General features: G+C 46.4%; 6 protein-coding genes and 1 pseudogene across 6 annotated transcripts; 2 read left to right on the forward strand and 5 right to left on the reverse strand.

The window, feature by feature from the left end:
- Positions 1–1334: 1334 nt before the first annotated feature.
- Positions 1335–2249, reverse strand: LOC137146164 (olfactory receptor 11G2-like). Its single transcript, XM_067537318.1, has one exon. The coding sequence runs from the start codon at positions 2247–2249 to the stop codon at positions 1335–1337; it is 915 nt and encodes a 304-aa protein (XP_067393419.1).
- A 5479-nt stretch (positions 2250–7728) lies between these two features.
- Positions 7729–9294, reverse strand: LOC137146157 (olfactory receptor 4D1-like). Its single transcript, XM_067537311.1, has 2 exons — positions 8969–9294; positions 7729–8341 (listed from the first exon to the last, which is right to left on the reverse strand). The coding sequence occupies exons 1-2, from the start codon at positions 9292–9294 to the stop codon at positions 7729–7731; spliced, it is 939 nt and encodes a 312-aa protein (XP_067393412.1).
- A 23222-nt stretch (positions 9295–32516) lies between these two features.
- On the forward strand, positions 32517–33458 carry LOC137146166 (olfactory receptor 5J3-like). The gene has a single exon (XM_067537319.1). The coding sequence runs from the start codon at positions 32517–32519 to the stop codon at positions 33456–33458; it is 942 nt and encodes a 313-aa protein (XP_067393420.1).
- Positions 33459–42471: 9013 nt separating this feature from the next.
- Positions 42472–43398, forward strand: LOC137146163 (olfactory receptor 10AG1-like). The gene has a single exon (XM_067537317.1). It carries the CDS (start codon positions 42472–42474, stop codon positions 43396–43398), a length of 927 nt encoding a protein of 308 aa, XP_067393418.1.
- An 8433-nt stretch (positions 43399–51831) lies between these two features.
- On the reverse strand, positions 51832–52836 carry LOC137146158 (olfactory receptor 6B1-like). The gene has a single exon (XM_067537313.1). The coding sequence runs from the start codon at positions 52834–52836 to the stop codon at positions 51832–51834; it is 1005 nt and encodes a 334-aa protein (XP_067393414.1).
- An 8169-nt stretch (positions 52837–61005) lies between these two features.
- Positions 61006–64439, reverse strand: LOC137146159 (olfactory receptor 2G3-like). The gene is made up of 2 exons (XM_067537314.1): positions 64413–64439; positions 61006–61980 (listed from the first exon to the last, which is right to left on the reverse strand). The coding sequence occupies exons 1-2, from the start codon at positions 64437–64439 to the stop codon at positions 61006–61008; spliced, it is 1002 nt and encodes a 333-aa protein (XP_067393415.1).
- Positions 64440–69971: 5532 nt separating this feature from the next.
- The window catches only part of LOC137146160 (olfactory receptor 8S1-like), a 941-nt pseudogene continuing 281 nt past the window's right edge, over positions 69972–70631 (reverse strand).

Consider the following 70631-nt stretch of genomic DNA (forward strand, 5'->3'; position numbering starts at 1 on the left):
GAAACTATTCCAGTGTGCATCAGATAATTAAAGAGTCCTTTGGCCAAAGAGAAACAGTCAATGAAAATGATTTCCCATGCACTGCTACACACTGGAGACCAATTGGCTAGGCAGCAGTTCTGCAGAAAAGGACCTGGGGGTGACAGCGGACAAGAAGCTGGATATGAGTCAGCAGTGTGCCCTTGTTGCCAAGAAGGCTAACGGCATATTGGGCGGCATTCATAGGAGCATTGCCAGCAGATGGAGGGAAGTGATTATTCCCCTCCATTCAGCATTGGTGACGTCACATCTGGTATGTTGTGTCCAGTTTTGGGCCCCTCACTGCAGAAAGGACGTGGACAAATTGGAGAGAGTCCAGTGGAGGTCAATGAAAATGATTAAGGGGCTGGAGCACTTGACTTCTGAGGAGAGGCTGAGGGAACTGGTCTTACTTAGGGTATGTCTATACTGATAGCAAAAGAATCCCTTCCTGACCCCTGCAGGAGACCATCTGAAACCCTGTAGCATGAGCTTCTAGGAACATCAGACATGAACCAGAAGGGACCCCCAGGGCTGCCAACCCAGGCCCCCCGCCTCATCAAAAGCAACCCCATCGTACAATTGCACTCACATATTTGTCTAGTTGTCCTTTAAAGCTAATTAAATTATTTCCCCCACAATTCCTATTGGGCAGCTCTTCCAGATCCTCTCATCTCTGATGGGAAGAGACCTTCTTCTCATTTCTGTCCCTGGCTATGGGAGAGGAGTGAGGGTCTAGAGGGTTAGATCGGGGTGGGGAAGAGGCTAGGACTCCTGGGTTCTATCCCTGGCCATGTGAGGGGAGTGTGTTATCTCGGACATCCAAATATAATGTTGCCATGATTTTGGTCCCAGCTGCACGGGTGTCCATCTCTGGAAATCAGCGGGGCTGCTCTGGACTGACAGCAGAGAAAAGGAAAGCAGAACTTCGCTCTCTGTATCTAAAAGGTGAGAACACATTTATCCAAGCGGCCGTCTTGAAATACCGTGGCATGAAAAGGGCAGGGAGGTGAGCCATCCTCCCCGCATGCGTGCTCGGTTTGCTGTCGGACCCTCTGCAGGCACGCACTGAGCAGGGCTCTTTTCCTGCCATATTCACCCCCATACCTCCCCCCTACCCCCAACCCACTGTCTGTGTTCTGGCTGTATCGTCAAACAGGCACTTTCTGTGCTATAAGTAGCCCCTAAAGGTCATGCAAAAGGCTGTGTGTGTTCCGCCTTCAGGATTGGAGCCTGCATCCCCTGGCGGAGAAAGTCCCTGTTCCCCACCCCGCTGACCGGCCAGTCCCTGCAGACTGGGACCAGACCACGATCCCCTACCGCCCCCCCAGCAGGGTCCTCCTCAGAGCCTCCTTCATCTCCTTGTTTCGCAGGCTGTAGATCAGCGGGTTGAGAAAGGGGGTCCCCACCATGTAGAAGAGAGTCACCACCTTCCCGCTGGTTACTGAGGCGCCCAGGAGAGAGCCGTAAAAAAGACCCACAATGGCCAGGTGCGAGGTGCAGGTGGAGAAGGCCTTGTGCCGCCCGGCCCCTGCAGGGAGCCTCAGCACCGCCCTGATAACTAGCCCATAGGAGGTCAGGATGAAGAGGAAGGTGGTGAAGAGGAGGAGGTAGCTCATGGTGGAGGAGGTCTGTCTGGTGCAGGGAGCTGGGGTGCAGGAGGCGGCCAGCAACGGGTCTGGGTCGCAGACAAAATAATCCAGGGTGTTAGGGCCACAGAAGGAGAGCTGGGAGATGAGGGCGACGGGCCCTATGAACCAGAGGAAGCCGGCGAGCCAGCAGGAGGCCACCAGCACCCAGGAGCTGTGCGGGGACATGAGGACGGGGTAGCGCAGGGGGTGGCAGATGGCCAGGTACCTGTCCAAGGCCATGGCTGCCAGGAGGAAGCACTCGGTGGCCCCCATGGAAAAGAAGATGTAGAACTGCACGAAGCAGGCATGGAAGGAGATGGGGACGCCGGGGTTCATGAGGTCGAAGAGCATCCTTGGCACGGTGGTCGTGACGTAGCCAACTTCCAGCCAGGCGAAGTTGCCCAGAAGGATGTACATGGGCAGGCGCTGGAGGCGGGAGTCCCGCAGCATGGCCCACACAGTGCTCAGGTTGCCGGCCAGCGTCCCGGCGTAGATGAAGGAGAGGAGGGCGCAGGCGAGATCCCGGCCCAGCCGGCTCAGGGAGGGGAAACCCAGCAGGATGAACTTGGTCACTGAGCTGGTGCCGTTGGCTGGATTCATTGGGGGTTGGGGGGGCCTGCAGATGAAAGGAAGCAATCAACAGGACGCCAAGGCTCTGCCCAGAGCTCTGGGAGGGGAGCAGGGTCTAGTGGTTACAGGAGTCACAGCCAGTCTCTTATACACATCACATCCCAAACTCCTCCCCAGCCACCTGTCCCACCACCCAATGTCCCATCTCCAGGCATTGCCTGGGGCTTCAGAGGAACAAGATTTAATCCCCGCCCCCCAAAAAATAAAAAACAACCCAAGCACTCGCCAAATACATGGGGCAGCGGGGTGGAAATCCCTTCCTGTCCCCTGCCGATGTCCAGCTGAACCCTGAAGCATGAGCGTTGAGAATGTGGGAGAATCACTGGAAATGAGCCCCAGGGCTGCTAAGTTTTGCCCCCATCCTCCCAAGCAAACCCGTCCGACAATCACACTCAGACAGTTGTCCAGCCCGCCCTGCAAATGAACAAAATCGTTGCCCCCTCACCCACAACTCTGACGGGGAGGCTGCTACAGAACGTCCCCCCTCAGCTGGTTAGAAACCCCCTGCTAATTTCCAGCAATCCTGTCTGCATGGCCAGGTGGGCGGCTGGGGCAAGGAGGGGCGGGCGACCGAACCGTGAAGCAGCCAGGGAAGGAATCTAAGCAAGAAAGAAGCTGTCTGGGAAAACCCACCTGGCTGTGAGATCTCAGCCTCTTCTCTCCGCCTCTGTTAGGAAGGCGAGAGGGGGCTGATATCTGCTCTCTGCGCTGCTGGGTCCCTGAGACACGGTCTCTGGGGCGTGTAGGAGCAGCTGGATCTGGATTTGATGCCTGAATAACATGTGGGCACCCAGGGGAGTGCCAGGGAGAGCCCCCATCTTCCCAGCCACCCCACCCAAACACCCCACACAGATTTCCCCCATCTTCACACACAGCCCCCCCCCCCCCACAAAACACACACAGTCCTCCCCACCACACACATCTCCCAAGGAGAACCAGGCATGGGGGTGAGGGGCCTGGCTTTGGGGTGGGGGGGCTGTACAGAGTGGGGCTCAGGATGAGGAGACCCCTCCCAAGTCCATCCAGGGTCCCAGCAGCAAACTCCTCTCAGCTCTGTAATTGGGTCTGCCAGTGTCCCCAAATCATCAATACCCAGAGTGAGAAATGTTCAGACATCAAAACAAGCTAATTCCCCAGGGGATTTGCAGTCTAGTCTCCATGGTTAAGTAAATGGCTCTAACTCCCATGAAAGATACGGGAGGGAAAAACAACAGCTTTCGTTACTGCCAAGAGTTGACACAGCCCAGGCAGGGGGAGTGAGGTCTAGTGGTCAGAGGGCTGGCCTGGGAGCCAGGACTCCTGGGTTCTTTTTCCAGCTCTCAGAGGGCAGTGGGGTCCCCAGAACGGACCGGCAGCTCATCGTGTCTCAACGTCTGTATATCTGAGGCCACTGCCTAGCAACTGAAATTAGACCAAGATCTTACAAACCCCAGTTAGCTAAAACTGTTCTGTGCTGCAGGTGGAGAATAGCAGGGACTGCTGTGCACCAGTCCCTACAGCTCCCACGATTTCAAGGAAATGATTAAAGAAGATACAGCCAGCTAATCATGGCAACTGACCCCCACCTACGGACTGCAGAGGAAGGCTGAACAATCCCAAGGTCACTGCCAGTCTGAGCTGGGGGAAAGTTAGACCCGGAGCATGTGAGCAAGACGCAGCCAGCCGAGCACCTGAGTGTTTGACTTGGTGCCACCTCCGAGCCCTGGCCCACCCCACCCACTGTCCTATCTCCAGCCGGGGCCGTCCCAGTGCTTCAGACCAAGACGACAACAACACAAACAACCCCCCTCTCCCCAAAACCAGAATGTTGTTGCGGGGGGAGGTGACTCCCTTCCTCACCTTTGCCGGTGACTAGCTGAAACCCTGAAGTTTTTCGGAGCGTCAGACATAAACCACAAGGGCTCTGCAGGTTTAGAACAAGCGAGGGGCTCAGACTCCTGGGTTCTATCCCTGGCTGGGGGAAGGGCGTGTGGTCCGTAACACAGGACTATGTTGCCACGAATTTGGTCCCAATTGCACAGGTGTCAGTCTCTTGACACCACCAGGCTTGCTCCTGACGGACAGCAGAGAAAAGGAGAGCGGAGCTTTGCTGTCTGGACCCACGTGTGAGAACACATTGACCCAGGGAACAATCTTGAAATGTGGCTGCTCAAAAAGGACAGAGATGCCAGTCAGCCTCCTCGCCCGCACTCTCAGTTTGCTCTGCTACCCTCTGTGCAAAAACACACACTCTGCCTCCAGCAAGGCACCTTTCTGGAAAGTGCTGTACCTAGTGTTCTTTGCACTGTGTGTGTAATGCCAGCTCAGGTTTTCCCAGTTACTGTGAACTTACAGGCAGGCTCACCGCCTGACTCCTGCTAATTTTGCTTTCCTACAGCAGGCCTTGACCATTACTACCTCCTAGGCCTCATGTCTCAGGCTCTCACTTGCTACTCCACCTAGGTAACCCATTCCAGTGCTTCACCACCCTCCTAGGCAAAACGTTTTTCCTAATATCCAGGTAGACCTCCTTCACTGCAACTTTAGACCACAGCTCCTTCTTCTGCCATCTGTTACCACTGAGAACAGCCTAGCTCCATCCTCTCTGGAAGACCCCTTCACGTAGTTGAAATCCCCCCTCATCCTCCTCTTCTGCAGACTAAACTAGTCTAGTTCCCTCAGCCTCTCCTCATAAGTCGTGTGCTCCAACCCCCTAAACATTTTCATTGCCCTCCGGTGAACTATCTCCAATTTGTCCACGTCCTTCCTGTAGTGGGGGACCCAAAGCTGGACACACTGCTCCAGATGTGGCCTCACCACTGAAGATACGAAAGACTTATAGAATCATAGAAGATGAGGGTTGGAAGGGACCTCAGGAGGTATCTAGTCCAACCTCCTGATCAAAGCAGGACTAACCTCAGCTATATCATCCCAGCCAGGACTTTGTCAAGCAGGGCCTTAAAAATCTCTAAGGATGGAGATTACACCACCTCCTTAGGTAACCCATTTCAGTGCTTCACCACCCTCCTAGTGAAAACATTTTTCCTAGTATCCAAACTAGACCTCCCGCCCTGCAACTTGAGACCATTGCTCCTTGTTCTGTCACCTACCACCACCAAGAACAGCCTAGCTCCATCCTCCCTGGAAGCCCCTTTCAGGTAGTTGAGGCTATCAAATCCCCCCACTCTTCTCTCCTGCAGACTAACGGGATGGGCATTGGGATATGAGATCTTCCCCCACCTGGGGTTGTTGGCTCCAGTCCTGCTGGGGGAACACACACAGCATATTGCATGGCCTATCAGGGTCACCTGCTGTATAAAAAATGGCTCTTTGATGAGACAACCAAGGTGATGATAGAACCAGGTCAAGCCCTGCTGTAAAAAAGCAAAGTTAGCAGAAGTCAGGCGGTGAGCCTGCCTGCAAGTTCACAGTAACTGGGAAAACCTGAGCTGGCATTACACACACAGTGCGAAGAACCACTAGGAACATCACGTTCCAGAAAGGTCCCAGAACATCCCAATACCCCAAAGATAACGAGGGCTCACTGACCCCTCAGAGTGACAATATGATGGATAGAGATGTTTTGGCCGAACCATCTGGTACAAGATAAAAGGTGTCATTTTACTACTTCAGAGACCGGCAACTACACATGTCAGATGGACGATACACAACGTGTTTGCATTAGTGTATGAAAGGGGGGTCTCAAAGGGAGTGTCTTTGTCTGGCTGAGTGAGGAACAGAAAGTCCCGCCGTTTACTGAGCCAGCACCATTGTCAGAGTCATACATGTATTAAGTGTCCTTGTAGCATAGATAATAAGCTTTTTACCGTGCTCTTTTGACAATAAACCTGGCCCAGTGCCTTCGTTGCTGAAAGGGATCTGTGGACTTATTAGATAATCCAATTGTGGTGTGATGGGCTGGTTTTGTGTGCAGAGCGGGGACAGCATAAACACTGGGAGAGCACACACACAGCCAACATCTGACAACACGAGAGATGTGGTGGAATCTCCATCCTTACAGGTTTTAAAGGCCCAGCCTGAGAAAGCCCTGGCTGGGATGATTTAATTGCAGGCGGTCCTGCTTTGAGCAGGGGATTGGACTAGATGATCTCCTGAGATCCCTTCTAACCCTAATAGTCTATGATTCTGATTCTATGATCCCCTGAAGGGCCTGTCCCTGCAGTTGCAGACCGGGGCCAGAGCAGAACCCCCTATAGCCCCCCCAATAGTGTCCTCCTCAGACCCTCCTTCATCTCCTTGTTTCATAAACTGTAGATTAGTGGGTTGAGCAGTGGTGTCCGCACCGCATAGAAGAGACTCACCATCTTCCCGCTGCTCCCTGGTATTGTCAAGAACTTGGGTTCATTTCCCTTATGCTCAAGGGACTTCTTCTGTGACTTTGGGCAAGTCAATTAATCTCTTTCTTCCTCAGTTCCCCTTCTGCAGAAGAGGGATAATGGCACTTTCCTATCACACACGGGTGTTCTGAGGACTAAGGGTTGTGAGGCACTCAGATACTCTGTTATGGATACCTTATAAGTATCTAAAATGGAAAGACTGAAAATCGTGGCCAACAGTTCTATCTCATGGAGACGGTTATCTGGTTCTTTCATGTCATTCTTCTCCTGAAAAGTAAAGTAAATATCATTTGAGATTTTTTGAAATACATTTTTATTTCAGGAATAGACAATTAAAGACAACGTTAGTTGAACCTATAAATATATAAATATAAATGGATCTATCTATTAAAATAAACAAACAATCCAACCCCCCTAATTCTCGGTAAAAGTAAAACTGAATTTTATTAAAACATATTGCTGACTTGTCCTATGGGAAATACAAATAAGCCGTATATTTGTATAAGACAGAAAAGGAGAAGCCATAAAATATTAGAATATCCAATTAATTTAGAGGAACATTCTATAATAAAATCTTCATTCCAGTTAAGAATTATTTATGTTACATAATTTTTTTCAACATTTTTCAATATTTTTCTCCTTAGAAGAAGATTATGATTTTCGTGATTTTTTCTCCAGGGTTTGAAATCATTCATAGGAAATTTTTTTACCAGAAATTCTCAAGGTCATGTCCTCATCTGATGTAAAATATTTACAGAACACACTGAATAGCTTCAACTGGGAATCTCAGCCATTGACTCCAATGGAGCTGTGCAGGTTTACAGATGGGGATTTGGTTTACTGGCTGCAATGCAACAACTGTACATTGATTTACACCGGCTAGGAATATGATCCATCTAGTCTAATGGAGCTAATGGATTTACAGCAGCCGGCTGCACAGACTTCAAAGGGGATTTTGGCCCTTGGTCTGTAACTTATTTACGGATGCAATGTTTCATGAGTGTGCAGGATGTGACCTCTTTCGATGGAATACACAGTTCACGTGGCATATGCATCCCCTCTCTGATAAGTTGAGGTCTGGTTTCTTATAGAAATGATCTCTCAAAAATAAATTATGCCTTTAGTTTCCTCCCTGAGAACAGGATTCTGCTCACCAGTCTCTTGATGGCCTTTTTCATCTCAGCGTTTCTCAGCATGTAGATCATTGAGTTCAGCATGGGGGTGATTACTCTGTAAATGACGGATACCACCTTGTCCAGGGCAAATTTCTTGAAGGACTGAGCGTAGATGAAGATGGTGGGTATGAATATTAAACACACTACGGTGATCTGGGTTCCACAGGTGGACAGAGCCTTGTGCTTCCCGTCCGTGACGTGGGTCCTGATCTTGACTAAGATGATAGTGTAAGAGATCATCAGAATGATGAATACGACTACGAGGAGCACTCCGCCATTGAAGACCATCTGCAGCTTGACCACATGGGTGTCGGTGCAGGCCAGTTTGATGATCTGTGGGACATCACAGTAGAAATTGTCCAGTATGTTCGGCCCACAGTACGGTAACTGGAGGATCAGTCCAATCTGAACAGCAGAGTGAGCCAATCCACCCAGCCATGACAGTGCCACTATCCCCACGCACACACCCTGGTTCATGATAATCAAATATCTCAGTGGTTTATGGATGGCCACGTACTGATCAACCGCCATCCCCACAAGGAAAAATACCATCGCGCCCCGATGCAGTGAAAAGAGAGCATCTGGAGGATGCACTGTTTGAATGAGATGGCTTTGCGTTGGGAGAGGATTAATAATTAATTATTACTATTTATTATTTATTTAATTTAATTAATGCAGTACTGGATGGAGAAGAGTTCATCTAGAACCAGCAAATTGACTGAGCTGGGTTTCATGTACTGGGAAAGAGCTGTCACATACAATAAACCCACCACAATGAGGTGGGAGCTGCAGGTGGAGAAGGCTTTATGTCTTCTCTCTGTGAAGTGTATCCGCAGGATGGTGCAGATGACGTAAATATAGGAGACCAGGGTGAGGAGGAAGCAGCTGAAACCAAATATCACAGCAGAAGAAAAAAGAACTATTTTATTGGTGAAGCTCCCAGTACAAGACAGCTGTAATAAATGAGGCAGCTCACAGCTGAAATGCCTGATTTCACTGGGTCCACAGAAGTGCACCTTTAACACAGGAATAGTGTTTAACAGTGAATACAAAAGCCCCATTGTCCAGGAACCACGCACCAACTGGCTGCTCACTCATTTGTTCATGGTCCCCGCATAATGCAATGGGTGATGTATGGCAGCGTAGCGGTCATAGGCCATCCCTGAGAGTATGAACTTCAGTACCAGATGACAGGAAGATGAAGAACATCTGGGCAATGCAACCATTGACAGAAATGGTTTTGTGCTTTGCTAGGAAATTCACCAACATCTTAGGGACAATGGCTGAGGAATAAATGATATCAACGAAGGACAAATGAGACAGGAAGAAGTACATTGGGGTGTGGAGGTGAGGCTCTTCCCTTATCACCAGCATGATCTTTGTGTTTCCCACCAGCGTGATCAGGTAAATAACTAAAAACACCAGGAAGAGGAAAATTTGGAGTTGTGGGTCATTTGAAAGTCCCACAAGAATGAACTCATTCACATTGGTTTGGTTTTCCATTCACATTTACTGACCTGTAAGAAGAAAAAAAGAAATTAAATTAACCAGCATAATAACAGGTTATGGAAATTCCATGTGATAGATAGATAGATAGATAGATAGATAGATAGATTCTAAATTGGATAAAAATAAAGTGGGTCCTATTCCATGTGGATTTACACAAGTATTTTTTTTAATTACACCGGAATCAACACCTTGTCATATTAGTTCTCAAACATTCCTCATCTTGAGAGTCATAAAAAAGAGATCTGCTTTTGGAAACCTCCTGTACAACCTTTTCTTCTAAACCAGATCCCATATTATTTATCCCATGCACTGTGTTGTGGTACAGGTGGAAAAATATTAAAGTATTAAGAAGCTAAATTGAAAATAACCTTCCAATCAGTGCTGTGTTTGGTCAGATAACTTTGTCAACGTGGCATCTTGAATATCTGTATCTATTGTCTGTCAGGGATTGGTAAATAAATAGGTCTCATTAACTCCTGTGTTACCCTAGATTTACCCCAGCATGACTAGAATGACTTGAGTGGAATTATCCCAGCAGAAAAGTGGAGTGGGCAGTGGTGAATTGATCCCCATATGTGCAAGTCAAAGATGTTTTTCATTAGCCCTGGACATTAAACAGGGCATAATGTTATAGGCCACGATTTGTAAAGTGGGTGGTGATTTTGATTTTCTTAATTTTTGGATGGTTGATTTGAGAAACCATAAAGGGGCTTGATTTTCAGGAATTACTAAGCACCCGAGTTTAAAAACCACACATTATTAAGGTGTCTAAATCCTGAGGCAGCTAAAACCTTCCCCATCAGCAATACAGGTTCATCAGGTGTAATTCTGCCAGCTATTTGACCCCATTTTTTACACACATTCTGCCCTCAATCAAATCTGTGTAACCTCATTGACTTCTAAAATCAACCTCAGTGCAAACTAGTAGACATTTTGGTCAATGACACCCAACAGGGGGATGAATCTATCTCGAACTCCCTTAGCGTCACTGTCTCTCAATCTTGTTTTGGGTCTGTCACCTCAGCAGAGGCTGAGGAGAGGGACGAAAATGTGAGCTGAAGGAAGGGAGTAGTTGAGTGGTAAGTGCCATTGTCATATAAACAAATGGCAGAGTACAACAGGACTTCACAGCCCATTTCATTGAACTGGATCTCCATGGACAGACCCTGGCACCCATGTGGAGTCCCAGTGAAGTAAATGGGGCTCTTCACCAGCACGGGAGTCCATTTGGACAGATCCGATTGTGGCACTGGGGTCAAAATCCTCAGTTCTGAGACCAGTTATGAATGCCTGTCAAAGCTGTCATTCTCTTTAAATGATTGATTATGTAATCCTCAGCACACCCACGGTACTATCAAAAGCAACCATGCATTTTTCGTATTACAGCCATTGGCTTCCCTTCTGTTCCCGACTGAGAATACCATTCCTCATCACGTTCTGATTTGGACTGTAAACCCTTCAGGACAGGGCCTGTACCTTTTGAATACTCTCTAAAGCCATACTGAAGATACTGCACAAATATCAGTCATTTCTTATAAATGATTAACTAATACTTTTAAACTTGGGGCATCTCAGTAATTGGTTTGATGCTCAGAGATGCAAAGCACCTACACATCCCAATGGGTATCAATGAGACCTCAAAGTGCACAACATCTCTGATAAGCAGACAGCTTATCTGGTGTGACAGTGTGTTGCTTTCATGCAAAAAATTATTTCCATTCAAAATTTTCCATTTTTTCAGTGAAAATCCCACCCTCCAAAAAATGAACCAAAAAATCTCTTTCAAAAGCCCCAAAGATTGTTTTTATTCTTTTTTTTTTTTTCAAATACAGAAAAAAACATCAAAAGGATTCAAAAATATAAAATGGCTCAGTTTTTGGTAGAAACATGAAGTTTTCAGTTTTCCAAAACCAAGCATTTTTCAATGTCTGGATTTGGCTTTCAGCCAAAAACTAATAATAATGAAAAATTAAAAGACACAAACAAAAACGGAAAATAAAACAACCAATCAAATCCTCAACAGATTTTTTTAAAAACAAAATGTCTCTGGTAAAACAACTGGAAATTTTTAACCAGATGTGACTTTTATTACTAATGTTGGCCCACTACAAAAAGGATGTGGACAATTGAAGAGAATCCAGCAGAGGGCAACAAAAATGATCAGGGGGCTGGAGCACAAGACTTATGAAGAGAAGCTGATGGAACTAGGCTTGTTTAGTCTGCAGAAGAGAAGAGTGAGGGGGGATTTGATAGCAGCCTTTAACTACCTGAAAGGGGGTTCCAGGGAGGATGGAGCTAGGCTGTTCTCAGTGGTGGCAGATGACAGAACAAGGAGCAACGGTCTCAAGTTGCAGTGGGGGAGGTCTAGGTTGGACATTAGGAAAAGGTTTTTCCCTAGGAGGGTGGTGAAGCACTGGAATGGGTTACCTAGGGAGGTGGTGGAATCCATCTTTAGAGGTTTTTAAGCCGTGGCTTGACAAAGCCCTGGCTGGGATGATTTAGTTGGGGTTGGTCCTGCTTTGAGCAGGGGGTTGGACTAGGTGACCTCCTCTTGTCCCTTCCAACCCTCATCTTCTATGATTCTGTGATTGGGAGGCATCAGAGCTCTGTGGGTGACAGCCCAGACATGAAGCATCAGGGGACCGCATGTCAGCACTGTTGATTAGTACATAGTGTCTGGCATCTATGCGCATCATATGTATTTTCTGCACCATATATCTCTTAGTATGCATTAAGCACAAATATTACAGCAGTTATAGAGCCTAAATTGGCCTATGATTTTGATATAACCCTGCCCACTTATGCTAAGTATCCCATAACCTCTTGCATTCACTGAAGTATGTTTTGGCTTGAGCAATTAGGGAATTTGTCAAGATCAGAGAGAGGAGTGCTTCATGAAAGTGGCGGATAGGGAGTCACTCTCACAGGCCTTGCCTGAAATGTCCCAAAAGAAGATGACAGGACATTTGATGGTTCTAGGCCTAATACAAACTTAGGAGGTGCCCTCATGCCCTTTGAACCTGAAACACATGTTTGAACAGAGAGAGGGGTTACACTGTGGTACCAGAAGAACAAGGTATAAAATGGATTGGTGACATGTCGGTTCAGATGACAGACACAGCACCTTGTACCTGCAGACAGGCTGGGTATAAATGAACAAAGATGGCTTTAGGGTATAACTTGGACAGCACAGCTTCTGTGGGAAGGTGAAAGTAACAGAGCGCTGCAACGAGATGGATTCCCAGAGACTGGTATCGTGTTGAACCTTTCTCCTGCACTATGTTATTGTTGATGTGCAGCGATCAACCCGACTTGTTGCTTAGTTGCTCTCTTCATTCTATTTCATGCCGAACCAAAGAGTGGTCAAGCCATTGACCACACAGTTTGTGAGCAGGCCCTGGCAGAGATGGAGGGAGTGGACAGGACAGCAGGTGTCTGCGGGTCGGGATTGAAGCGCAGCGGCAGAGCTGTGTGTGTTCTGAGTGTTAGCCCAGACAGGGGATAGAAGCTGGGGTTACAAGCCAGGATGAATGGTGTTGACAGAGCTTTAGGGGGCATGGAGGAGCCCAGGACTGGGATAGCAGGAGGCTGCGGGTTGGCAGAGCTGTGGGGCGGGCTGTGACAGCCAGGGCACTATAGAGTCAGGACTGAGGTGCACCTGTGTGTGCGTGTGAGCCCAGACATTAATAGCATTCGGTGGAGATGGGCTGTGGGTTAGGGCTGAGGGCAGAGCTGGGGATCGCTGGCGGGACAGCAAAGCCTGTCACAATCCACGTGCATTGGCTGATCTGTCACTGAGGCCTAGAATCCTGGAATTGCCTTTCACTCGCTGTGCCTGGGCCGTGCTGCCTTGGCCAACCGAGTGGGAACCTCTGGTTTGTTCACATGTCAGTTTCATGGCATTCCCTCCTCCCCTTGCATTCTCTTACTTGGGGGGGCTGGCACAACTGGCCTGACCTCTTTCCTTTTACACATCAGGGGCTGCTTGACATAGAAACAAACTCTCCCTTTCCTTTGTCTAACTTTAATCCATGCCTCTGACTCTTTTCTAATCAGCCCCGATGGGACTCCCGCTGAGACCTGCATTTCTCGAGAACGTTTCCATTCTAATGGCCCGCCGTGGGACCCATTAAAATGATGAGTAACTTTGTTTCTGCTACTGACCTTTAGTTCCTTGAGAGGTTTGACAAATCCAGGTTGCAGCTGAGCGTAACATTTCTCAGAGTGCAGATTAAGGCACATGAAGTTATAACAACCTGTGTATCCTTCTGTAAATCTCTACAGAGTCAAGGGTGCGTCTTGGCTAATTGGAGAAATTACTTTTTAGTAGATACGTTGCTAACGGGGATTGTTTTAATGAGCACATAATGAAACAAGGATTTTTTATGTAAGGATTATTTTCATCCTAAACAAGATAAAATGAAATTAACACGTTTCAAATTAAATTGATCAGGGTTCCTTCATGTTACTGATCTGTGATCAGACCTATAGAAACAACTGTATACTTAAAGTCAAGCATCTCACGCACTATGGACAGACTTCACTGCCACTTCTTTGATCAGCCCCCAGGGACTAAGATACTTCCATCCTCTTCTCAGCTCCAATTCCCACCTGCTTTGACTGTGAAATTAGCTGCAAATGGAGTGAGAAGGAATATATGTCAGTTACCTAAAAGCATGATCTATTTTAAATGAAATATAATCTCTATAAGACTGTGAAATGTGAGCAGCCCCTGCCTACGTATGAACATAAGAACGGCCATACTGGGTCAGACCAACGGCCCATCCAGCCCAGTATCCTGTCTTCCTACAGTGGCAGGTGTCAGATGGACCAGAGGGAATGAACAGAACAGAGCAGTTATTGAGTAATCCATCCCCTGTTGTTGAGTCAAAGCTTCTGGCAGTCAGAGACTTAGGGACACCCAGAGCATGGGGTTGCATCCCTGATCATCTTAGTGAATAGCCATTGATAGCCCTGTCCTCCATGAACATATCTAATTATTTTTTGAAACCAGTTATACTTTTGGCCTTCATGACGTCCCCTGACAACGCATTCTGCAGGTCGGCTGTGCATTGTGTGAAGCAACACCTCCTTTTGTTCATTTTAAACCTGCTGCCTATCCATTGGATTGGGCAACCCCTGGTTCTCGTGTTATGTGGTGGGGGAAATGATACTTCCTGATTCACTTTCTCCTCACCATTCATGATTTTATAGTCCTGTATTATATCCCCCCGTAGTTGTCTCTTTTCCAAGCTGAAAAGTCCCAGTCTTTTCACTCTCTCCTCATATGGAAGTTGTTCTATACCTCTAATCATTTTTGTTCTCCTTCTTTTCCTTTTCCTTTTCCAATTCCAATGTATCTTTTTTGGAATGGGGAGACCAAAACTGCATGCAGTATTCAAGGTGTGGGCGTACTATGGATTTACATAGTGGTATTGTAATATTTACTTATTATCAGTCCCTTTCCTAATGGTTGTGTTAGCTTTTTTTACTGCTGTTGCACATTCAGGGGATGTTTTCAGAGAACTATCCATGATGACCCCAAGATCTTTTTCTTGAATAGTACACGGCATTTTAGACCCCACCATTTTGCATGTACAGTTGGGATGATGTTTTCCAATGTGCGTTAATTTACATTTATCAGTACTGAATTTTATCTACCGTTTTGTTACCAAGTCACCCAGTTTTGTGAGATCCCTTTGTAACACTTTGCCATCAGCTTTGTATTTAATTATCTTCAGTAGTTTTGTAGCATCTGCAAACTTTGCCAGCTGACTGTTTACTGCTTTTACCAGATCATTTAGGAATATGTTGAACAGCACTGAACCAAGGACCTTGCTATTTACCTCCCTCCATTGTGAAAACTGACCATTTATTCCTACCCTTAGTTTCCTGTCTTTTAACCAGTTTCTGATCCTTGAGACAATCTTCCCTCTTATCCCATGACTCCCTGTAAAGGACCCCTGTTGGGGGCAGGGCCGGTGGCCCTTCCTCACCATCAATCTCTAAGGGATGCCACACCTCCCAGCCTCTGTGCTCTGTGGGGAGTCCTAATAAAGAGGGGACAGTCTCTGGCCCTTAGTAGGGCAAGCCCCAGTTCCAGGCCCCAGCCCTTAGGCGGGGCGAGCCAAGCAAACGGGGAAGTAGTCTCTGGCCCTTAGTAGGATGAGCACACAGTTCAAGGCCTCGACCCTTAGGCAGGATGGGCCAGCAATGGGAACAGTCTCTACCCCCCAGCGGGGCAAGGAAATAGTCCAAGGCCCAGCCCTGAGACAGGGCAGGCCGGCAGCAGGGAAAACAGTCTCTAGCCCCCTGAGGACTGAGCAAGCAGTTTCAAAGCTTTGGCCCTTAGGCAGGGTGGGGCAGACAGCGGGGAACAGGTTCTGGCCCTTAGCAGGCGATCACCCCTAGGTTGGGGTGGAAGAGGGCTCTGGCAATGACAGGGGTGTCCCATCACTGGGTCAGTGGGGCTATAACTGAAACGCGCTGACTCAGTGCGAGCGTAAGCTCAGCCGGACTGTAGGTAAGCAGGGGAATGGTCCTGCTATTGTGGGGAACTTTCCTTGCTTATACACTGCCCCGGTAGAGTTGGCCAGCAAAAGGATCTGAGTCCCTGCTTCCACCACCTTTACCCAGAGGGCTGCCTGACCTTGAGGGCTCCCCTCCCACACCCCTGTGTTTTGGGGTCCCTGTAACCCTGACAAGGCTGGGCCCAGGATTTCTGGGGCTCAACCCCCAATCTTGCCGTGGTCCTTTAGGGCAGGGGCTAGGATGTCCCCACTCCAGGGTGCTAACTCTGCACTGGGCACTGCCCTGACTCACTGATCATTGCACACAGTGCAAAGCAACACAATGTGTTACACAAACAGCAATCAAACATCAAATAAAAATAAGGAAAGAGGAGAAAGATTAAAGGAAAACACCCAGCACTGCCCCCTGGCCCTGGGCACCACAAACAGTGTTTCTGGGGTGTCAGGAAGGTTCACAGTCTGAGTCACACGTCACAAGCCCACTGTGCAGACCCTGGCTACGCTGCAGGGATGCGGAGAGTCAGACACTCGCTCTGACAATTGACACACACTCCCAGAGTCCCCCTGGTTCTCCCCAGCTGCTCACCGCACCTGGCTCTGGACGGCTCCAGCCTCAGCTCCTGTTCGCTCTGCTCAGTGCAGCTGTGCTCGGCTGGGCTCTCTGGGATGCCCCTTTGGTTCTGCTGCTGTGGGTCAGCTCGGCTCCATTCAGCTTTCTGTGCTCCTCTTCCAGCCTTCCAGCTGCTGGCTGCTTTGTCCTTAGCTCCGGTCAGCTCTGCCCAGGCATGCCCCAGCAGGCAGCTCCAGCTCACACGGAGGGCTGGGCTCCCCCCACCCTCCTGGCTCCCTCATTGGCCTGCCCGCCCTGTCAACCAGGCTGACCTGAGTTGACCTCTCCCCACTGGCCCTGGGGGCTGTGTCCGTTCCAGGGTCCTGTTTCCTCCAGAGATGACCAACTAAAAAGACCCACTAAGTTTCAGTAAGGGGCTAATAGACCCTTTACATTTAGTCCACTGCTCCTGGGCTACCTCCTCAGGGCACTCTGCCCAGGGGAAGTTCCAGAAGCCCTCGACCTCGTCACTCAACGGCAGGTCCGGGAGCTGTTCGGAGTCGTCTGCGGAGGGCAGCTCCTCTAGGTCACAGGGCCCTGGGATCTCCTCTGGCTTGCAGGGGTTTGGCAGCTCGGGTAGGCCTCCAGGTCTCAAGGCCCCGGGGTCTCTTTCAGCTCGCTGGGCTCAGGTAGCTCCTCCACATCCTCAGGGCCCCAGGCAGTGAGCAGCTCCAGCAGCCTCTCCTCCAGGTAACGGTTGGGCGCAGACACAGGCGAGATGTCCTTCTCCCTCGGCCACTGGGTCCTGACTGAACGGGCAGGCCTGCCTTTTATACTCCTAGCCCCGCCTGCCTGCTTCCGGTCAGGTGGTGGTGTACTCCCGGGCTCCGCCCCCCAGAGGAGGTTCGGCTCTCCCTTGCCATTAATCTCCAAGGGAGGCCACACCTTCTGGCTACACTCCCTAATTTGCTCAAAAGTTTTTGCTGAGGGACCTCAAAGGCTTTCTGAAAACCCAAGTACACTCTATCCTCTGGATTATCCTTCTCCACATGCTTGTTGGTCCCTCAAAGAATTCTAATAGATTGGTGAGGTATGATTTCCCTTTACAAAATCCATGTTGACTCTTCCCCCAACAAATCGTGTTCATCAATGTGTCTGATAATTCTGTTCTTTACTATCGTTTCAACAATTTGCCTTGTACTAAAGTTAGGCTTATTTGCTTGTAATTGCTGGGATCACCTCTGGAGCCATTTTTTAAAAATTGGTGTCATTAATTATCCCCCACTGAAGCAAAGTATTATGTAGCTCAAAAGCTTCTCTTTTACACCCACAGTTCGTCCAATACAATATATTACCCCACCCTTCTTCTTTTTCTAATATCCTGGAACCAATATGGCTACAACGACACTGCAAACCTGCCCGGCCTGGGTAGAGGCAGATGTGCCCTTTTCACTCCATTTATTGAAGTTCACTTTCCACAGAGATGGGCCTATTAGCGATAGATGGATAGATAAATAGGATAGATAGATCAGGTTGATGTAAGAATTAAACAAGTGGGCAAAAGATGATTAGACAGATGAATATGACTGGATGACAAGGCAGATTGACAGAAGTGTAGACGTTTGCAGTGTTGTTGCAGCCATGTTGATCCCAGCATATTAGAGAGAAGATGGGTTAGGTGATATATTTTATTAGACCATTTATTAGACATTATTATGTTGGTGAAAGAGTCAAGCTTTTGCACTTGTACAAAGCATTTCTTCAGCTCTGGGAAAGTAACTCAGTGTCACTGCTAGATACAAAGTGTGAACAGATTGTTTAGCATAAGTACTTAATACATGGTCCCTTGAAATATGGTGAGTTTCCCAGACCTGAAGAAGAGCTCTACGTAAGTGCAAAAGCTTGTGTCTCTCACCAACATATGTTGGTCCCATGAAAAATATTACCTCACCCACCTTGTCTCTCTAGAAGTGTGGATGGGCAGTCAGACAGAAGGATAGATAATTGGGTGGACAAGAAGCAGCAGGAGGAAAAATGGACAGGCACCTTGCTGGACAGATAGAGAGCAAGATGGACAACTAGGTGGATTGGCAGATGATTCTCCAGACAAATAACTAGGTGGACAGTTAGATGGACAGATAGATAATAAGAGAGACCAGAGGGGATACACACACATGCACCCATACACCTCACACACATGCATCCATCAGGCAGCGGTTTCAAATATATTCACTTTCCCACTCCCACTCTCTGCTGCCCCAGTGCCCATTATACAGTATAGCCACCCTGTAGCAGGCTGGGTGGACAGGTCCTCTGTTTTCCTCCACAGGGTTCACTCCCCCTGGTCCCCAAGGAATCACTACGCCTTCTTTGGTTGCAATCATCCATGCTCCTTTATTTACAGTGAAGACAACACAGTCCTACTTTCTGCCCAGACACTCTAGGAGCTCGGAGGCTGAGGGTTCTGCTTCCATCCTGGCCCGCCAACAGCCTGTCTTGCAGACTTCCCCTGCCCCGGTTGGCCATGCCCCTTTTGGCCTCTGGCACTGGCCTATTTATCTCCCTAAGCCAGGTCACCATCTGTTCCCTTTTCCCTCGTTAGGCCAGGGTTCTGACTCAGCCTAATGAAGGCCGCAGCTATTACCTGCTCTGCCGGAGCCCCTTAGGTCATGGCCAACAGAGGCAGGTGAGGAATTTACCGTTCTCTGCTCTGTTACACACCCCTTCCCTGCCCCAACCCTCTGCTGTGTCCTAGGGATAATGATATCGTATAGTAGCACCATGTGCATCCCTCAGCCTCTGCTTCTGTGTAGTCCCTAGTACATGAACCTAGGATTTTTCATGGTTTCGCACCTTGTGTTGTCATTTCTATTTGTGGGAAATGAGTTCAGAATGGTTGAGCAACTCTCTCAGATGTCTATTTCCTACTCATGCTAGTTATGGCTTCAGACAGCCACTCTACATTCACTTTTCATGATGTAAAACCCAGGAGATGTTAAAAGTTAAAAGCGGTGATGACACTGCATTAAAATTGTTGCAGTGGGGGGAGAACAAAATGTTTGAGGTCATTTTAGTTGACATATATGTTGTGTGATCCAAAAAGCAGTTTGCTGTATCACTAAAGAGTGTCTGGTTCAGATCCCCATCCGATGTAAATCAGGTTAGCTCCATTGGTATCAATGGGGAAGATTTTGAGTTGGTGTAAATGTGCGTAGCTCTGTTCGAATCAGTGGAGAGTGATCCTCAAATGATGTAAATAGGCAGCTCAGATGATGTATTGGTTGGTCACAGGATGATTATGAGCCACCAATGTGATGTGGCCGTGAGAAAAGCTAATGCGGTCCTTGGATGCATCAGACGAGGTATTTCCAGTAGAGATAGGGAGGTGTTAGTACCACTATACAGGACGCTGGTGAGACCTCATCTGGAATACTGTGTGCAGTTCTGGTCCCTCAGGTTTAAGAAAGATGAATTCAAACTGGAAGAGGTGCAGAGAAGGGTTACTAGGATGATCCGTAGAATGGAAAACCTGCCTTATGAGAGGAGACTCAAAGAGCTTGGCTTCTTTAGCCTAACCAAAAGAAGGCTGAGGGCAGACATGATTGCTCTCTATTAATACATCAGAGGGATAAATAGCAGGGAGGGAGAGGAATTATTTAAGTTCAGCGCCAATGTGGACACAAGAACTAATGGATATAAACTGGGCATCGGGAAGTTTAGACTTGAAATTAGACGAATGTTTCTAACCATGAGAGGAGTGAAGTTCTGGAACAGCCTTCCACAGGGGAGCAGTGGGGGCAAAAAACCTAGCTGGCTTCAAAACTGAGCTTGATAAATTTATGGAGGGGATGGTATGATGGGACAGCCTACTTTGGCAATTGACTGATCTTTGACTACTGGTGGTAGATATGTGAATGGTCTGTGATGGGATGTTAAATACGGTTGGTTCTGAGATATTACAGAGAATTCTTTCCCGGATGTCTGGCTGGTGAGTCTTGTCCACATGCTCAGGGTTTAATTGATCACCATATTTGGGGTCAGGAAGGAATTTTCTCCCAGAGCAGATTGCCAAAGGCTCTGGGGTTTTCTCCCCTTCCTCTGTAGCATCGGGCACAGCTCACTTGCTGGTGGATTCTCTGTTCCTTAAAGTCTTTAAACCGTGATTTGAGGACTTCAATAACTCCGTCATAGGCCAGGGGTCTATTACAGGAGTGGCTGGGTGAAGTTTTGTGGCCTGCGTTGTGCAGGAGCTCAGACTAGATTATCATATTGGGACCTTCTGACCTTAGCGTCTATGAGTCTATGAAGTCAGTGGAGCTATGGGACCTTTCGACAGCCGAGAGTCTGGATGTAACCATCCAAAGGAGTGGTTCTTCCATTGTTAGACTGGTGGTTCCCCATCGTCTTTATTCTGGGGTAACTTTGTAAGGGAATGAGCAACAGCATCTCATGAATCAGTTTTGCCTCCCAACACTCCAGTGTCCCTGCAGGCCAATCTGTGAGTCACTAACCTAGCAGACTATAAAAACACATCTAATTATGTACTGAGGTTGGACCTCATGCAGCAAGGGCTCAGATCCTCGGCTGGTGTCAATTAATGTCCTTCTCTTGATCCATGCCAACTGGGGATCTAGCCAGGCCATTTAAATATCCAGGCAAGGCACAAGCCAGTAAAGCACTGCTGGTTTAGTTAGGCTGGCCCTGTGTGACTGCCCCACATTCAGACTGATTTATTCATAGTGCAGTAAGAAGCTGTCAAGACAACACTGCTGGGCAAATACTCAGTAAGGGGCTGACACTAGACTAAACTCAAAAGCTAAAGGACTTTTACGTTTCCATTCTTCTTCGTGACTTTCTTATTACAAAATCACCAACTAGAGGCCACAGTGTGCCAAGCACTCTACAGCCAGCTCTTCTCCTGATGGGTTTGTTTCGGCCAGAGGGAACAAGATGCCCAGTGTCATGGGAGACCTGGCACACATGGCACAAGTTTCAGATGTCAAAGGGCTGTAAGACGGTTCAGGGCCAATGTGCTGCCATTTCATAAGATCATAGAAGATGAGGGTTGGACGGTACCCTCAGGAGATCAGCTAGTCCAACCCCATGCTCAAAGCTGGACCAACCCCAACTAAATCATCCTAACCAGGGCTTTGTCAAGCCAGGCCTTAAAAACTTCTGAGGATGGAGATTCCATCACTGCCCTAGATAACCCATTCCAGGGCTTCACCACCCTCCTAGTGAAAGAGTTTTTCCAATATCCAACCTAAACCTCCCCCACTGCAACTTGAGACCATTGCTCCTTGTTCTGTCATCTGCCACCTCCGAAAACAGCCTAGCTCCATCCTTCCTGGAACTTCCCTTCAGGTAGTTAAAGGCTGCTATCAAATCCCCCCTCACTCTTCTCTTCTGCAGACTAAACAAGCCCATTTCCCTCAGCCTCGCCTCATAAATCAGGTTATTAAAGTACAATTTACAGATCCCTCATTGCTCATTGTACAGCAGGGGGGTCACCTAGCCTCCTGCACAACAAGAGCAAGAGCCTTGTGTCTGGCAAGTGTAAATGGGAGTGGTTCCCCCTGGGCTTTTTCTGTGGGTCCTGGAGCCCAGGAGGGGGCCGCCCCTAACTCCCAGGCTGGGATGGCCACATGGCCGGAGTGAGAATGCTGTTAGCCCTGCCCTGGAGGACAGAGAGGGACGTCTAAGTTAAATCTGTGGTTTCAAATTCAACGTTCCCTTTTCATGTTTTTTTAACAAATACTATTTTTATTTTACATTTTTAATTATTTTCATTTATATTTTAGAATCATGGAATCATAGAATCATAGAATATTAGAGTTGGAAGGGACCTCAGAAGGTCATCTAGTCTGACCCCCTGTTCAAAGCAGGACTAACCTCAGCTATATCATCCCAACCAGGGCTTTGTCAAGCCTCAGCTTAAAAACCTCTAAAGATGGAGATTCCACCACCTCTCTAGGTAACCCATTCCAGTGCTTCACCACTCTCCTAGTGAAAAACTTTTTCCTAATGTCCAACCTAGACCTCTGCCCTGCAACTTGAGACCGTTGCTCCTTCTTCTGTCATCTGCCACCACCGAGAATAGCCTAGCCCCATCCTCCCTGGAACCCCCTTTCAGGTAGTTAAAGGCTGCTATCAAATCCCCCCTCATTCTTCTCTTTTGCAGACTAAACAAGCCCAGTTCCCTTAGCCTCTCCTCATAAGTCCTGTGCTCCAGCCCCCTAATCATTTTGGTTGCCCTCCACTGCACTCTCTCCAACTTGTCCACATCCTTTATGTAGTGGGGGGCCCAAAACTGGACACAATATTCTAAATGCGGCCTCACCAATGCCGAATAGAGGGGAATAATCACTTCCCGCGTCCTGCTGGCAATGCCCCTCCTAATGCAGCCCGATATGCTATTAGCCTTCTTCACAACCAGGGCACACTGCTGACTCATATCCAGCTTTTTATCCACTGTTACCCCCAGGTCCTTTTCTGCAGAGCTGCTGCCCAGCTCATCAGTCCCCAGTCTATAGCTGTGCATGGGATTCTTCCTTCCTAAGTGGAGGACTCTGCACTTTTCTTTGTTGAACCTCATTAGATTTCTTTTGGCCCAATCCTCCAGTTTGTTTAGGTCCTTCTGTATCCTATCCCTACCTTCCAGGGTATCTACCACTCCCCCCAGCTTAGTGTCATCCGCAAACTTGCTGAGTGTACAATCTACCCCTTCCTCCAGATCATTAATGAAGATGTTGAACAAAACCGGCCCCAGAACCGACCCCTGGGGAACTCCGCTTGTGACCGGTTGCCAGCTAGACATGGAGCCATTGATCACTACTCGTTGAGCCCTATGCTGTAGCCAGTTCTCTATCCATTTTATAGTCCATTCATCCAACCCATACTTCTTTAACTTGCTGATAAGAATACTGTGAGAGACAGTATCAAAAGCTTTGCTAAAGTCAAGGTATATCACATCCACCACCTTGCCCACATCCACAGAGCCAGTCACCTCATCATAGAAAGCAATCAGGTTGGTCAGGCATGACTTTCCCTTGGTGAATCCATGTTGACTGTTCCTGATCACCTTCCTCTCTTCCAAGTGCCTTAAAATGGATTCCTTAAGGACATGCTCCATGATTTTTCCAGGGATTGAAGTGAGGCTGACCGGTCTGTAGTTCCCTGTATCCTCTTTCCTCCCTTTTTTGAAGATGGGCACTATATTTGCTTTTTTCCAGTCCTCAGGGACCTCCCCTGTTGCCACGAGCTTTCAAAGATAATAGCCAATGGCTCTGAAATCACCCCAGCCAACTCCCTCAGCACCCTTGGGTGCATTGCATCCGGCCCCATGGACTTGTGTATGTCTAATCCTTCTAAATAGTCTTGAACCCGTTCCTTCAGCACTGCGGGATGTTCGCCTCCTTCCCATTCTGTGCCACCCAGTACAGTAGGCTGGGAGCTGATCTTGTCTGTGAAGACAGAGGCAAAAAAGGCATTGAGTACCTCAGCTTTCTCCACATCCTCGGTCACTAGGTCGCCTCCCTCATTCTCTAAGGGGCCCACACTTTCCCTAATCTTCCTCTTGTTGGTAACATGCCTATAGAAACCCTTCTTGTTCCCCTTCATGTCCCTTGCTAGCTGCAACTCCATTTGCGCTTTGGGCTTCCTGATTTCATTCCTGCACGTTCGAGCAGTGTTTTTATAATCCTCCCTAGTCATCTGACCAAGCTTCCACTTCTTGTAAGCGTCTTTTTTGTGTTTAAGTTCACCAAGGACATCTTTGTTAAGCCAAGCTGGACACCTACCATATTTGCTATTCTTTCTGCACATCGGGATGGTTTGCTCCTGCGCCCTCAATAAGGTCTCTTTAAAATACAGCCAGCTCTCTTGGGTTCCTTTCCCCCTCCTATTAGCCTCCCAGGGAATCCTGCCCATCAGTTCCCTGAGGGAGTCAAAGTCCGCTTTTCTGAAGTCCATGGTCCGTATCCTGCTGTTCTCCTTTCTTCCTTTTGTCAGGATCCTGAACTCGACCATCTCATGGTCACTGCTGCCTAGGTTGCCACCCACTTCTACTTCCCCTACCAAATCTTCCCTGTTTGTGAGCAGCAGGTCAAGAGAAGCACGGCCCCTAGTTGGCTGCTCCAGCACTTGCACCAGGAAATTGTCAGCGACACTCTCCAAAAACTTCCTGGATTTTTTGTGCTCTGCTGTATTGCTCTTCCAGCAGATGTCAGGGTGATTGAAGTCCCCCATGAGAATCAGGTCCTGTGAACTGGAAACTTTCCCTAGTTGAGTAAAGAAAGCCTCATCTACCTCATCCTCCTGGTCTGGTGGTCTGTAACAGACACCCACCACAATATCACCCTTATTGTTCTTGCTTCTAAGCTTAATCCAGAGACACTCAACTGACTTATCTCCAGTTTCATACTGGAGCTCAGAGCAGTCATAGTACTCTCCTACATACAGTGCAACTCCTCCACCCTTCCGCCCCTGCCTGTCCTTCCTGAACAGTTTATACCCATCCATAACAGTGCTCCAGTCGTGTGAGTTATTCCACCAAGTCTCAGTTATTCCAATCATGTCGTAGTTTCTTGACTGTGCCAGGACTTCCAGTTCCTCCTGCTTGTTTCCCAGGCTTCTTGCATTTGTGTACAGGCACTTGAGATAAGTAGCCGATTGGCCTACTTTCACAGTATGAATAGGGAGGCCTCCCCTGGTGCACCCTCCTCCTTCTGCTTCCTTGTGGTGTCCCTCTTCCCCACTTACCTTCGGGCTTAGGTCCCCGTCCCCCGTCGAACCTAGTTTAAAGCCCTCCTCACTCCTTAACTATTTCTATTTTACTTTCTCTTTTATTTTCTACTGTTTTATATCATTTCCCTTTTAGTTTCCCTTATATTATTTTTATAGCATTTAAACCTTATTTTATTTTTATTATTATTAAATTTTTAACGTGTTTTTTTTTAATTTATTTTATAATTTCAATTTATTTTCAAAATGAAATTTCCCTAAAATTGACATGATACTGTGGATGCAATTTGCTGTTGGAAAAATGTTCTTTTGGGGAGGAAAAATGCCCAGCTCAAAGTCTTATGGACCTGACATTAGTGGAAATCAGGATGCTAGAAGACCATTTACTGCTGCCCTCCACTCCTACATTCTTGGTCTTTTCTTGGACTTTGTATTTAGCTGTGATAATCTGAATACATTTCCCAGACTTGAAGAAGAGCTCTGTGTAAGATCACAAACTCATCTTTCTCACCAACAGAAGGTTGGTCCAATAAATATATATAACCTCACACACCTTGTCTCTCTAATGTCCTGGGACTTGACACCGCCACAGCAGCACTGTAGACACTGGTTTAACAGCTCCCAGAAAAACTAGGATTCAGGTTCCAGTCTTGCAGCCAGTGATTGAAGTGAGTAACTCATCTGGATAAAGATACCCATTTGTCCTTGCAGGATCAAGGCTCAATTTTTTTGGGGGGGAAAAAAAGTTAGGCTAAATTTCTTTATTAAGGGGCATGCAATGAATAACCTTTCATTAGTAAATCAAGACACATGATGGTTAGTGACCTGTTATAGACAGCAGCTCAAACTAGATGATCTGCCCTTAAACTCCATGAATCATCATCATTAATTTTTCTCTTAGCATCTCCTAATGATTCACTTTTACATTTCATAATGATACTTACCATCAATATTGTGCTTTTCAGCTGCACATATTAACTAGAGTTTACGGATGGGGAAATTGAGGCACAAGGAGACGACTCTTCCAAGGATATACACCAGAGGACACTCTCAGATCTTGGAAACTCTTCATAGAATCATAGAAGTTTAGGGGATTGGAAGTCATCTAGTCAAACCCCCAGTCCTACTCCATTTCCCTCCCCACCTCAATCCCAGCTCCCTTCCACTAGCTGTGACTACCAGACACCCCTTCTTTAATCACTAGACCCTTGCACCTCCCAGAACTGGGCATGGAACCCAGGAGTCCTGACTCCAAGCACCCCCATCTTCTGACCACTAGACCCCACTAATTTGTAAACCTAGCAATAGAGGCCGGATGACCCCCTTTCCCTATACAGTGGCTTGTCTAGTGGATCACACTCACTTTATTTGAAGGAGAGTTTCATCACCATGACCTTTCACATGGCTTCCTTCACGTCCTCATTCCTCAGCGTGTAGACCACTGGGTTTCACATGGGGGGTGATGAGGTAGTACAACAGGGAGATCAATCTGCCTTTCTCCAATGAGTTGCTGGAGACGGGTCTGAGGTTAGGTGAATATGCAGCTGCCATACTTAGTAGAGGAAGACAACCGTGAAGTGGGATTCGCAGGTAAGAGAAGGCTATGCTTCTCCCCTTGGAGGACTGCATCTTCAGTATCCTGAACACAGCACGTGTACATACCAGTGTTTGCTACTTGAGGAAAAGTGGATTATGGTCACTAAAGCTTTACAGTGCAAAGATGCATTAGCCCATAAAGAGAACAATTTTCACCCTCCTCCTTGTAACAACTTCTTTTGTACTTGAAAACTGTTATCATGTCCCCCCTCTGTCTTCTCTTCTCCAGACTAAACAAACCCAGTTTTTTCAATCTTCCCTCCTAGGTCACGTTTTCTAGACTTTTAATCATGTTTGTTGCTCTCCTCTGGGCTTTCTCCAATTTCTCCACATCTTTCATGAAATGTGGGGTGTCCAGAACTGGATACAATACTTCAGTTGAGGCCATATCAGTGCAGAATAGAGCAGAAGAATTACTTCTTGTGTCTCACTTACAACGCTCCTGCTAATACATCCCAGAATGAGGTTGGCTTTTAATGCAGCAGTGTTACACTGTTGACTCATATTTACCTTGAGATCCACCATGACCCCTAAATACCTGTCTGCAGTACTCTTTCCTAGGCAATCATTTCCCACTTTGTATGTGTGCAACTGATTGTTCCTTCCTAAGTGGAGCGCTTTGCATTTGTCATTATTGAATTTCATTCTATTTCCTTCAGACCATTTCTCCAGTTTGTCCAGATCATTTTGAATTTTAATTCTATCCTCCAAAGCAAGTGCAACGCCTCCAAGTTTGGTATCGTCCGCAAACTTTATCAATATATTCTCTATGCCATTAGCTAAATCACTGATGAAGACATTAAACAGAAGAGAACCGTACTTGATATGCCCTTCCAACTTGTCTGTGAACCACTGATAACTACTCTCTGGGAACTGTTTTCCAATCAGTTATGCACCCACCTTTTAGTAGCTCTATCTAGGTTGTATTTCCCTCGATTGTTTATGAGAAGGCCATGCGAGACAGCATCTAAAGCTTTACTAAAGTCAAGATATGCCACATCTATCGCTTCCCTGCTATCCACAAAGCTTGTCACCCTGTCAGAGAAACTTATTAGGTTGGTTTGACATAATTTGTTCTTGATAAATCCATGCTGACTGTTACTTATCACCTTATTATCTTCTAGGTGTTTGCAAATGGATTGCTTCATTTATGCTCCATTCTCTCTCCAGATACTGAAGTTAAGCTGACGGGTCTGTAATTCCCCAGGTTGACTTTATTTCCCTTTTTATAGTTTGGCACTATGTTTGCTCTTTTCCAGGCCTCTTGAATCTCTTCTGTCTTCCATGACTTTTTTAAGATAATCACTAATGGCTCAGATATCTTCTCTGTCAGCTCCTTGAGTATTCTAGGGTGCATTTCATCAGGCCCTGGTGACATCTAACTTGTCTAAGTAATTTTTAATTTGTTCTTTCCCTATTTTAGCCTCTGATCCTACCTCATTTTCACTGGCATTCACTATGTTAGCTGTCCAATCGCTACTAATTGTTTTGGTGAAAACTGAAACAAAAATGTAATTTAGCACTTCTGCCATTTCCACATTTTCTGTTACTGTTTTTTCCCCCTCGTTGAGTAACGGGTCTACTCTTTTCTTGGTCTTCCTCTTGCTTCTAATGTATTTGTAGAATGTTTTTGTTATCCTTTCTGTCTCTAGCTAGTTTAATCCTGTTTTTTGCCTTGGCCTTTCTAATTTCTAATTTTGTCCGTACGTGCCTGTGTTATTTTTTTATGTTCATCCTTTGAAATGTGACCTAGTTTCCACTTTTTGTAGGACCTTTTTTGAGTTTCAGATCAGTGAGGATCTCCTGGTTAAGCCAGGGTAGTCTCTTCCTATACTTCCTATCTTTCCTGTGCAGTGGGATAGTTTGCTATTGTGCCCATAATAATGTCTTTTTGAAAAACTCCCAACTCTCTTGAACTGTTTTTCCCCTTTAGACTTGCTTCCCATGGGATCTTACCTAACAACTCCCCGAGTTTGCTAAAGTCTGCATTCTTGAAATCCATTATCTTGGTTGTGCTACCATTCCTTAGAATCATAAACTCCACCATTTCATGATCATTTTCACCCAAGATGCCTTCCACTTTCAAATTCTCAACCAGTCCCTCCCTATTTGTCAAAACCAAATCAAGAACATTCTCTCCCCTAGTAGCTTTCTCCAGCCTCTAAAATAAAATTAAAAGGTGCCTCCAATACATTCCAAGAACTTGTTGGATAATCTGTGCCCCGCTGTGTTATTTTCCCAACAGATGTCTGGGTAGTTGAAGTCTCCCATCACCACCAAGTCCTATGCTTTGGTTGGGTACCTGGCACACAGAGGGACAGATTACTGGAGGCATTTTGTCACGTAAAGACAGAGATACCTCTACTGGGAAATCGATGGGCATTAGGTACCGCACCAACTCTGGCCCCAAGCCACATTTTTAGTTACCTACAGAACGTTGATAGTCTGGCCTGAAAGTCACAAAAGGAGTTTGTGACAAAGGATGGAATTGAATCCACAGCTCCCAGGTCCAAGACGAACTCTTTGAACACCGGAGCATCCTTTTTCCCACTTTAAGCTTCCCTCTGTGTTACACGCAAGAGTTTACTTTTGTTCTGGCACTGACCTCGCTGGGGCATTGAGAAGGTTAGCGAGAGGCTGTGGGTACAGCAGAGCTGACATTTGCTGCTTTGTTCAATGCTCAGGGAGGAGACATTGGCTACAGTACACTTGGCAGAATTTGATTTTCTTTTGCAATATCCTCCTCCTCACAGCCCAGGTGGAGGGGTCTCGGCTCTGGCCTGCCAGGACTGCAGCCTGGCCCTGCTCACTGGGTCCTGTAACATCCGGGTGTAGAAAACTCCCTGTATGGCCATGGGGCCGGTGACACCATCCCGGCAGATGCCAGGAATTGGCTGAGCTGCACTACTGCCGACTGTTGCTGATCTATTTTGTTGTTGGTGTCAGCGGATATCAACATTTACTGACGACATCGAATCCTGCGGAGCCGAGCTCTAAGTTTCAAAGAAGGCTCCAGACGTTAGCTCTCCAAACCCCATTGAAATGAAAGGGCCCCGTCCTTGAAGTCAGGGAAATTTTATCTTTGACATCCATGAGAGAAGGCTCAGGTTCCAAGGATGTAAAATTAACTCTGTGCTGGATCAAGTCCTTACTTAGCAGGTAACAAGGAGTATAAAATTCAACCAGTAATAGATATTACCTCATCCACCTTGTCTCTCTAACGATCAATAATGACAGAGACAGTAATGAAAGATATGACAGCCACAAACAGACACACAATTAATATGTTTTAAACCAAATATAGAGAAGAATAGAATAAAATGTAGAGCTGATAAAAATTACTGATGGAATATTTTTCTATCAGAAAAATGTCATTTTGTCCAGATCAAAATGTTCCATGGGAACGAATTTACATCTACAAAATTTTGTTTAGGGAGAAAATTTGATGTATATTGTTTCATAAAGTGAATTAAGTAAATTTAAAAGTCTATGAAAATGAAATAATTGTAAAATAATACAAATATGATACTTCTATGGTTTTGTATAATCTAGAAATAAAATTAATACAGAATAGGTTTCTAAAAAGTCCAAATTGGCATGAAAACCAACGTTTGAAATCATAGAGATGCCCATGAAATGGAAATTCAGTCTCACTGCTGCTCTATTGTGGAAATTAATGTTTCTGACTGTAAGCGTTTCGGGTTCCGTGGGAGGTCACAGTGGCTTCCTAGAGGGGAATAGCTCGCGTTGGGTGAGAGATTAGTCTAGGCAACTCGCCTTCAGGCAGGGCGAGTGAGCAAGGAGTCTATCGCTCCAACCCCTAGGCAGGGTGAGCAGGCAGATCGCTCAGGCCCTCAGGCAGGGCAAGCGAACAAGGAGTCTATCACTCCAACCCCTAGGCAGGGTGAGCAGGCAGATCGCTCAGGCCCTCAGGCAGGGCGAGCGAACAAGGAGTCTATCGCTCCAACCCCTAGGCAGAGTGAGCAGGCAGATCGCTCAGGCCCTCAGGCAGGGCGAGCGAACAAGGAGTCTATCGCTCCAACCTCCAGGCAGGGTGAGCAAAGGAGGCAACGGCTTCAGGCGGGGTCAGGAGAGCAATTCTCCTGGGGTGGCTAGGGAAAAGGGGAAGGGGAGGGGGACGCAGGCCCACCCGTCTCCATTGCGTCCCAGCCCAGGGCCCTAGCAGTGGCAGAAGCGGCTGCCACTGTGCCAGCGGGGCTCCCGCCACAACACACCGGCAATACAGCGGCTTCAGCCACAGGCCGTGGCTGTCCCTGGGCTACTTCCTCCCCACTGACCCTAGTACCTGTTGCCTCCGAGTCCCAAGGATAGTCCACCTGCGGTAGTGTTGTTAGTCCTTCCTCGTCGACCGGGGGTAAGGCAGGAAACTCCTCTTCAGGGGGCATCTCCTCCAGGTCGTTGTAGGAGGGGAGTGGGTCGGCCTCGGGCAGCTCCTCCAAGTCCTGCCCCGCTGCAGGGAGGGGCTCAGCGGCCGGCAGCTCCTCCAAATCCAGCCCGGCCTCCGGGGGTGCCCGCCACTCGGGCTGCTCTGGGGTCTCAGCCCAGTCTGGTGGTCCTAGAGTACGGCCCCGGGCTCGGGGTCGGGGTAACTCGGCCCAGTCGTCCTGGCCGGGTTGCCTTGTCCAGCTCCTTGAGGGCCCTATTCAGTCCCCGGGCCCAGGTAGGGTCGGGGTTCGTCGGCGGCGGCTAGGCTCCGGCCTAGGCCTCTGCTGGCGGGGCAGCACGTCTGCCTCTGCCGGCAGTCTGGGCCTACTGAGCTCAGGGGCCAGGCTTTTGTATTTCCCCTTCCTGTTGGGGCTCCGCCCCGGGGCTGCCAATTGGCCTGGCCGGGTGGCCCTATCACAGCCCGGATCCCCTGTTGCCGGGCAGACTCTGGGGCAGGGTGTGAGCTGGGCCAATCAGAGCTCTCGGGCCCGTCCCCAGGCTCTGACTCCGTGGGAGGCCACAGTGGCTTCCTACACTGACAAATTTCAATCAGAAATCAGTCATGTAAAATTTTTTAGCTAAATTGGTGGTTACTCGCTGGTTTGGTTTGTTAAAAGATTGAGTAACTGTGTGACCAGTAGTAACATTTCCACCACTGGTTGCTAACTGCAGGGATTTTCAAATGCCATTCCATTCTGCACGGAAAACCTGGTTTTCCTGGATGGGTTTTTGTATGTGGGGTGTTCTACTGCAGGACTATGAAATATTATCATCGGGAAGGACAGGCATTCCTGTTAGTTTAGGGTACATTTTTCAAAGGGCACCAATAGAGCTAGGCAGCCATTTCCCCTGCAAATTACTGGGAGTTGGCTGCCTTTGTAATTCCTAGCCATATTTGCTTGCTTCATTTCTTTGTTGCGGATTCCCCTAAAATATGAATCCTTGACCCATTTCAGCCATGGAACTCCAGCCTGTATTGTTCTGTTTGTAGACACAAGGCAATGACAGATGTGACTATTTGAACCAATATCCATCAAATCTGTCTCCTCTGCGGGTCTTCACTGTTGTGTCTGAGCCCCATAGCCACAGTATTTGAGTGCTTGTTGCCCTCTGTCAAGTTACCACACGTGTTTCCAGAGAGGCAAACATTTTAACTTGCCATCAGCTCAGATACGAAATTTGCCCCAGCGATCAAGAGAGATGGCATTTCCCCTCCACCAGCCTCCATTCTCCACGCAGCTCTTTTTCTGGTAGCCAACAGAAGCAAACAATGAAACCAATGCTGACATTTTATTGAGTGCATGTTGTTTATGTATATCACAGAGTGAGTTTCTTTCTTGTAGACACATGCCATGGGGAACCCAGAACAGGGAAATCAAACGTCCACCACAGAATTTGTCCTCCAGGGATTTGGCACTCTCCCAGAACTGCACGTCCTTCTTTTCTTGCTGTTTCTCATCATATATATCATAACCATGGCTGGGAACATCCTCATCATGGTGCTAGTTGTGGCTGATCAGCACCTTCACACCCCCATGTACTTCTTCCTGGGGAACTTGTCTTGCCTGGAGAACTGCTACACCTCCACCATCCTGCCCAGGATGCTGGCCAGTCTCCTCACTGAGGACTGGACCATTTCATTCAATGCGTGCATCACACAACATTATTTCTTCGGTTCTATGGTGGCTACAGAATGCCTGCTCCTATCGGTGATGTCTTATGATCAGTATTTAGCCATAGTCAAACCACTTCACTATGCAGCCCGCACGAGTGGCAGATCTTGCCTCAAGCTCGCAGCTGGCTCTTGGGTAGGTGGCTTCCTCGGTACTAGCATAACAACAGTGTTGATATCACAGTTAACGTTCTGTGGTCTCAATGTTATTGACCATTTCTTTTGCGATTTTTACCCCCTTGTAAAACTGTCCTGCAATGACCCTCAGCTGATGGAAACTCTGGCTTTCACACTCTGCTTGATTTTCTCATTGGTCCCATTCCTACTGACCTTGATGTCCTACATGTCCATCATTGCCACCATCCTGAGAATCTCTTCCAGCACCGGGAGGCAAAAGGCCTTTTCCACCTGCTCCTCCCACCTCACTGTGGTGAGCATTTTTTATGGAACTATAATGATTGCTTATATGTTCCCAACAACCGACCCCCTGAGAGACTTCAAGAAAGTTCTCTCTGTCCTCTACACGGTCCTGACTCCCCTGGTCAATCCCCTCGTATACAGCCTGAGAAACAAAGAGGTCAAGCAGGCCCTGAGGAAAGCTTTCAGGACATGCAGGTTTTGACAATGCTAGCTGATCAGTTTCCTGCAGTTAAAATGAAATAGCTAACATGGGGTCATATAGGGCCAGAATCAAAGCCTATTAAAGTACAAGGTCACTTTTCCATTCAGTTCAATGGGCTTCCTCTCCTGCTCTTACAGAGTCACAGCCCTGGAAGAAATGGAGTTTCATAGACCTTTTAAAAACCTGTCACCCCATTTTTTAGGACTAATATCAGATGCCACAGGTGGGTACTACTGGGCCGGTGGGACACTTGAACTGGTGGCTGCTCAAAACACAGAGAACGAAAGGAGATGATGCTCAATGAGAGAGGGCAGGTGAAACGGACGCGGTTGGTATGCTGAGCCTCTATTCCTTGTAGGGCAAGAGAAACACCCAGACGCACACCACACTGACATGGATAAAAATGGAAGATTGCAACGTCCGCATGGAACGCATGGTTGATTTAATCTCCCGGCTTCTTTCTAACAGAACAGAAAAGCACCAAGAACCCTCTAACCGGTGCCACACCACCAGAGGCCACTTACTTGCCCATTTTCAAAAGTGACTTAGGGCCAGTTTTTAAAGGTATGTAGGAGCAGTTTTTTAAAGGTATGTAGGAGCAAGTCACGCAGGGGACTTCCCCAGGTTTGTTCGTTGCTCTGGGGCCTCAGCGTCCAGTTTCCAGGTGTGAGGCTTCAGAGGGCAGGACCAGAGGCAGAAACACAGGGGCCTGTAGCCCAGTCTGGATTCTGGGTACAGGTGCCTAAAATGGAAGCTTTGTGACTCCAGCCCTAAGCCCACATCCTTATCCTCATGTTACAACTGGGGGAACTAAGGCATAAAGAGGTGAGGTTACCTGCCCAGAGTCACTCCATGGGCTAGTGGCAGGGACAGGCATAGAAACCAACCATCCAGAGTCCTGGTTCTTTCCTGTATCTGTGACCATTTAAATGGCTAACAACCAGAAAAAAAATTGCTTCAAACCCAAAATTCTGTGCAACTGGGGAAAATTAAATCAACAAAAATAGTAAAGAATGATTAAAATAAACATTGAGGTATAACATATAGGGGAAAACACTATTCACTCCACCATGTCTCGTTTGTAATTGACAATGGGGCCAAAGAGTGCTAGGTGCCCAACTCCCATTCACTGTCCATAGGATTTGGGTGCCTAACATCAGGCTCTTATAGGAAAACCCAGCCTGGACATTTCTAGCCAAACCAATGTCCTGAGAATTCCTTCCACTCCCAGGGGCGGTTTTCCACCAGCTCCTTCTGGTGTTTTATCATTTTCTAGAAGACCCTAAGAATTGTGGCTCTGTCACCAAAGCATCGTGCAATAAAAGAACTAAACTAAATCTTCTCTTTTTGTCATCTTTATTGTCATACCTCCTGTTATCCCCTTTGAATAACGTGCGAGGAATAAATGCGTCAAGGCTTGTCTACACATAGAAGTTGTACTACATTAACTATACTGGCCTATCCCCGCCTGGAAGGTCCGGGGCCAGGCCAGCCCTGATTAGAGAAGGAGCCGCAGCGGAGGGGAATCAGGCAATTTCCCATAAAGAGCTAGAGAAAGGGGCAAGCTCAGGAGGCTGAAGTGAGATTTCAGAGAGTGAGCGAGGGAAAACTCTGAGACCAGGGAATTACTTCTGTTAGGAAGAGCTGGGAGTAGCCTGCTAAGGCAGGAAGGACTCAGAACAGATGGGGGAGTTTGGGGTGTTTGCAGCTAGAGACTTCTGGGTTTAGTTTTGAACTTAAAGTTAATTAATGAAATTGAAATGGGAGCTGTTGCTACTGGACTGGAAAAAAACCAGTGTGCAATTTATTTGGGCAATGAAGAAGGCAAACTGAGGTGAAGGGCTACGTTTGGAGCTGCCCTGAGGCCTCCAGAGGGCACCAGGCATGGGTCACTCATCTGCTCTGAAAGGATGCACTTATATTGACGTAAAGTTGCTTCTATCGGTTTAGCTCATTTCCACAATGAGCTATTCAGCAGTGGGCATCTTTCACTGTCTCCCATTGATCCTATATGCAACGAGCCAGAAAGAAACCATGAGAATGGCTGTATAGTCCTATCTTTCGAATGAGTTCCCTAAACACTGGGGTAAAAGTTCTCAGTAGATTTGGCAGAATTTGATTTTTATTCTTTTATAATTTTGGTTGAAAAGATCAATGTTTATTTTCTATTTTTGTTCATTTAATTTTCCCCAGTTGCACAGAATTTTGGGTTTGAAGAACTTTTTTTTCCTGGTTGTTAGCCATTTAAATGGTCACAGATACAGGAAATTATGAGAGGGGTCAAGCAGGCAATAATTATTTAATGACAGCAGACATTGAGATGCAAAAAAGTTAAAGTTTCGTAACAGTTAAAACACAAATTGTCAATGTCAAATATCAAAATATGCAAAGTAAATAGACTTCAGTCAAAGTCTAGTGTGTTTTCAATCAGAATTTTTGTTTCTTTGCCTCTCTGTCAATTTTGATTATCATCGATGGAAATATGTTTTCATTGGTTTGTGTGTGTTTGGTGAAATCGACGTTTGCTGACGTTTACTGGTAAAAATCTAACCCTTCCCAGTCTAGTTATAAGCAGATGGTGATGAAATATGATAAGATACAAGAGTGGACATTTAAGGAGGTGCAGAGTCTTGAAGTTGAGGAGAAAAAAGCTTGAATTTCACCATTTGGAAAGGATTCAAAGTGACAGACCCTTTTTCAATGAAGCAATTTACTAATCAAAAACTTTCAACTCCCTCTTCATGCCATGCCCCCTTTGTCACCAGTGTTAAGATCATCTGAAAAGAGGTGTAATAACTGTCACTCAGGACACACTGTTTCTTTTAGAAGGTGAAACTGTATTTACTTAAATTCTTCCTGGTTTTGGAGATGTTAACCCAGAATTTCTCCCTCAGGGATCTTTTCTTTTTTAAACAAAAATATCAACAACATGACTAAGGATGATCCCAATAGTTTTACATAGTGTCAGTAATGTCAGGAGAAGATAAAACCAAATGGGCAAAGAAAAGGTTCAGAAACAGAAAAGGCGAGGTATAACCTATAGCTTCCACTAGATGGAGACAGAATGTAATAGATTTTTAAAAGGAACAGGGCAGCCTGGGAAGAATAAGTAGAATGAGCTATTTTGTCTAATGTGGCAGCAAAGGGCAGCATGTGGTTACTAATGAGAAGAAGGCACCGATCCTGTCTGAATCATATCTCCTGGCAGCTTGAAATGTAATAAGGTGCGACTGGTGAAGAGCTTAATTTTGAAAAGCTGCTGCTAAGAAATGAAGCTTTTGAAAGCTGGTGCTGGCAAAGGCTCGTGTGTATTTCCTGGATGGAAAAGAAAATATGAATGCCTAAGTTAGAAATAGTATTGGAGAGAAGCGTATCAGGCGTGGGGATGGAAATAACCTTGAGAAAGTTATCATGCAAGGAAGGGTGGAGTGTCATCATAGTACCACATCATGGGCACACCTGTACATGCTGGTGTTCCACACTCTCCATTTCCTCACCCTCGCTCCCGCCCTGACACTAGGTGGCATGACCTTTTACCATCTGTTGAGGGTGAGAAACCCCAGTGGGCCAGTGTCTATTCCACTTTGGTTCCACGGTCCGCAGGGGATATTAGCTGGCGGCTCCTTGGAGCCGTGAGCACAAGCGTGTACTTGGCATGGTTCACCTCTCGACCCGACACCTGCCTCTTCTGCAATGTGAGGGAGACCCTGGCACACGTCTACCTCAAGTATGCCAGGCTGCAGACCCTGTTCCGGCTCCTCCAGAACCTGCTGAGGTTCTGGCTGCACTTTTCCCAACACCTGTTCCTCTACGCACACCCCATCTGTGGCCCCAAAAAGCCGTGGGACCTCCTCATCAATCTCCTCCTAACCCTGGCCAAAGTGGCCATCTATAATACCAGGGAGAGGAGGTTGGCCGAGGAGGTGTGCTGAGACTATGAGACCTCTGTCCGATCACGTATCCAGGCACAGTTCCTTTGGTCCGCGTCTGCTGACTCCTTGGCTAATTATGAGGAGCAGTGGGCGCTGCCTGGAGTTCTCTGCTCGGTGTCCTCTTCAGGTTCCCTCTGTTTGACCCTTTGACCCCCGCGCCCATTACTGTTTGTCATTAGTTGTCCCCGAAATCAATTGTGTCCCAGATCCAATGACTCCTCCCCTTAGGCTGGGGGAGGGGCCTTTAGCAGTGGGAGGGCTCACACCTGCCCACTTTCCGGGAACATAAATAGGAGGATTTTCCTGCTCTGGAGACTGATCTCGGCCTCCAGGTCCTTGGCGACCGCTGAGGCGGGAGGATCTCCTTGCAGAGAACCTGCTACACAAACCCCCAACTTGGTGTGCGGGTGGCAGAGACCCCCTCGGTGTGATGGAGGTTGGTCCTGGCAGGAGTCACCAGGGTCAGAGACCTCCTGGACTATGACTGGAGGGGCTGGGGGGGATCCCCAGGTGCTGGCTCAGCACATGGGGCTCTTCATTCTTCAAACTCCCCCCCTCCCCCCCGCCCAGAAGACCAATAGGATGACTCTCCTTCTGCCATTGGGCCCTGCTGTCTCTCAACCCCGTTTCATCACAGAATTTAACATATGCCTATGTTAAGCATGTATTAGTCTCTTGGAAGTCAGTGCGACTATCCATGTGCTCAAGATTCAGCTCATACCGAAGTGTCTTGTTGAATCGGGATCATAAAACCTCCATACAAGCGTAACCTGCCCTGTAATGACCTTGAATTGACTGACGCCACTGCTCACCCACAGACAGGCAGGAGATTTCCCATCATGCACATCTCTATGAAACCACCGCTTGCCTTCTACCCAGTGTCTGAACCTCACTTAGGCACCAACTTTGGGGGAGCCCAGGGGGCCCAGCACCCACAGAAAACAAACAGTGGGTGCTCAACACCCATTGGGATGGTCGGGGTGATTAGCTGTTTTGCAGCTACTTCTCCCACGGACTGTGGCTGCAGTCTGTCTTGTCCCACCCGCCTGACCACTAATTAGCTGTTCGATCTGATCAGGTCAAGTAAATCAATCAGCTGTGCATTGTTCTTTCCCTCAGGGCGGTGCCTCCTTGCTGCTGCAGGGCAGGGCTGAGTCATTCTGAGCCCAGGATCCCGGGGGCTGGGGCCTCTATTCCAAACTCTGGGCTAGAGGTGCTCAGGAATTTGTGGAAGAGTGAGAATTTCAAAAGTATCTAAGGGAATTAGGAACATAAATTGATTGAAAAGTCAGTGCTCCTAAATCTCTAACAAACTTTTGAAGATTCCCTCAGAAAATAGGGGGGTTGGTGGGCTGGTTGGTTGGTTTGTTAGTAAGTTAGTGTCCAGCATTTCATGAGGTTTTTTTCTCGCCCATTTTCTGACCAGCTTTATTTATCACTTATTTCTTAGGATGGGATTTTCAACAGTACCTAACTCCCATTGACCGGTGAGCACCTCATTCTCTTAAAAACACTTCCCTTAGTCCTGCTTCCTAGCCCTGAACTTATGTTCACTCAGAATCAAGGTGCCCAGCCCTGCCTCTCGCCCTTCCAGAAGTGCACAGTGGCTGAACTTCTTTGCAAAGCAGGGAACAAAGAAATAAATTAAATTAAATTAAACCCTTGCAAAGTAACCTTAACTCTGCCCCTGTGCAGCTTGCACTAGCCTCTGGGAATGCATGGATTTAAACTGATGAATGACTTTCAGAGTACAGCAACACCCTACCTGACATTTAGCATGACAGACGGGGCAAGAGACAGAGCAGCAGGCTTGGAGGTTCTTAATTTGGGGCATTTTCAAAAGTTACTTTTAAAAGAGACAGGGCTATTCAGAAAAACAGATAATCTTGGGAGATTTTCTTGTTAGCTCGCGTAGCGCAATCTCAGATGAATTTCTCGTTTCTGGTGGACATTGAAGGCAATGCATTGGTCAGACATCTAAATAACTCATTTTATTGTAGGTTATTAAAATAAGAAACTATAACAAATGAAATGGATGACATTCTTCTACAAAAGTAATTTCAAGTGCATGTGTTTGAATTGTGAGTTTGTGCACAGGTGTCTGTTGGGGAGTCCATCGGTGTGTTTCACAGTAATCGCTGTGTGTGTTTGTTGTATTCGTTGTGTGTTTGTAAAGGTCCCCATGTAAGTATATAACAAATGTGTGCTAACATAAATGAGAGTTGCATTTGCAGTGGTGTGCATTTTGTCTCGGTGATTGTGTTACAGGGGTTGTAACTGTGTGTTTGTACCAATGTCTTTGCATATTTATTAGGGATTTCTTAGGAAGTATATACTGTGTTTATGCATTGTTCTTGTGTGTGTATGTGTGTATGTTTGCTTGCGTGTATGGTCTCTGGCCCCTTGCATATGTATGTTTTTAAAGTTCATAAATAGCATGTATGCTTTGTTTCTGTGGGAGTAAAAACACATTTTTGCTTATACCTTTGTGTCTGTGCATGTGCCACTATGTCTTCCTGTTGCACAGTCGTGCGTGCAGATATGTGTTTCCGCACTTTGGACCAACCCCAACTAAATCATCCTAGCCAGGGCTATGTCAAGCCGCACCTTAAAAATCTCTAAGGATGGAGATTCCACCACCTGCCTAGGTAACCCATTCCAGTGCTTCACCACACTCCTAGGGAAAAAGGTTTTCCTAATGTCCAACTTAGAACAAGGAGCAATGGTCTTCAGATTTCAGTGGGGAAGATCTGTCATCTGCCACCACTGAAAACAGCCTAGCTCTATCCTCCCTGGAACCCCCCTTCAAGTAGTTGAAGGCTGCTATCAAATCCCCCCTCACTCTTCTCTTCTGCAGACTAAACAAGCCTAGTTCCCTCAGACTCTCCTCGTAAGTCTTTTGCTCCAGCCCCCTAATCATTTTTATTGCCCTCCGCTGGACTCTCTCCAACTTGTCTACATCCCTTTTGTAGTGGGGGGCCCAAAACTGGACACAATACTCCAAATGCGGCCTCACCAATGCCGAATAGAGGGGAATAATCACTTCCCTCGAGCAGCTGGCAATGCTCCTACTAATGCAGCTCAACATGCTCTTAATCTTCTGGGCAATAAGGGCACACTTTTGACTCGTATCCAGCTTCTTGTTCACTGTAGCCTCCAGGTTCTTTTGTGCAGAACTGCTGCCTAGCCAGTCAGTGCCCAGTCTGTAGCTGTGCATGGGATTCTTCTGTCCTAAGTGCAGGACTTTGCACTTGTCCTTGTTGAACCTCATCAGATTTCTTTTGGCCCAATCCTCCAGTTTGTTTAGGTCCTTCTGTATCTTATCCCTATCTTCTCATCTGCACTTGTCCTTGTTGAACGTCATCAGATTTCTTTTGGCTCGATCCTCTAATTTGTCTAGGTCACTCTGCACCCTCAGCAAGTATGCGGTTGACACTAAGGTGGGAGAGTGGTAGATAGGTTGGAGGGTAGAGATAAGATACAATCTCTTTGCTTTCCAATTTCCAGCTTGTCTGGAGCACTTAAATAACATTTTGATTTTGATTTCTCAAACTCACTCTTATTTTCAGCTTCAATTAATTAATTTGTGTAAGGACTGTTCCGCTTTAAATTAATCAAGGGCAGAATCTGCCTTTCCCCCACTCATGGAATAGCAACTTAATCTCTGAGTTCAATGGAATTTCTCTTGGAGTTAGGTGCTACTCAGTGTAGGAATGAGTGGCAGAATCCGGGTTGGGATTTTTAAAAGATTCTAAGGGAGTTAGGCTCCCAAATTCAATTGAATTTCACCAGGTGTTGCTTATCTGACCCCTTTGAAAATCCAGCTCTGCTCTTCAAGTCCTGATTCCACAGATCCTTATCACCAGGGTATTCCCATGAACAGGTCCATTCAATCAAATAAACTACTCCTGTCTTGTTCATTCCCAACATTACAGTACTTGGTTTCCTTTGCCCCATGTTAGAAGGAGTTGGGTGTAGTTGACATTGGGGTAATATTTGGAAACACGGCCCCCGTCAGGGAGCTGGTAAAGAGAAGCAGGGAGGGCCATGCAAAGACTGAGGGCTTCTCAAAAGAGAGTCCTGGACAGTTCTGGAGCCAGGTTTGAATGTTGTGGCTGAGCCAGTTTTTATCCCTTTAACAAGCCAGACCAAAAAGGATTACTTGAGCATCAGGCATAAAATGTTATCCAGGTTTTGCTGTTAATGTTCCTCTGTTTAATTTCTGGCACTCAATGTTTTTAAACAATCACATTTTCCCAGTGGAAGAAAAAGGAGAGAAAAAGGAGAAAGCTCGCTTGCTTTCTTGTTTTATTTACCGTTTTCCACCCAACATCAAATAGGGGGCAGAGTTTGTTTCAGGTTTTAATTGGGAGCAAAAGCAGCACTTTTTTCTTACTTTTTAAAGGGTTTTCACATTTTTCCAGCAGGAGGCCCAGAGGTTTAGCATGAAACTAAGTGTTTTTCCTCCCAACTTTAAAAAAAAAAATTCAACTTTTTTCATTGAATTTTTGGTGAATAGCCCCTTTTTTAAATTCTGGTTGAAAGAAAGTTGTTTCAGCCAGTCCTAGATAAACCCCAGTCTTTCTGCTCCAAAATCCCAGACTCCAGTTTTTGGAGCTTTGAGCCGTGCGTGGGCTGTGCTACACAGGAGGACACACTAGAACAACAGAGACTCACCTGTGACAAGGTGGCTGCCAATTGAGCTCAGTTGGCTAAATATTTGGTTAGAATACATTTCTGCTGGACTTTGCTGTGCCATGTGGTCTGGCCAGATGTGCCAGGACACTCTAAGAGCTGGAATAAGCCAAAGAAAAATGGGGGAAACTGAGGCAAAGGTTTCTGCCATGCCACAACAAGCCAGGAGCGGGCAGCAATTTTGCCATGCTCCCATACACACATTAGCCAGAATATGCGACTATCCCAGTTGTAAGGATGTGGAGAGCTATGCAGGTTTCTATTGCTGACAGATGAGATACATGATTTCACATCTGTGAGAGAAAGTTATGTGCCAACACACTAAGTAACTGACACATTCATGTCCTCTGCCTTTATTGTCTCTGCAGATTCAATATAGCCATCCAATGGTGAGTGGAAATCAAACCACAACACCTGGATTCATCCTCTCGGGATTCTCCAACCTCACGAACCGGCAGGGTTTGCTCTTCATGATCTTCTTGACCATCTACGTGATGATCCTGCTAGGGAATGGTGTCATTGTCTTTGTCACAGTGCTGGACTCTGCCCTGCACACCCCCATGTACTTCTTCCTGAGGAACCTGTCCTTTGTGGAAATCTGCTACACCTCAGTCACCCTGCCCAAGATGCTGGCCAATTGCCTGGCAGAGGATGGAAGTATCTCATTCACCAGCTGTGCTGCCCAGATGTATTTCTTCCTTTTAGTAGGTGGCACAGAGTGTTTCCTTCTGGTGGCCATGGCCTATGACCATTGTGTAGCCATATGTAACCCCCTGCATTACACACTCACAATGACCAGGAAGGTCTGTGTTCGGATGGTAGCCGGGTCCTGGCTTGTCAACATCCCTGTACACTTTGGGCAGACGTATTTGGTGTTTTCTTTGCCCTTCTGTGGGTCTCATGAAATTAACCATTTCTTCTGTGAAATCCCCCCTCTGCTGGAGTTGTCCTGCGTGGACACCTACAGGAATAAAATAGTCGTCTTCATAGTATCCCTGCCTTTCATAATCACCCCCTTTCTGTATATAGTTATTTCTTACATTAAAATTGCCCGCACAATTTTGAAGATGCCATCAGTCCAGGGCAGACGCAAAGCCTTATCCACCTGCTCCTCCCACCTCACTGTGGTGGCTCTATTTTATGGGTCTGGCATGGTTGTGTATTTGAGACCCAAGTCAAGGGACTCCATGGACACTGACAAACTGCTCTCGCTGTTCTACACCATCGTGATTCCTATGTTCAACCCCTTCATATATAGTCTGAGGAACGAGGAAATGAAAGCTGCACTACGGAAATTAGTCAGTAGAAAATGATTCAACAAAATCCACCATGTATTCCTCAAATAATGTTCTAGATTCCTCTAAAGGCAACACGGAACTACAGGTATAATTAAGGCTATTAAGAAGGAGGAGGCAGAGAGAGGGTTTCGTTAGCGTGCAAAACCATGGTCAGGGAAAACTGGAGTTCTGTGCGCCTATAGAACTAGGACTGGGGAGTAAGGGAACTCTATCGGCATATAGAGAAATAAGCCCGACTGGTGTGAAGGGCTTGCAGGTACATTCTTGGTTTTAAGCTTGGCAGTGTAACCCCCAATAAATCCGTCGTGGAGTGCCTGCAGATTGGACTCTGGACTGTTGCTTTCCTGCGAATGTGTCTGGGAACTGAGAGGGAACAGGTCAGGGACGCCCTAACATAGGGTTCACATTATTCCACATCTTGCTTTCTTGTAAATATAAAGTGTGTGTAGCAAGGTGCTGTGGCCTTCCTCGGAGCCTGGGCCGGAGGAAGGGTCGCAACGCCCCTGCTGGGCAGAACAGAGCCCTACAGGCCAAACTGCCTCGCAACAGAGGGATGGAGCCAAGGTAGGAAGGGGAAATATAAAAGGCTGGCCTAGAAGCTCAGTAGGGAGGACACTGCTGCTGGAGGCAGACATGTTTTCCCGGAGGCTGCGGCCTAGGCCTGACCCAGACCCGGTGGCTATTTGCAGCAACCGCCCCACCGAGCGGAGCATCCAAAACCTACCAGGATTGCCGGGCCCTAGTGACTGGACAGGGCCGCCGAGCCCTAGTGATTGGGTGGGGCCGCCATGACCTAGTAGCTGGAACGAGACACCCAAGACTCCTGGGTGGGAAATACCCCCAAAAGCCGGCTCTGACCTGGAGGAGCTGCCTGATACCGGGGGCCCCCAGGAGCTGACTGAACCCTGTGGACCGGAGGAACCCTGGGGGCCCTGGGACCTGGAGGAGCTGCCCTCCACTGATGATGCAGAGGAGTTCCCGGACCTGCCGCTGGTCGACGGTGAGGGACTTGTGGGACTGTCGCTTGCCTTCTATCCCAGTGACCTGGAAGGAGACTTCTCCCTGGGATTTGAGGAAGTGGCCCAGGGACAGCTGACTAGCAAGTGGCTGAGTCAGGGGCTAAACCCCATCAGCGTGTTGTGGCTGGAGCCCCGTTGACTCAGTGGCAAATGGCTTTGCCACTGATTGGGCCCTGGGCTGGGACGCAGTGGAGACGGGTGGGCCTGCATCCCCCTCCCCCTTCCCTAGCCACTCTGGGAGTTCCTGATGCCCTCGGAGCTTGCATTACTGAGGATATCGAGCGCTGCTGGCCCTGCCTGCCTGCAAGGCCAGGGGCTCCAGACTGCTTTACCAGCCCCGCCTGTGGGAATGCCGAGGCAATAGACTGCTTTGCCTGCCCTACCCTGCCTGAGGGCCAGGGGCACCAGACCCCTTGTTAGCCCGCCCTGTTGGGGGCCGGGGCTAAAGACTTGTAAAACGGGCACTGTTTATTCCCCTAAAGGAAGGTGCTGTGGCCTTCCTCAAAGCCTGGGCCCAAGGAAGGGTCACGACGCCCCGGCTGGAGCATGCCACCGGCCTACAGTGTGACATAACTTTAATAAAGCAAACGTGTAATGAAAGAACATATCCTGATAATGTAAATTCTTTCTTTCTTTCTTTCTTTCTTTCTCTTATTTTCTGGACAGCTCCACTCAAATCTGAAATGTTATCCGGACTCAAATGTAAGCCAAAATGAAACATATTTTTAAAAGCAGCTTTTAGTGTATCACACTTAGGAACATATGAATTTTAAATTCAACTTCTTAGTAATTTTTGTCCCTTCACTTTTAATCAGTTTCCTAAAAGGAAATATGTATCTTAGTGTAAGGTAGCTTGGCAAAATCTGTAAATCTGTATTTTGACACCAGGGACCCAATCCTGGATTTGTTAAGCACCTATTCAACACTAGTCAAGTGTAGTCTATATATATTCTTATACCGTACTCATCACTTTAGTATTTGAGCACTTCCCAATAGTACATTGAGCATTCAGAAGAGCCTTGGGATCTGACACTATGTTTGAAGTAGATAGGATAGATAGATCCTGACAGCATTAGGACAAATACAATATTATTCATATAATTTTGAATGTTGTTGTTGCTTAGCTGGACCCTGCTTTAGGCACTTAGGTACATACATAAATTTTAAAGGGACTAAAGTTGTCTGGGATAATTTAGTTGAGGTTGGTCCTGTTTAGTTGGAGTTGGTCCACTAGATGACCTCCTGAGGTCTCTTCCAAACCTAATCTTCTATGATTCTATGATTAAGCCTGAGTTTAAAGTTAAGCACGTGTTTAACGGATTTCCTTCACAGTGAGAGCATAAAGTACAGAATCCAAATTTCTTTAAAGTGTTTAGGTTTTATTAATCTAAGTAGAAGTTCAAGAGAAATAAGAAATTACAAAAGATAAAAAATATATGCAGCAGTGCATAAGGGCCCAGGGCATAGGTGGTGTTGCATAATGGTCACGGCTGAGCTCACATCTGCCCACCAGGGACAGGAGTCACCAGACCAGAGTTGGAGGAATCGCAAAGTCAGGTTCTGTAACCAAGAGTCAGGGTTGGAGTCAGGCTGGGGTCAGAGATCTGAAGATCGGGTGAAGTTTGGTACTGAAGCAGGCCAAGGTGTGTGTGGTTGCCCAGATAATTCCTGGAGCAACTTGGCCTATCAGAGCGCTGCAAAGTACTGTCACTCAGGATCTCATGGGTGGTACTTCCTGTAGCACCTTTTCTCCACAGTGCTCCCTGGCGGTGCCTCTGCATAGCCTTCGGGTGGCAATGTTGGAATATCAGACACCCCAGGCTTTGCAGACCCATAATCAAGTTCCCAGGTCTTTACACAGTTATCAAAGTTACAATGGATTTGTTTAAAATATGGGCTGGTGCTAAAACATAGCAAGAACTTTTAACTCACAGCACGACAAACCAAAGTCTTATCACAAAACATTACACTGATTCCAACTTTCTGCTCATTTGCGGGGAGTTAATTTGGTACCAGCATGGACATATGAATCCCAGGTGGAAACCCTCAACTTGACAGTCAAAATTTCAAGACCATCAGCAAGCTTTTAAAATCTCCTTATACCCACTGGAGATCCAATGGGGTAAAGAAAGAAGCTGGACCTTCCCCTAAGGATATCACTAAGCAGTGAGATAATTTTCTTGTCTTGTTTGTTATCTCTAAATTACTGCTAGAGAATACATACTGCCCTTGAAGCCCTGGAAACTGGAGATCTCTATCCACAAAGCAGGCAGTGCTCCAACAATATCCACTGACTCTCAATGGACTCTCAATCTCAATCCTCTGGGATGGAGACTGGAATTCAGCCTTCATGGTCCCTTCATTCTTTGGATTGGAATTGCTTAGAATTCTAAACACAGGGTCAGCAAGGGTCTGATTTTTAAAACTATTTAGGTGCCAAGTGGGATTTTCAAAAACATCTAAGGCCACCTTAGAACATGCCTGGCAGGTCAGGCCCTGAGCAAAGCACAGCTGGAGGCAGAGTCACCCTTTCAGCCCATAGTTCAGAGGTAAAAGCACTCCCCTGGGGTGTGGGAGACTGGGAGTCAAATCCCCAATCTGCTTGAGAAACGGGCTATTTGCTGCTGTGGTGTAGTTTTCTGAATCTCTCCTTTTGAAGCTGTTCCACTTAGAATGAGCCACTTAAACACGAACTGGGCCAGAAAGAAAAAGAGAGTGATGCTATAGCCTGGTTGGTAGGTAGGGTGACCAGGTGTCCCGATTTTATTGGGACAGTCCCAATATTTGGGGCTTTGTCTTATATAGGTGCCTGTTACCCCCAAACACGGTACCAATTTTTCACACTTGCCATCTGGTCACCCTATTGTTAGGGTAGTTCCCTGCACTATAGCAGAGTCAAGTTCCAGCCTCTGTGCCAATGAACAGTTCATTATTTTACCCAAAGTGCTGCAACTGGAACAGGCCTTCCCCAGAATATGCCATAAATTCCAGTGAGGGCGCTCACCTACAATGAGGGACTCTGAGCTACAACTCCCATGAGGCTTTGCTGAGGAATTTATGAATCCAAATAGTTCCACTTTGGGATTTTCAATGAAAAAACAGAAGTTTTCCATGAAAAGCTTTTCACAAAAAAAAAAAAAAAAGAAAAAAAAAAAAAGAAAAGAAAAGGAAAAAAAGAGTAACAAAGGCAATTTTCAGTTGAAAACCGGAAGTAAATTTGTCAACCAGCCCTTCTGGTGGGTGGTGCTCAGTTCTTGTCATAATGACTCGCCCTGTCTCATTGTTGTCTTTGTTTGTTGTATTCACCTGTCTTGTGTCTTACACTTTGATTATATGGTCTTTGGGGAAGGGACTGCAGCTTTGTTATGTGTTTTTGACATCGGTTTTTGGATCTATGACTGGGAGTCCTATGCACTAGCTTCGTCTAAAATTATTATTATTAATAATAATAATAATAATAATATCAAACGTAATTTGTTATATGTTGTGATGGCATGCAGAAACCCAGGGGTAGCTTGGCTCCCTCTCACACTGTGATGCTGTGAAAAACCACAAACCTCTGGCAGGTATTGCACTTATATAATCATCCAAAAGCAGGGACTACACCCAGCTCAGTTCAATGAATGCTTTCCAGCTGCTCATGAACCAACGGTAGAGAAACTCCAGCTGGATCCTGAGCCCAGGAGCCCAGGACCACACCGTCGACCCTGGTCAAAAAGCCTGACCAGTGGAGATTGTTAGCCAGTCTGCCCTTCCTTCAAAGTGGAACAGGTATGCACCAACTTCTCTTACTGAGTAGTTTGGCTAAACCCTTCACTCAAAGACACACTGGTTTAAAATAAAACATTAAACAAGTTTATTAACTATAGAAAACTAGATGTTCAGTGATTATCAGTGGCAAGTGTAAAGAGATTAAAAGATGTTACCAAATGAAACAAACATAAGATCACAGTTTAAGTCAGGGTATGTCTATAGAGATGGTGGCAAAGTTACTACAGTCAGATCGACTTTTCTGGATTGATTGAGCGGTCAGCAACGACCTGCTCAATTGATCCCGAAATCGACCTAGTTAAACCACTTCCTGAAGTGGTGTAGTGCTGCGTTGATGGGAATGCAGTTTGCATCGACGCAGTGCAGTGAAGACACCGTGCAGAAGGGAGTTACGCAAGCTACTCTGCATAGTTTGCGTAACTCCCGTCGAATGCTGCCGAATCACCAGGTAAGTGTAGACCAGGGTGTATAAACACTAACAAACTCAGGCCTTGTCTACACTAGCACTTATGCCAGCAAAACCTTTGTAGCTCAGGGGTGTGAAAAAAACACCCCAAGCGACACAAGTTTTGCCGTCATAAGCACTAGAGGGGACAGTGCTTGTTTGGCGGGAGATGCTTTCCTGACGACATAGCTGCCACCACTGGTTGAGGTGGTTTCCTTATGTTGGCAGGAGAGCTCTACTTGTTGACATAATGCAGCCACACAAGCTCTCTTTTAGGTGTAGTCTAGCCCATAGCAATGTCTCACACTTCTTAGCCGGTACAAGCTGTTTCTTAAAGGTAGGTTGGGCAACCTTCTTTGCCTGGGATTCCCATCCTCCCTTGTAAAGTCCTTTTGTTTTCCAGACGACCCGTCAGGTGTTGAGTGGAATGGGAGTGGAGCCCAGCCATGCCTCACGTCCCCTTTTATAGTCCATTGCAGCTTGCTAGCACAGTCTATGCATGTGAGGCAGTGGCTGCTTCCCATTGCTCAAGCAACCCCATTGCGAACATGTGTCCTATGGCAAAGCCTTGCTGTAAGCAATCCCCGGTAGTGGAATCTTTCCTGGATGGGTCTTTACCAGGTCTGGTCACTTCACTGTTGTACCTGAAAAGCCGGGATAGGTGGTTCCCATCTCACGCCATGTTCTAATAGCATTTACAACACTATTTTATAACTTCCCATACTATAGCAGCAGGTACAATCCAACAGGCTATGAATGTTTAGCAGATCAAGACTTTTAAAATAATACCACACAAGGCGTACTTTGTACAGAACATATTAAAATCACATGACATTGGTCAGTCATATGGAGTTTCTGAGGTGGTGTTTTCAGACGCAGAGTATCACACATATTAGTTGTAGGAGAGTAAAAGGTTAAAAGCTGGACAAGTAGTCAGGACTAAATTACAGGGAACAGGGTCAAGGGAAGGGCAAACCTTGTTTTGATTAATTGGTGTAAATTTTAGCTAGAATCTGTTATCTCTTTTCTTCTCCTCCTTTTCTGGCCATCTGTGCAGGGGAGAAGTCTATTGATATTTCTGGACAAGGCCTTTTGGTGGGAAAAAGTGTTATCTTCTTTCTCCCCATGGCATGCCTTTATTTCAAAGAATGTTAGTGTAAAATTTATAGGTTTTAAGGTGATGTGCCTGACCTCTGTATGGTAATTCTGTAAACAACAAACAGGGGCAGGTATAATTATATTCACTATGTAGTTGTTAATGTTCATTTTATAGGTGTCAAGGTAACCAAGTAAGGGTCTATGGGGAGTTGCTGGAAATGTATACCTTTACATACTGCTATGGATAAAAGAATTGTAAAGTAATTCCCTCGTTGCTCTCTCCCAGCATGGAGGTGGAACGAGCAGGCAATAAAGGTTCCATCTCCTCAATCCACCCCTGGGACAACCTGTTTGATTATTTCTAACATTAATAGCTACTTTTCAATAGAAGTAATGTATTATTGATTACTTTCGGAATACTTTGAATGGATTATTCTGCAGGAAAAACCCTCCAAATAGATCTATAATTCAAGGACACCTTAAGTATTTATTCCACTCAGGCTCATAACTTTAACATCTATTCTGCTTCAGATTTACAGGAATTGATTTTCTTCATACAAAATACATTTTTTCTAATATATTGTGATGGCTAGAGTCAACAGATGGCACCATTACTCATTGTCTTACAAGATCTTTTTCTTAACATGTGAGCAACTGTTCAGCCTTTGAAGAAATGCTCTATTGTTGTTAGTTTGATGATGCCATTCTTTTGGAAGGAGCTGTTGCAAGTTGCAAATAGGAAGAGGGTTTGCTCTCTGCTTCAATCTCTCTAACTAGAGGCAATTCTTGAGGTGGAGTTACTGGAGTGTGGGCTGAGATTTCTAACAGAGGGGGATTGCCTGTGTGTCATTTGTGACCACCTCTGTTCCAGGACTGGCGTATAGAGCGTAAACAAACAAATTGCAGAAGAAAATATTCATAGTTTCTCCTTCAGTGATAAGCCAACCTGCATGGCCTGAACATCAGATAGATAGATAGACAGACAGATAGATATGACAGTGTATACTAATGGTACCTAAGGATGATCTCATTGAAGTTGACAGGAGCTGCATGTGCTCAGTGCTTCGGACATATCAGGCCCAAGGTGTTGGAAGCTGAGTGCGCAATAATTGATCCAGCTTAAAGCTGGGAAATGTGTTGGTCATACTGACACTGGGTACTTTTAAAGTGAATTTTCCCTTGCTCCCCTCAACCCCTGACCAACTTTTCTTTTCCTGTTTTGCAGTTTTGGGGAGCTTGGGGGCACATTCCTTTCATTAAAAACTGAATTTTTGTGCCACAAAATTTTCAGTAAAATCTACATTTGAAGAAAAAAATTTTTCCAAACCTTCCCGGATCATTTTTGACCAGATCTACCAAAAATAAGCATAGATATTAATGTAATTACCATTCTTTTATTTTAATTTCAAATCAAATTTGCAATAAAAATATTTTAAGATGGCGGCGCTAATCGAAGTAGTGAAAATTCACTTCAGTTTTTTTTGCCTGTTTAAGATACATAGAACAGTTTTGGCATATGCTTTTTCTGCCAACATAGTCTCAGAAGTCACTTAACTGTTGCCTCCTTTTTATTAAAAGCTTTAACAGAAGCCACCCGAGGCACCAGAATATTAAAAACCATGTGAAAATTCCTGTGAATCTTTGTCGAAAGAAAACAACCAGCTCTCATTTTGTCTTAAATTTTGACTATGATCAAATAAAGATTTTAAAATGTTTTTAACTTGGAGAAATTCCTCTTTCCTCTCCCCTCTCTCACATTCTAATTTTCCCAATTTTTTGAAATTATGCCTTCCTCTTCCCCCCACTCACACACTTTTTCTTAGTTTTCAGGTCTTGGTTCTTATTCTTTTAAAGGCAGGGAGAAGAAGGATGTAGAAAGTATAATTTTCTCTGACTTTCAAATTTTCTTTTGCTTTTTCATGTTTCAAAGAAAGAGAGAAAAAGATTAAAATAAAAAGATTTTTTCACAATTTACCACTGGGGAAGGGAATTAAAATATATGAGAAAGTAGCTCAAAACGGCTCTTTACAGGGAAGTTAGTAGAAAATAGCTCAGGTGTAAATTTAAAGCGCTATTCTGCTCTGATTGCCCCATTGCACACCAATATGATTTGCACTAGCTACGCTGGGCTTTTCCCCAGGGGCACAAGCCCTTAGTTTGAACTGTCTCAATTCCTGTGAAAATTAGCAATGAGTTGACAGTTCTTCTCAGGGCCTCCTTGACCTCTCTGTTCCTCAGGCTGTAGATGAAAGGGTTGACCATGGGAGTGAGAATGGTGTAGAAGACAGAGAACACTTTGTTAAGGACCCTCAGTGTGTTGGTGTGTGGCAGCACGTACACAATGATCAAGGCCCCATAGAAAAGTGTCACCACGATGAGGTGAGAGGAGCAGGTGGAAAATGCTTTCTGCCTCCCGGTGGTGGATGGAACTCTCAGGATGGTGGGGATGATGCACACATAGGACACCAGGGTTAATAGAAATGGGGGCAGAATGATTATTGAAGCCAGAATGAAAGTCACGGTGTCCACTAGGCTGGTGTCACTGCAGGACAGCTTTTTTACTGGGGTGGTATCACACATAAAATGGTCAACTTCGTTGGGGCCACAAAAAGATAACTGTGATATCAAGGATGTCATTGTGCTACTAGCCAGAAGCCCGCTGATCCAAGAGCCAGCTGCTAGCTGGAGGCAGAACCTGCTGTTCATGAGGGCTGCGTAATGCAGTGGTTTGCATATCGCTAAATACTGGTCGTAAGACATCACAGACAAGAGGTAACAGTCAACACTTACCAGAAAAGCAAAGAAATAATATTGTAAGATGCACATTTTGAATGAGATGGTCCTGTCCCCAGTCAGGAGACTGGCCAGCATCCTGGGCAGGATGGTGGAGGAGTAGCAGGTCTCCAAGCAGGACAAATTCCCCAGGAAGAAGTACATGGGGGTGTGAAGGTGCTGATCAGCCACAACTAGCACAACAATGAGGGTATTCCCAGACACAGACATAATGTAGATCACTAGAAATAGAAGGAAAAGACAGATCTGTAGTTCTGGAAGATTTCCAAATCCGAGGAGGATGACGTCTGCGATGGACGTTTGATTTCCCCATTCTGTGGTCGCCATCGGGTGTATCTATAGGAAAGGAAACAAATTATAGGGCTGTTATCAAGGGTCTCCTATGGACCGCCAAATCAGGAAGAGAAGATGGATGAGGCATTTCTAGAACAAATAACAGAACTATCCAAACCACATTGCTTGGTACTAACACCCTCACATCAATTGGAAAAGTACAGCAAAACACAACATTTCCAATAAGTTCTTGGAATGTATTGGGGACATTTTTTTTCTTCAGAGAGTGGATGAAGTAGCCAGGGGGAAAGCCAGTTTAGATTTGATTCTGAACAACAGGGAGGAATTGGTTGCAGGTGGAAGGCAATTTGGGTGACAGGACACATGAAATGATAGATTTAATGATTCTAAGCAAAGGAAGGAGAGAGAGCTGCAGAAAAATGGTGATGGACATCAAAAAAAGCAGACTTTAGCAAACTCAGAGAACTGGTAGGTAAGGTCCCATGGGAAGAAAATCTACAGGATAAAGGAATTCAGGAAAGCTGGCAATTTCTTGAGGGCACAATATTAAAGGCACAACTGCAAACTATTGTGATAAAAAGGAAAGATAGGAAGAATACAAGAGGCCAACATGGCTCCATCAGGAGCTCTTTAATGACCTGAAAATCAGAAAGGAAGTCTATAAAAAGTGGAAACATGGGCAAATTCCTAAGAAGGAGTACAAAAGAATAGCAGAATCACTTAGGGAGAAAACCAGAAAGGCTATGGTACAAAATGAGTTACACCTAGCAAAGGACATAAAAGGCAATAAGAAGTGGGTTTTTTAAATACCCTCAGAGCAAGACAAAGGAAAGCAATAGGTCTTCCACTTGGTGGGAAAAGCGGAGTGTTTAATGCCTATTTTGCTTCAGTCTTCACTAAAAAGGTTCAAAGTGATGAGATATTGCGCACAATTAACATTAACAACAAAGGAGAAGGAACACAAGCCAAAATAGGGAAAGAACTGTTAAAGCATAAGAAAATTAGATGGAATTTTCAAAACTGGCTTGTGGGTTCGACACTACAAAGCTTACAAAACTTTTTGAAAGGCCCAGCCATCTTCTGGTTCTTGGTACTTTTGTAAACCTCAGTCTCAATTTTTTCCCGGTTTAATTTATATCACATTGGACACATTTTGAATCTACTTTAATGTGATATTCACTTAATGCGTAGATCTCATTGGCGTGGAAAAGCATTGAACAGGATTGGAATGAAAAGGCTTAGAGAATTATTTTGAATAATAAAAATAACCACCGCCACAGTAGCTAGGACAGAAAGGTCTAAGGGGAATAAATCCTTCTATTTCAGGTCATAACCAGACATAGTCAACAAGAAGTTAGGCAGAAATTTTCATTATCAGATTATTAATCCCGAGTTGTGCATTACATGGATTTTATACTTAGGATAACAAAATTCATCAGTTGAGGATATAAAGGAATGAACTACCAAATGGAAATGTTGGAAAACTTCTCCATCTTTAATTTATCTGATAACAACTGAGAACATTGAGATTGCTAATACATGGAGTTATGAAATGACATTTTAATATTCCCAGGCTAGCCTAGTGCTTAGTTACAGTGACCAGTTTCACACATCTTTTTTATGCTCCTTAGATATGCCCATTTTATCAGCCAACATGTGAGTCACACAAGTGATACATAAGTGTCTCATTTCCGGGGTCCGTAATGAGTGAAATACTAGCACTGTTGAAGTGCATGAGCTCTCCCATGCAGTTCAACAGGGCCGAAATTTCACCTGCTATTTTCATAAGGTATTCCTACTTATTTCTGCTATTTAATTTTGAAATTAGAGGCATGGATGATGATGGTTACCTGAAATGCGGGTATATTTCAAGCTTGGAATGCTGGTCTCTCTTTTCTCTGGGATTCAGGTTCCACTCTCTCCATCACCTCTCAAATTTAAAGACTCACTAAAGAGCAATGCAGGTGCTAGAACCACAATCTGTCCTCAAACATGTTCCTTCTCTGCTATTTCTGAATTGCAGATGCCTCCTTATGTGTATATCATTCACTAAAGAAGCTGGGGTCTCTCCTGATACTGCTGAACGGCATTTGGAACAACTGAGTCAGGAGAGTTCCTGGGTTTTCCCTACGGACAAAACAAATAAGGATCCTGAAGCAATCAGCCTCCCACTCTCAAAGGACGTCCCTCTTCTGATACCTGATCTATTGGGTCATTGCTCAGCGTGATGCGTGTAAAGTCTGGTTCGTCCCAGCCTGACCTGAGGGGGGATTCTCTGGGGCAACATGCATGAGATCAGAGATGCAGGCAAGGAAGAAAAAAAGGAGAGAGTAGCCATCACGTAAGGAGTCAAAGGGAAAACAGACACGGGGCTGGTCTACTCAACAAAGTGACCTGCACGATGTAAATAAAGAAACCCAAGCCCTGCTGCACACACCACTAGGTTGATGAAAGAATTCTTCCATCTGCCTAAGTACCGCCTCTCGGAGAGATGGATTTATGACAGTGGCAGAAGAATTCCTTCCTTCGCTGTAATGAATGTCCATATGACAGTGGTGCAGCCGTGCCGCTATCATGTTTCATCAGTAACTGTACCCTAAGACAGCCTCACTCAAGACCTAGTGAGAATTCAGGCATAGCTGCCATCTCTCTGCCCTTTTCTCAAATGAACTCACACAGGAAATTGACAACAACCAAAACCACCCTCTCCTACAAGGATCCATGACAACCGAACCTGAGTTTGTGGGCTTGGGCCAGCCGCTGGCTCCTTGTCACCAACAGGGGGCTATGGAGAGCTACAGCCAAGAAGCAATGCAGAGATTAGGCATGGCAGGAAGTACCGCCCTAAGGGACCAGAGTGAGAGACCCCTGAGGCCCTGTGATTGGCCCATGGTCACTATTTAACCCTGGAGGGTGGCACAGGAAGAAGTCTAGGTAACCACATGGACTTGAAGCCTGCTTTGATTCCAGACCTCACCTTGATTTCTGATCTCCGGTCTCCGACTCTGACCCCCGCTCTTGTTCATCGATCCCGGCTCTAGCAACTGCTCATTGACTGCCCCCTCATGGCCATCCTTGACCTGTGGATACAAGCCCAGCCATCACTAGTAGGCCAGGTCACCTCTGCCCTGACCCCTTACAATATCACCCATGGGTGAACACTTATCACCAAGGGATCACTCTATGTCTGACCTCTCAGTCCTCATCCTCAGAGAAAACCTGAGAAACGTTGAGAAAGAACAATGTGGAACAGAACAGATTTGGAAAATATAAAAAGTCATATCAGCTGTTTTTAACACTGGGGAAACACTGGAGCAGAGGGAAGTGATGGTTTGGCTCAAGAAGAAAGACTTACCATTTTGAATTTTCATGACATTACTCGGGACCATCTATTACAAAAGCAAGCTGGCCTGGGTGGCAAGATAGGCCGGGGTGCTCAAGGGGACAGTTTGTGACTACATGGTAGGGCTGTTTTAGTGCTTGAGACGTTCACATTTCGTACTTGGTGGGTGAAATCTAATTCTAGAACATGCAGCCAGTTTGGGGTTTGTGCCCTGGCTGGTAACCATCTGCCTGGAGGCTGGTACCCATGTTCATGAGCCACTCCAGCCAGCTTGGCCTTGGGCTGGCCCAGCATTGTGGGGGGCTGTCTCAGGTCACCCCCAACCAGAAAAATCTCCAAGGGCATTTTGCAGAGGCAGCTGAGGCTGGGCCAGGCTGCAGGGGCTGTGTCAGGTCACCCCGATGGGCAGAGGGCTGGTGTCCAGGGGGTTCTGGTGTCCTCTAACCTCAGCCCAGGAGGTGAGACATGGACAGAACTGAAGTGTGCAGAGGGGATTTGCTATAAACTGGCTCTAGAGCTCCGGGGAAATCAGTGAAGTTGCCCAGTCCAAGGTGGTAAAGCCAGGCAGAAGACTTGAACCCAGCTCTACAGCCCTACTTCCCCTGCCTCCTGCACCAGTGCATGCTGCTGTCTGCAACCAGATGCCAGGGACCTACCAGCGATGTACTGAGTCCTTGGAAAGCTGCTGTCTGACTCACCTTCAGCATCACTGCTTCCTTTGAGGGGGTGCTGGTCCAAGACACGGCTCCTTGCGCTATGCTCATAACCATCATAATATAATGTATCCAGGGAATATTTGGAGAAAGATTTTTAGGTTAAGAATAATAATCCCTAGCTCTTAGAGTGCATTTCATTGGCAGGTCTCAGACTGCACTGCAAAGCAGGTGTCATTAGCCCCATTTTACAGATGGGGAACCTGAAGCAGTGCCAAGGGAAGGGGCTCGTGCAAGGTCACCCAGCAGGCCAGTGCTTGCTCCACGAGGGCACATTGCCTCCTGTTGCCCCACCCTGTTTGTCACTCTAAGAGTGGCAACTTTTTTTCCCCTAATTTAATATTGGGTTTTCTCTCCGGAAGAGGACTCAGTGCAAACTCCGGGGGATGCTGCTGACAGTGGCTGATTTACAGAAGGTCTGACCCTATATTTTCATGTTTGAAATACCTAATGCCTGTCAAAAAGATTTTTTCTCATCTATCTGTTACCCAAACACCTATATTAAAAAACCCAATAACAGACCCAAAGGAACAAATAACACTCTCAGAAACAGGACTGTGACCAGGAATTGAAAATGTCTGTTCACAAGGAAATAAGTGAGATGGTCAAAAACACCTCCAAAAATGTTTGAAATTATTTCCTTTTTTCTACCATAAGGGGAATGTCAATGAACCCACAGCCATGACATCTGAAGCTTCCAGGCAACATCAGGAGTGGAAATGATATCCTCATGCCCTAACTGTGTAAATCTTTGCTTGAACTCAAGAAAATCAGTATCAGCTGTTAGAAGCAGAGAGGCTACAATAAAAAATGGGGAAGGCATAACCCCAACCAGTAGATGGCATCCTAAGGGTGCAAATTAAGGCTAAGTGGGACCACAGGCAAACCCCACATTGGGGCCTGACCCCCGTATTGTGACCCTCCCCCCATGTCATGGCCCCACACTTAAAACGTAGGCCATGCTTACACATTGGGGGACTCTATCTCAGGAAGCAGGGATTCAGAGAATGATTTGGGGGGTCACGGTGGATAATCAGATGAACATGATCACCCCAGTGCGACTCTGTGGCCAAAAGGGCTAATCTGATCCTGAGATGCATAAACAGGGAGATCTCGAGTAGCATTTGAGAGGTTATTTTCTCTCTGTATTTGGCAGTGCTGCCAAATTCTGCTGTCCACCATTCAGGAAGTGTGTGGGTATAGCCACGAGAATGATTGTTCTTCTGCGCCAAGAAATGGGATACCTCAATAAATGAAACAATGACCAGAGCTGTCTTTACAGGTGGTGGGTTTCTGCATCAATGGATGTTTTCCTTGGTTGAAGGGATAATGAAATATCAGGCTGTGATTTGAAAAGGGCTTAAGAGATTTAGGCACTGCCGTCTTGCAATGTTCTGTGCTGCCCACTGAACCTTGCAATCTCATATTCCTATGGTTTTATTATAACCATAATCCTACGGTTTTATTGTATCTTCCATCCTGGGAATTCCTTCCACCACTAGGATGCAAAAGGCATTTTTCACCTGCTCCCCTTGCCTCATTGTGCGTACAGTATTTTGGGGGACCATAATGATGGTCTATATATTACCAAACATCATCGCACTGCAAGAGCTGAACAACGTGTTCTCTGTCTTCAACATGGTCTTGACCCCTGTGGTCAACCCTTTCCTATACAGCCTGAGGAACAAAGAGGCGAAAGAGGCCCTGAGAAAAAGTGTCAGAAAATTTCTGCCTTTCACAAAACTCCAGAACGTGTTTTCTTAACTTTTGTTTCAGTTAGACTGAGCCAGCGCTACACATTCTCTCTCTGTCTCTAGTACGTGGCTAATCCTGGGAGAAAGTGCAGAGGCCCCCGAGGAGTTTTGAGAGCTGTCTGTCACTTTACAATGCTGCTTTTGACGTAGCTCGTGCCTACTTTATTTTTTATGCTATTCCCTGCCCCACATACCATGTTTTGATGGCATGGAATATGCTCTTATTTAACCCTTTAGTGTTACAGAGCAGAAGTATCTGGTGTGGCTAGTGTATTTGTCGGTAAATGTATCAAATGGTGGGATAATGGTAGATCCAGTCCATGGTCAAAGATCCTCAACTACAAATAAAAACTCAACTGCAGTTGACCTGTTGCCTCTTTGCTAGGTGAAAGCAGACTGCAGAGTTGTGAATGGGTTTTCTCTTCAAAGCAGGAGTTGGTGTTGTGGGAAGAGAGACAGATACAGAAAGAGAAAGCAAGAGAGAGAGAATCAACATTGTTTTAACCCAAGAAAAAAGGAAATCAGCTAAATGAAATTAACCAGATTGCTTGGAAATTTCACCCAGTATTTACTTTTTACATTTACATTTTCTGCTGTAACAAATACTAGGACTTGACTGGACTGGACTGGACTGACTTTCTTTCTTTCTTTCTTTGACAGGATAATTGTGTGACTACTAACTATATATCAACCTTTTAAAGGTTTTCAAACTTCTTTATTTTTTTTGCATAAAATGGTCACCTGGCTGGGTCTCTCTCTCTCTCTTTACATAGGTGTGTGAGTGTGTTTTCCTATGTTGAACAGTAGGAAATCTGGCAGCTCATAGGTGACTTTCTCAGTGGAGCAGAAATGGTGCTTTGGAGTCAGGGTGTTTTCTAATGTGATTTGTTTATTTACCGAATGCACACAGGTCTGGTTTCCTTGAAACATCAGCTAAAGACCCACAGTCCTGTCCAAGTGGGAGTTCCCCAGCATCTCAGCCTCTCTTGGACTCTCCTGTTTAACATGTTATTGCTTGCTCCTTCTGCAGGCTGGACCCGGGGGGAACTCTTTCTCCAATCCTGCAGGCCTGTCCTCATGAGTGTTTTAACACAGGTCTGAGATCCCGTAGCTCTGTCAACTTGGCCCCCTTTCAAGCCCTCCTGTGCAGTGATTGTAATCAGACAGGTTAGCTTTTCTACAGGGCTGCTTATTCAAGCCATTGTTAGTCTGTACACAGCTGTGTGCCACAACACAACAACTGAGGACCACCAATCCTCCAACACCTTTCCACAGTCCCCAAGGACCCCCCACACCACCGCCCTTTCTAGCCATCTACCCCTCGGTCCGAAAGTGATGTCCCACTGCACATAGTTTTGCTGAGAAGTTTGTCCCTACACACAGCTTCAGCACCAGCAACTGCCCAGTGTCTCTAGCCCGGCTCACTCGGATTAGCTCCATAGTCTGGGTCAGCTGAGCCAGGACAGGAATCCTCCATTTTGTGCACCCCCAGGACCTGAGCAAAGGTGACGTAAGGCAATGGAAGAGGAGGGATGGCAATGAGGACTGGGCAGCTAGAGGTGCCAGCGATGACCGGGCTGGCGCTCTCCCTGCACTACACTGCAGGGCATCACAGCTATCTCTCCATGCCGGGCCAGGAGGCAGTCCCTCCAGATGTGCCCCATTGCCCAGCAGAGTTAGCAGCAATTCTCCCCTGTGGAGTAGGGGACCCAGTACTGGGCCTCTTGGTAGGGCACCAGGAATGAACCCTCGAGTGTCTCCCCAACACGTGCCACCAGCAGCAGCTGGAGCTTCACCTGTTGGTGCAATGACAGGACGTGGCGGAGGTCAGGGTCCTTGCAGCTAAGTGGAATGAGGCTGATGATGGACAGAGGCTTCCCAAAGGTAGAGAGGAGTGACAGACAGGCAGCATTGGGGAGGAAGGGCGTGACAGAGGTGACCACCACCCATATGCCCAGGTCCTCCAGACACTCTAGAGGGACATAGATGCCCCCCACCTCCAGGCCCTTCTCCACCACCAGGCCCTTTTGAAGGACCAACCCCAACTAAACCATCCCAGCCAGGGCTTTGCCAAGCCGGCCCTAAAAACCTCTCAGGATGGAGATTCCACAACCTCCATAGGTAGCACATTCCAGTGCGTCACCACCCTCCTAGTGAAAAAGATTTTCCTAATATCCAACTAATACCTCCCCCTCTGCAACTTGAGACCATTGCTCCTTGGTCTGTCATTTGCCACCACCGAGAACATCCTGGCTCCATCCTCCCTGGAACTCCCTTTCAGGTAGTTCAAGGCTGCTATCAAATCCCCCCTCATTCTTCTCTTCTGCAGAATAAAGAAGCCTCACCACAGCAGTGTTCAATCAAAATACCTGACATCAGAATCAGTCCCCAGCTAAGCAGTGGCTGGTTGCTTGCAGTTTGGGTTTAAAGACTTGCGAAGTATCAGACTCCTCAGGGCTTTCTTGATATCTTTGCTTCTCAGGCTGTAGATGATGGGGTTCAGTGTCGGGGTCACCACAGAGTAAAAGAGGGCCAGGAATTTATCCCTTTCAGGGGTGTAGCTGGATGTGGGTCGCAGATACATGGCGGTGGCAGAGCTGTAGAACAGCGCAATGACAATGAGGTGGGATGAGCAGGTGGAGAACGCTTTGTGTCTCTGCTGGGCTGATGTGATTTTCAGGATGGTGGAAATAATTCTACTGTAAGACACAAGGATCAGCGCAGAAGGAATGATCACAATCAAGACGCAGGCAGTGAATAAAGCAATCTCTTTCTTAGAGGTGTCTCCGCAGGCCAGGCTCAAGAGGGGAGGCACGTCACAGAAGAAATGGTTGATCCGGTTGTCTGCACAGAAGGGCAGGGTGACTATCAGTGAGGTCTGACCCAAGGAGAGCAGCAAACCACTGACCCACGAACCGGCCACCAGCTGGATGCACCATCGCTTGTTCATGAGAGAGACACAGCGCAAGGGATTGCAGATGGCTGTGAAGCGGTCGTACGCCATGGCAGTGAGGAGGAAGCATTCAGTTGGACCCAGGGCAATAAAGAAATAAAGTTGAGCAGCACAGCCAGGGAATGAGATGGTTCTGTCCTCTGAAAGCAGGATCGCCAGCATCTTGGGGATGGTGACCGATGTGTAGCAGATATCGACCAAAGACAGATTGGAGATGAAATAGTACATGGGGACGTGAAGGGCAGGGTTGAGCTTAATTATTATGCCAATGGGGATATTTCCCATCAGAGATGTGATGTATAAAATTAAGATCACTGTGAAGAGCAAGCCCTGTAGCCTGGGATAGTTGGAAATTATCACAAAGACAAACTCAGCGGTTTGGTTTTTATCTCCCACAGGTACAGGATTCTTCACCTGCAGAGATAACAAACAGTGAGTGCAGAGGTGTGGTCATACCACCAGACTGGATTAGAACCAAGGCCCATCTAATCCTGCATCCAGCCTTTGACAGTGGCTTGCATCAGACACTTCAGAGGAAAATGTAATAAACTCTAAGGCGGAAAATCATGAAATAATCTATTCGGAGGGAAATTTCTTCCTAATGTACCCATGAGTTAGCATTTGGCTCATACACTGAAAGATTTATGGATTTACGACTCTATCCAATCACAAATATCACAAATGAAATCAGTGGAAGGATGTGGGGTCTGTCCTTATTTCCACTCTTTATCTACCTGTTGTAAATGAGGGATTCTCATTGTGCATATCCATGTCCAATGGTTGTTGAATTCCTACTGAGCTTTTAATCACCTGGATATAAAATCACAGAATCATATAAATATCGTTATTTGAATCATTTTGTCATTGATTGAATTGTCAGGGTTATAAAAAATTATAACAGCAATTATACACTCGGTCAAGCTTCTGCATGAACCACCAAATAATTTACAGATTACAATCTGAGAACCACAGCTGTATAGATGGAAGAAGAAAATAAAAAAGGAGGAAGAGGAGGAGGAGGAAGAGAAAAAGAAGAATTCAGACTTATTTTCTTTCACAAATTGTGGAAGAAGTGACCCACAAAGAAAGTTCTGGGATCATTCAACTATAAGTTGTCTAAGTAATTAGGAGCCTGGATAATAATACCTCAAAGAAGATCTCTTCAACAGTCTTGGTACTTTTGATAAATGTTAAAGACAAAACACACACAAATATCCACTTATTCTATAGCCTGTCATCACCCACACCATTTACAGTAATGATCCGGAGGACTAAAGAACTGACAATGCTCTGCATATACCACCCTGATGGCCAACTCCCTCCTTCATGTTCATCACCCTTCATCACTCAGCACACACTCCACTGTCTTGGGAAAATAGATTTGGCTCTGGCATGGGGCCTAAAGATGTGACCAAGAGCTTAATCTGGCATGATGCTGAAAATCCAGACCCTGACCCATCAAACACACACAACCTTCAAGTACCGGAATAGCCCCATTGACGTCAGAATGGAGTGCCAACTGTGGGTAATGAGTTCTAAAGGAAGGACATCTCAAGAAGAATTGTCTCTCTTGATACAGCCTTATTTTTGTAAAATGTTTTTGAAAGTTGATATTAGTCCCAAATTTAAATTCTGAATTCTAAAAAAAGGACTGTCTCTATCCACAGCCCTCGGTGCAGTATTTGTTATCAACTGACTTCACCTCACCTGGCCTGAGCATTAAATCTGAGGCAGACAGAAAACATTCTGACAAGAATTTGACCTGGAGAGGTACTGGAAACTAGAAACCCCCATTATTGTTCATGATACCAGAAAAATTATGACCCTACAGCACTGAAGTCAGTGGGTATTTTGCTTACCGTGGTAAAAAATGGTCAAGAATCGGATTCTTTGAGTTCAATATCAATCAAAATAACACTGCCATTCTTTACATCGTATTCTGGTTCAAAGTTTGTCATATTTGTGTGACACAAAGAATACTGATGGGCACCAGTTTCTTGCATTAGTTTGCTTAAAGTCATGAAGAAAATCCAGTGCATTTGATAAAATCTACTTTTCTGTTTGCAGCTACCTGCTTTTATGATGTGGGTTGAGAATCACCTACTTGTATACGTGTAACAAAAAGGTATTTGCTTGTTACACTAATGGCAAGAAAGTAATGCAAGAGGATAATTTTCCTGTCAGTTACACTGATCTTACAATTGAAACAGATAGATAGATCGATCGATCAATCGATTGATCAATCACATATTTTTAAGATAATGTATTGAACACATTAGACTAATCTAGAAAGTGGTTAAATGACATTGCTTGAATATGAATTACTATAACTGATGACTTCATTTCTGATAATATAGATGCGATATGTTTTTGTAATTTACTCAGTTAGGCACAGTGGCCCTATAGTTTCATATTATTATGGGATGGATTTCAGAAGGAAAATTGAAATGTTATGTATTTTGTTGCGTGAACATAGAAGCCAAAAGATTCTATCTTTCCACCCCAGCATTCTTAATACTGTTTCTCTACCTCTCCCTTCACTTATCTGTCTATCCACCGCTCCATAGATATCTGCCATTATTCATATATTTATATGGAGAGAGGAGGGTTAATGAATGGTGGTAGATAGGTAGACAGATATGGACAAAGAACCACAGAGGTAGATATACCTGTGGAAAATCTCAATATTCAGCTTTCTGCTAATAATCCTTTCCCATAATAATGTTAATTTATGGGGCCTAAATATCTGGCTGAGGAATTTCCATGAAGTGCTTTGAACCAGACACGATGGCTCCTTTTCACTTAGAGCTATGTTTAGTGACGTATTGGAGATATTTTTCACCTACATTCTCAATTTCCAAGAGGGTCAGCATCTCACCGTTTTACTGAAAGCAGCTCGTGCAAGCAGAATATACATTCAAGTCTCTTTAATGACACCAAAGTGACAATCCTTTAAATATACGTCTTTGAATATTCATCAGGGGAAGGTAACAATTCAGGCAGCTGAGATGATGAGTTACAGCACAGGAAGACACCTAAGGGAACAGCTGTCAAGCCTATTGCATGATGTCTGTTGCTGGGTTTTTTTGTGCAAAGATCAGCTGATACGTGCCCCGTTAGCTTTATGCAGCATAACAAGGAAAGTCACCGTGCTGTCACCCTGGGGATGACGACTGAAGGGATTAAGGGAAAGCATTCCACACTCTGATAGTGATCACTTGATCTAAGGGGGGAATTTGAAGAGCACAAATGGCACATACGCTATGTCTACACTGCAAAGAAAAAACCTGCCTTGCTGAGTCCCAGAGCCTGGGTCAGTTGACTTGGGCTCGCCGGGCATGGGTTGTGGGGATAAGAGCAGCCATGCAGATGTTCCCACCTGGGCTGTACCCTGGGTCTGAAACCCAGCGAGAGGGGAGGGTCTCGGGTCCTGGCTTCAGTCTGAACAGAAACGTCTGCACTGCAGTGAGCCCAGTGACCCTGAGCCAATTGTCCTGGGCTCTAACACTTGTGCCCTGGGTGTTTCTTGGTCATGTAGACACCCCCTATAACATATGTAGGGCTGGATTCACGAAGGCCTTAGGCTCTGTGATGCTCAGTGTCACCACATCTAATGTTCAGGCACCGAGAAAAATCACTGAGGTCCACAAAGCCTGAGTTAGGTGCTCGGGGTCCCTAGACAATGAACGGGGAAGTAGGCCTCGCAGAATGGAACACACCAAAGCCAGCCTGCCAGCTGGGGAGCCCCAAAGTTCACCAGTGGATGGTACTGAGAAGAGGGGTGTCCTAAGCCCCACGGCTCTGAGAGAGCTCTGCTTCCGCCTCTGCTTGGGGTTTACAGCTGGGACCTTCGGCTGGAGTTTGCCCCAACCACATTTTAGCAGGCAGTGGTGGGGAGGGAAAAGAAGACACGCGCTGTTGTAATTTCAGCCAGGGTGTCAGGGTGCTCCCCTGGGATGTGGAAGACCAAAGGTTGCAGTTCCCCACCCCCTTTGCATCCAAAGGGCAGCAGAGATTTGAATTCATATCTGCCAGTTCTCAGGTAAATGCTGGGAAGGGGATGTTCTGGTACGGGGAGTCTGTCCTTCTCTCCTGCTGAAGCTGTCGAGTTGATATGTAATGAAAGAATCCTTGGGTAAGACAGAGCCAGTATGAGAGTGACTGTATAGCCGGGTGGTTAGACCAGGTACGTGGTCCCCTCCTGCTGTTCTAGCGGCTTCCTTACTTATTATCCAGAGTGGAACAGCTGCAGCAGGAGAGACTGAGGGATTCCCCACGTTAGACTATCACGTAGCTCGGGGGCTGGGGCTCTCACCTAAGAGGTTGTAGATCCTAATTCACCTCTCTTGTCCCCCTAGGTGGAGTGGGGGACTTGAACGGGGATCTCCCACATTCCAGGGGAGCACCCTAGCTGCTGGACTAAAAGTGATGAGTGAGCTCCTTCTCTTCGGCCATTTTCTGTGAACTCGCCTCTACAGGCCTGCTCTGGTAGGTGAGCTCTGAGCACCCAGGAAAGCCTGTCTTTCCCCATCCAGGCATCGCTCTGGGGATCAAGCTTCCAGATACCTGGAGTGAGGCTGCTGTTCCCATCCCAGAGGCAGAAACATAGACACCTGGGGAACCTTTGCTGATAAAACATTGCCGTTGAGCAAGTTGAGGCAGCTACAGTGTTCGGGGGCAGCTGATGAGTGGTTTTGTGAATCCCCGAAAAGTCTGTTCCTGTGATTTAGGCACCTAAAGGGTCAATTAGATGCCTAAATCCCTTTGGGAATCTGAACCCTAACTCCCACTGGAAGCCAATGGAAGGTAGGGGTGTGTCATTTGTGCATTCAAAACTCTACCTCTACTCACATTTTCCCCTCTGGCTTAAGCTCTGGGTATGGGCCCTGCCACAGATGGAAGTTCCAGTTTGATAAAGCAACAATGTGATCTTCTCTGTACCTCAGAAATATCAAAACTGAGGTTATTCTTCAGTCTCTTCTGAGGTCTTCTTCTGAGATGAAACTCCCAGTGGCCTACATTTTGGGACAAGGTGAACAGCTGTTATATTAACTGGGCAAAAATCTGAGGTCCTTAGTTCACTCCAGAAACCAGTAACTCAAGACAGCGAGCCCAAACGTGAGTTCTGGGATGCCATCTTCTCCAGGAGCCTGGCCACTTGATAGCAAATCAAAGGCCTTGCTGAGCTCTTCTACAGTGGGCTCCACAGCTAAGTCTGGCATGGCATGTAGAGCTGGTATTTGATCCAGTGATTCACTGGGGACGTGATCCAGAGTCAATGCACCGCTGCAGCGTCCCCAGCACGCCGGCTAAGGGGCTGCCTGGCCCGGGTCCTGCAGCCTCAGAAATCTGGTATTTCTGCTGAGTTCTGAGCGCCAGCCGCCCCTGCCAGGCCAGGCCTGGCTTGGACCTCAGCTGTCTCCATGCATCACAAAGCAGCTCCCTCGCTCCCTGGAACAGGTGTCCTTCCTCCCAAGGGGGCGCAGAAGGGGACAGCAGGGATTCAGGCACCCCTCACTCTCCCTTCAGGGCAGGCCACACACTGCCACATCACCTCTCGGACAGGGCCTCTGGGGCTCAGCCCCCCTGTTTCACCCCATGATCTCTGTCCAGGGAGCCCAGCAGAGCCCGATTCCTGGGAGAGACGTGTCTGTTTGGCAGGGACCCACACGCTGCCCCCAGGTTTTGCCGTGCTGCTCGGGTCGTGTTGGTGAAACAGCCATGTTTATTAGTCACATCACTGGCAGGCTGGAGTCTAGCACAGAGCAATGAAGACAAAAGCATCGTCCCTTCGGGTCAGCCCAGAGCCCAGCCAAGCTGGAGTGAGCCCCATGTGCAGACTGCGTCTGTGTGTCCGTCTGGCCTGTGCAATCAGTTCCCTGAACAGTGAGCATCCAGAAGCCACCTCTGATCCCCCACCTCAGACCTTCCCAGTCCTCCATTCTCCAACTGGGGGGTCTTCACTCTGCTTCCCTGCTGAGAAGGGGGGAAATCCAGGCCTCTCTGGCACCAGCATGGTCTGGCCAGCCCCCTTGTTCATCTGTTCTGTTGGCTTCAACCGGCTCCTTAACGACTGGGAGGGGACACACTCACTCATGTGTCTTTCAGCCTTTCCTCAAAATACACATAATCCTTCCTTTTCCCCACTGGGTAACCATGTAGCATATAGGGGAAACTGAGGCACACAGCAGGGTCACAAAAATATTACCAAAATTAATTAGGCTGGAATTAGGCACCTAAAGTCGCTAGCATTTCAGAGGGATTTGGACACTGAGCTCCCAGAAAGCTGCTTTCAAAATGCCACCCAGAGCTCTCTGCTAGCACAGCCACAGACCTCAGCCCCAGCCTCATTGGGGTAAACTGAGGCACATATAGGGGATGGGTCACACTTTCAAAAGCACCTAATCCCATTACCCAGACGGACAGGTTTTTAAAGGGAATTAGGTGCTACGTGGAATTTTCACAAGTGCCTAAACAAGTTAGGTGCCTAATTCCCCTAGAAATGAATAGAAATTGGGCATCCAAGTCCCTGAGGCAGTTTGAAAATCTTAGCCTTCCTGTCTCTGTTTTAGCCTGTGTTTTTCTGGGCAGCCCTGAGAAGGCTGGCCACTTTGATTAGCAGGGAGTTTTGTGGTCTAAAATTTTTTTAGGCACCTGAGTTTGAAAACTTTTGCCTAAGTCATTTGGCTGGGGTCAGGGACAGCGTCTCTGGATCCCCAGCCCGTGCTCCCAACTGTATTATTATGCATTCTTCTTCTTCATCTTCTCCAAATTTACACCAGTGAAACCAAGGTTAGAAACTAACCTCTGGAGACCAGTCAGGGTCCCACATGCACCATTGTAGAGCTGCATTCAGCCCACGTGGGACACAGGGGTTAATTCTGATTTACACAATGAAGAGAGAAGTGTGAACGTTTTTGGTGATATGTTACTCTGTGTGTATGTGGATATGTGAGGAAGGGGGCTTAGCCTGTTATGCAAGGTTTCAGGCTTCATGTTCTCACTTTCTACTACAATTCTCACATGATTTCAGGTGACACATCCGGGGAACTGCCCCAGCTTGAGGTGTTGAAGGAGGAGGTTGTGGAATGAACTGATAAATTAAACAGTAAGAAGTCACGCAAACCAGATGGTATTCACCTAAGCATGCTGAAGGAATTCAGATATGACACTGAATAGCTGCTAACTGCGGTATGTAAACTATTGCTTAAATCAGCTTTGGTACCAGATGACTGGAGAGAATCATAGAATCATAGAATATTGTGATGCCAGGAGGTTCTTTGAAAGGAGGCGCCCTGCAACTTGAGACCGTTGCTCCTTGTTCGGTCATCTGGCAATTCAGGGCCAATAAGCTCCTCAAGTTCTGAGCTCCAGCCCCCTAATCCAGGCAAACTGATCGGCAAACTGATCACAACTACAGCAAAGAAGATGATTATCAGACTTACAAATGAATCATATTTGTTGGGGAAGAGTCAATGTGGCTTTTGTCAAGGGAAATCCTGCCTCGCTAACCTGTTATAATTCTTTGAGGGTGACAACAAACATGTGGACATGTTGATGCACTGGATAGAGAGTAACTTGGACTTTCCAAAAGCCTTTGACAAGGTCCTTCACCAAAGGCTTTTAAGCAAAGTAAGCAGTCATGGAATAAGAGGGAAGGTCTTCTCCTGCATCAGTAACAGGTTCAAAGATAGGAAACAAAGGGTAGGAATAAATGGGCAGTTTTCGGAATGGAGAGAGGTAAATAGTGGGATTCTCCAGGGATGTATACTGGGACCAGAGCTGTTCAACATATTGATAAATGATCTGGAAAAAGGGGTGAACAGAGGTGGCAAAGTTTTTAGATGATCCAGAATTACTAAGGACACAAGAACATAGCATAAAAATGACCATTCTGTGTCAGAACAATGGTCCACCTACCCCAGGATCCTGTCTTCTCACAGTGCCAGGTGCCTCATAGGAATGAACGGAACAGGTAATCATCAAGAGATCTGTCCCCTGTTGTTAAGTCCCAGTGTCTGGCAGTCAGAAGTTTAGGGACACCTAGAACACAGGGTTGCGTCCCTGACAATTGTAGCTAATAGCCATTGATGGACCTATCCCCCATGAAGTTATCTAAGGATTTTTTCCACCCAGTTATTCTTCTGGCCTTCAAAATCCCCTGACAACAAGTTCTGCAGCTTGACTGTGTGCTGTGTGAAAAAGTACTTCCTTTTGTCTGGTTTAAACCTGTTGCCTATTAATTTCATTGGGCGCCCCCTGGTTCATGTATTATGGGAAGGGGTACATAGTACTTCCTGATTCACTTTCTGCTACAGATGATTTGATAGACATCTATCATATCCCCCTCAGGAATCTCTTTTGCAAGCTGCACAGACCATCATACAAAAGCTGTTTCACACCCCTCATAACTTGTTTTGCCCTCCCCTGAATTTCCCCAACATTTTTCCTATAGCTTTTTTCACCTCCTTGTTTTTCAGGCTGTAGATGATGGGGTTTAACAAGGGGGTCAAGATGCTGTACTGGATGGAGAACATTTCATCCAGAATCACAGAGGAGATTGAGCTGGGTTTTGTGTATTGGAAAAAACCTGTCAAGTACAACAACCCAACCACAGTCAGGTGAGAGCTGCAGGTGGAGAAGGCTTTACTGTCTGCCCTCCGCAGAGCGTATCCTCAGGATGGTGGCGATGATGTGAATGTAGGAGATCAGAGTGAGGAGGAAGGAACTCAATCCAAATATCACTGCAGAAGAAAGAAGCACCACTTGATTGGTGAGGGTCTCAGTGCAGGACAGTTGTAGAAGAGGAGGAGCTCACAGGTGAAATGATGGACTTGGTTTGGCCCACAGAAATGCAACTTGAGGACAAAAACAGTGTTAAACAGGGCTTCTAAGGAGCCCATGGTCCATGCGCCAGTCACCAACTGAACACAGATCCTTTTTTTCATTGTCTCCACATAATGCAGTGGGTCACAGATGGCAGCGTAGCAGTCATAAGCCATAGCTGAGAGAAGGAAAATTTCTGTACCAGCTGACAGGAAAGTGAAGAACATCTGGGCAATGCA

Source organism: Emydura macquarii, unplaced genomic scaffold (genome assembly GCF_026122565.2).
Source record: "Emydura macquarii macquarii isolate MOO-44397 ecotype Brisbane River unplaced genomic scaffold, CSIRO-AGI_Emac_v2 contig_3726, whole genome shotgun sequence".
NCBI lineage: Eukaryota > Metazoa > Chordata > Testudines > Chelidae > Emydura > Emydura macquarii.

What these genes read in the sequence shown, in the direction of transcription:
- LOC137146157 (XM_067537311.1), bottom strand. Translation starts at nt 9,294, where the DNA reads ATGGAAAACCAAACCAATGTGAATGAGTTCATTCTTGTGGGACTTTCA. An exon ending in TTCCTGTCATCTGGTACTGA is followed by an intron (nt 8,342 to 8,968) that starts AGTTCATACTCT and finishes TCGGGGCGCGAT; the next exon opens with GGTATTTTTCCTTGTGGGGA.
- LOC137146159 (XM_067537314.1), bottom strand. Translation starts at nt 64,439, where the DNA reads ATGCTGACCCTCTTGGAAATTGAGAAT. An exon ending in CCCTCTTGGAAATTGAGAAT is followed by an intron (nt 61,981 to 64,412) that starts GTAGGTGAAAAA and finishes TTATCTCTGCAG; the next exon opens with GTGAAGAATCCTGTACCTGT.
- LOC137146164 (XM_067537318.1), bottom strand. Translation starts at nt 2,249, where the DNA reads ATGAATCCAGCCAACGGCACCAGCTCAGTGACCAAGTTCATCCTGCTG.
- LOC137146163 (XM_067537317.1), top strand. Translation starts at nt 42,472, where the DNA reads ATGGTGAGTGGAAATCAAACCACAACACCTGGATTCATCCTCTCGGGA.
- LOC137146158 (XM_067537313.1), bottom strand. Translation starts at nt 52,836, where the DNA reads ATGGCGACCACAGAATGGGGAAATCAAACGTCCATCGCAGACGTCATC.
- LOC137146166 (XM_067537319.1), top strand. Translation starts at nt 32,517, where the DNA reads ATGGGGAACCCAGAACAGGGAAATCAAACGTCCACCACAGAATTTGTC.